The sequence below is a fragment of the Mauremys mutica genome, unplaced genomic scaffold (genome assembly GCF_020497125.1).
Source record: "Mauremys mutica isolate MM-2020 ecotype Southern unplaced genomic scaffold, ASM2049712v1 Super-Scaffold_100329, whole genome shotgun sequence".
Classification (NCBI taxonomy): Eukaryota; Metazoa; Chordata; order Testudines; family Geoemydidae; genus Mauremys; species Mauremys mutica.
Window position 1 is genome coordinate 44226 of NW_025423315.1, and position 65318 is coordinate 109543.

Here is a 65318-nt window from a genome sequence, read left to right on the forward strand (position 1 = left end):
CACAGCCTCCCCCTGGGTCTGCCCCACCTGGTTACTCCTTACAGGCCGACCTTACCCCCCCTTCCAGCCCCGGATTCACCCCCTAATCATCCTACTGCCACTCAGAGCCACAGCCGTGGAGGTGCTGAAGGAGGGAGGGGTGACTCCAGGGTGGGGTTCTTCTCTAAAGATGGCTGGCAGAAAGGTGGTGCTCAGCTCTGTCAGCGACCTGCCCAGTTGCCTCACTGCCAGGGGATGCAGACGTTTCTGTAAGGCGATTAAATGGGGTATTTGGCTTCTGAATGAATGTGAGAAATGTGCAATCATGAGAGGGAATTTCCATCCCTCTTTCTACTGTTCTTCAGGGCCCCAGTGGTCTAATGGATAAGGCATGAACTTTCTAAGCCAGAGATTGTGGGTTCAAGTCCTATCTGGGGTGAAAAACTCCTTCTTTCATGTATATTGCAAAGAAACCTGGTGTTATTTTTCACCAAGGAAGCTGGGAGATGTTGGAACACAAAGTACTGCAGCTTGGGAACAATCCCCCAGAAATGGCATCTTCCACTCCACAAATCAGTAGCAAACAGTTAATACTAGTGTTTGTCTGAGACTAGAGGGAAGGGGAGTGTTTACTCCCACACCTCAGTGAGTGAAACAGACGGAAAGAGCAAGGCTGTCCTGAAAGACAACGGATCTGTCTGGAGGCACAGCAGACCTTGAGAATGAGCAAGAGTGTGAAAAGAGGTTCAAATGTGGGTTAGGTGTTAGTTAGGTTGGTCTGACAAATTTCAAGAAAATACCAATGCTCGTAGACTGATGCAGACACGGCCTTACAACTCCCCCACTGCCAGCTCCCCATCGGTGTCAGAAGCTCTCCCTTCCCTGCTCCCCAGCCCTCAGCCCCAGGAACCACTGTCCTCTGCTTCCCCCTCTGGCCCCACCAACTCTTCCTCCCATTTCTGGGTCCCTTGCCCCAGGGGCCAGATACGGGGTCCCACTCACCACAATGCTCTCCACGAGGGCCGCTTTGGAGACCTGGGGCTCCAGAGTGTCCAGCCCCTGCTGCTGTGCCAAGAAGCGCAGACATGGGACAGCATGGAGGAAGCTGAGCTGTTGGGCCCTGTCCTCCACCAACTAGGAGGGGGGGGGGGAGAGAGAGACTGAGACGGTTAGGTGGGGACCTCCCCAACCCACCTACACCAGCTCCACGGCTCAGGAACCCCATGGAGTTGGACAGGGAAAACCGCCCTGCTTCCGAAACCAGTGTCGCCCTGAACAGACTGGGGTTGTAACTGGGGCAGTGTCTGCGGGGAGCAGACACCTTGGCCTGCATGAGACAAATGCCCCCACTTTGGGGTGCCAGGTAACAAGGGAGAAGTTCCCCCCATTGGGGGTGATGGATTCTCTGGGACAAGACCCCCCTGCGTGGGTGGGGATGGAACAAGGGGCAGGACAGACTCGGGGGCAGCGCAGCTGGAAGATTTTTGTATCTCTGCTCTGCCCTGGAGGTGCTGCTGGATGACCCTGATGGTGTCTTGTTCAGGGGACACATCCTCCTCCTCCTCCTTCTCTTCTTCCTCTTCCTCCTCCTCAGCCCACTCCTCTTCCTCCTCCTCGGCCCACTGCTGCTGGGCACTGGGGGTCTCTGCACCAGGGAGAGCAGGAGAAAGGACAATCCCTGCTGCCACTGGGGGGATGCAGTGTAGAGAAATGGCTCAATGTCCCCCATCCTCAACAAGGAGCCCCATGGCATAGAGGGCCCCACCCTGCCCCTCCCAGAGACACCCTCAGACCCATCAGCCTCAGGGCCCCGTGGCTGTCAGCCCCCCTCCCCAACATCATCAGGGAAGGCTGGAGCTCCCCCGACTCTGCCCAGCATCCCCTGCCGCAGGGTGTGGCTGTGTCACCCCCACTGGTGTTAGTGGGGCTCCTGTGGCTCAGTCCTGGCACCTTGGTGACCCAATGGGCACAGGGTGTTCCTAGTCCCCCACTGCCCCCGTCCTTCCCCCTGTCCCCAGGGTCTCCGCTCACCTGCACAGAGGGAGCCTTCAGCCCCAGGGCTGTCAGACCCCACAGAGGAGCTGCTGGCCCCTCGGGAGTAGGCGGAGCTGCTGGTTCCTGTGCCGGAGCCACCCAGCTCCTGCTCTGGGCTGGCTGGGGGCTCCTCGGTGGCCAGGCGGGTGGATGGCTTCTGCTGGGCCCTGGGGCTGGGCTGCTGCCTCCTCTGCTTCCTGGAAAGGAAGCCGCAGAGCCACCTTGCCTGGCTCCCGCCCTCTCCTGGGTCCCTCCTACATAGCATCACCCGGGGCCACCTCCATTTGGGACCAGAAGGTGCCTCAGGGCCTGCTAAGGGAGCTGGTGGTTTTCTCTTCCTCCAGAAGGTCAGGGAGCTCCTCCGCTTTGCCTGCCCACCGGTCTCTTCCCCGCCCGCGGGGACAGAGGGGCCACTCTCCTCCTGGGCAAGACGGACGCTGCTCCCTACTGGCTCCAGAGCCACCTGCCCAGCCTTCCTCCTCAGCATCCGCTTCAGCCGCTCCATCCTGGAACTGAGTGGGGAGCAGCCATGAGTCTGGGCTCAAGGCAGCCTCTCATTAACGGGCCTGCCTGCTCCCCTGTCCACGTCCCCTCTGCTGAGGCAATTCCTCCTCACCACACCCCAGGGCAGGGGGGCTGCCGTCCACACGCACTGGCAGCAGCTCACAGCACAGGCTGCTCCCAATGTTCCCCCTCACCAATGGGGCCCTGTGATCCTGGGAGAGTCTCGTCCTTTCAGAGCAATGGGGCTCTCCGTTAGTTTGGACAAGCAGCTCCCTCCACTCCAGTAGGCCCCGCTCCCTCCCAGGCCAGAGTGTAGAGAAATCTCTGTATTAACTCTCTCTATAAATCTTTATGTGAATGCATTGTGTTATTTTGTATTAAGTATCTTTTTGTCAAGTATCAGAGGGGTAGCCGTGTTAGTCTGGTTCTTTTTGTGTTAAGTATCTTTATGACATTGCATCTTGCATTATGTTATTTTGTATTTCATATGACTTGGCATTGTGCCTCTCTATTTTCATACAACTTTGTATCAAATGTTATAGCCCCTAAGGATAGTATAGTTAAAGTAAAAGAAACATGTGCTTTTTTGCTAGAAGTAGAATAAGATCTTCCCCCCCCACTCTGTAATCAATTGCCCTATTGACTGAATGAGGTGTGAATGAGTGAGGCTTGGAAGACACCCACCTCCAGACAGCGACAACAGTTGCAGAGGGAATGGAAGCCAGGGCAAAGGACAATACAACTTGTCAAGTGGGCCCCACAAAGAGGAGCAGACATATTGACGGCCTCAGGGATTAGAAGCCAGCACCTTCTTTAGAAAACACCCTCTTTGAGCAGCATTGGGACAACACCCAGAGAAAAGCAGCACAAAGACCAACGGACACAGACCAATGGACACAGACCCAGATTTTGAATCTGGTCTAGATTTGCATAAGAGGGAAGCTGCTATAAATGAGAGGTGTCTTGCAGGAGGACCCCGGGTCTCGTCTTGTCACCATCGGAGCATCGATCCGGATCGGCAGAAGCCCGGCTCCACCCCTCCCCCATCTAACTCACCTGGCCAGTGCAGTTAAGGGGAGCAACTAGTTGGTAACAACAGCAAGACGGAGTGTGTTTGTGTCTGTGTGTGTGTGTGTGAATGCATGACTGTGATATATCTCATATGCATATCATATAGTATTAATTGATATCATATAGTATTACTAATAAATGTGGCGTTTTGCCTTAATCCCCCTGAAAAGATCCTGTATAGTACTTTGAGTACAACATTTTGGTGGAGAATTGCGAAAGGGGGAAAGGTACCACGAGCATTTATTGAGTAAAGAAACAAACTTTGATATTGAGTGTTGAAAAGTGATCGATCATTAAGGTGTGCACACCCCCGGTGGTAGGAGGCCGGGTATAGAGCGGAGGAGAAGTAGCTTTCTCGCTCCCCCGGTCGTAGAGTGCCGGCAGTAGAAAAGAAGGGAGAAGAATTAAATTTCTTGCTCCAGGCGAAGAGGAGAAGCATTGCTGTTTTATTCAAGGTGTACATTAGGAAGGTAACTTTTTGCCACATTTTGAAAGATCACATGTGCAAAGTTGGAAGTCTGCAGAGCATTACTTGAAGATGGAGCTTCTTGAAAGGATGACATGACTGATCATAGTTTAACGCGTTAGGAACAGCTCCTCGGAAAACATGGGCCGGCTCCGCCCCCTCCCGCTGCAGCTGGGCTCCGAGCAGTTCCGGTGCCAGGCGGTCAGCACCCGATACCGTGTCTAGACCTGACCTATTGACTCACGCTCTGATTGAAAAAGGGAATAAACATGACTGCCCCGAGGTTACATTAGAGCAAAGAATAGCCCTGATACAGGCACCCCCCTTGGAGGAGCTAGATACCATTGGGATAGAGGGACACGTGTGGTTCACAGATGGGAGCTCAATGGTGCTTAAAGGCATAAGGAAAATTAAATATGCAGCAATTAACTTAGACGAGGAAATACTACAGGGCTATTTGGATCATGGGTCAGCCCAGCATGCTGAACTCCATGCCATATATCGGGTACTACAGCAATATGAGAACAACCCCAGACCTGTGTTTATCTATGCAGATAGTGATTTCTGTGTCAAGGGAATACAATACTGGATGTATGACTGGGAAAGAAATGGGTGGAAGGCAGCAGATGGGAAAAGCATTTCGTATGTAGAGGAGTGGAAATGGATTTACCAATGGGTAACACAACATCCTGGCTGTTTAAAGGTCAGGCATGTAAAGGCACATAGCAGACAGAACACTCCAGAGGCTCTTTGGAATAATAAAGTAGATGGTATAGCAGGGCAGTATGATATAGCTGCAGTAGCAACTAGAAGTCAGGTGGGAAAGGTAATGGGGGATCCACAGTCAATTGATGAATCTATTAATGACAATAACTGTTTAAATTCCCCAAACAGATCCCCAGGAAAGGTAGAAAAACAGGAACTGGTTAATGTTGCACATCAGTTCATGCATGAGGGAGTGGAAGGGACGCTAAGCAGGCTAAGAGAGGTAGCCCAGTGGAAAGGTATGGAAGATGATGTTAAAACTTGGGTTCAAAATTGCATCAGGTGTGCTCAGGATAAAGCCCGGCCACCACATTACCAGCCCCTTATGCACCAGAGACGAGTAGGTCCCTGGCATAGAATACAAATTGATTACATAGACAAATTGCCACGGAGCAAAGAGGGATTCCAGTACCTACTGGTAATCATAGATGCTTTCTCTGGTTGGGTAGAGGGATTCCCCACTAGAAGAAACACCACCACAGAAGCTGCAAAAAAGTTATTTACTGAGGTGGTTTGTCGCTATGGAACTCCTGAGATAATAGATTCAGACAATGGAGGAGCATTTGTAGGGGAAATGTTTACTAGCTTATTACAAGCCTTGGGTATTAAACAAAAATTTCACATCCCCTATCGCCCTCAATCATCAGGGCAAGTAGAGCGCATGAATCGCACTATTAAAGAAGCCCTAAGGAAGGTGGTAAGTAATACTGGGAAGAATTGGCCAGAAAAGCTGCCTCTAATTCTGGCTGCCATCCACAGTAGCAACGGGCTAAAAACAGAAATCCAGCCATTTCAAATTTTATTTGGACAGCCGATGAAACTGATGATTGATCCCACACAGATGGGTTTAGGATCAGGGGAAATAGATGTGGTAACACCACAACATGATTATTTTCAGTGGCTCAAACAATTACAGGAGGACAAATTAACCTTGCAATACCGGATTAATGAGGCCATTGATAAAATGAATGACAGACTCCATAAGCAAAAAGCTGGTAACTCCCAGCTCTGGGAGCCCGGAGATCTGGTTATGTATTTAAAATTGGGTAGAAGGGAGCACAATTTGGAATCTAAATGGACAGGTCCATATTCTATTGTGGACCGGCTCAGCCCTTTGGTGTACCGGATAGATAAAGAGGGCAAGCTAAAATGGGCTCATATCTCGCAACTAAAATTGTTTTCTTAAGCTACAGATTCCAACATCACTAACAAACCCAAACCAGCAGATGGCGCTCAAGGCATGGAGCATTTGGATTCCAGTATCTTTGATGATAATTCACGCACTGGAAACAGAACAACAACCAGACCCACAATGGGGAATTCAGTGGTATAACTGGACCAGTTGGGACACGCCACAGGAAATACCAGTGACCAACAACATGCTGCAGGGGATCTTCACACTCATATCGGTCCAAGTCTGGGTAAACATGACTCCTGGTGATTATGGATGCACCTATGCTGTGTCAGCCCCAGGGGACTCTAGGTGGGGCTCCAACCCCTCCTGTAAACCTGGCCTCCCTGGAACTCAAACCATCCCCCCCCTTTTAAACCAGAGCCAACAGAAACAAGAACAATAATGATCTGGATAAATAAGACTATTCCTGTTGGAAATGTAACCTTTCTCATTATGAATGGTCCAGATCCAGAAACTGTGAACTTCCCCCACTTACTCCGAAGAGAACCCTGTATTTGGGTGCATAAACAGAGATTTTAAATGGTGACCACTCAAGAATTGTTCTTGAGAGGTCAAAAGGGGGACAATGTAGAGAAATCTCTGTATTAACTATCTCTATAAATCTTTATGACGTTGCATTGTGTTATTTTGTATTAAGTATCTTTCTATATTAAGTATCTTTATAACATTGCATCTTGCATGATGTTATTTTGTATTTCATATGACTTGGCATTGTGCCTCTCTATTTTATTTGGCATTGTGCCTCTCTATTTTCATACAACTTTGTATTAGATCCCTATATAGAAAATTGGTACAAAACTTTGTATCAAATGTTATAGCCCCTAAGGATAGTATAGTTAAAGTAAAAGAAACATGTGCCCTTTTTGCTAGAAGTAGAATAAGATCTCCCCCCCCCCACTCTGTAATCAATTGCCCTATTGACTGAATGAGGTGTGAATGAGTGAGGCTTGGAAGACACCCACCTCCAGACAGCTACAACAGTTGCAGAGGGAATGGAAGCCAGGGCAAAGGACAATACAACTTGTCAAGTGGGCCCAACAAAGAAGAGCAGACATATTGACGGCCTCAGGGATTAGAAGCAAGCACCTTCTTTAGAAAACACCCTCTTTTGAGCAGCATTGGGACAACACCCAGAGAAAAGCAGCACAAAGACCAACGGACACAGACCCAGATTTTGAATCTGGTCTAGATTTGCATGAGAGGGAAGCTGCTATAAATGTGAGGTGTCTTGCAGAAGGACCCCAGGTCTCGTCTTGTCACCATCGGAGCATCGATCCGGATCGGCAGAAACCCGGCTCCACCCCCCCCCCCCCCATCTAACTCACCTGGCCAGTGCAGTTAAGGGGAGCAACCAGTTGGTAACAACAGCAAGACGGAGTGTGTTTGTGTCTGTGTGTGTGAATGCATGACACTGATATATATATCATATGCATCTCATAGAGTATTAATTGATACCTGTATTACTAATAAATGTGACGTTTTGCCTTAATCCCCCTGAAAAGATCCTGTATGGTACTTTGAGTACAACAGCGATGGTGTAGGTGTACGCTGACCATAGCTGATCTGTGGGAGCTAGGGGTGCTCAATGTGCCCCTTTCCTTGTTAGTATAGTGGTGAGTATCCCCGCCTGTCACGCGGGAGACCGGGGTTCGATTCCCCGACAAGGAGGGTGACTCCTTTTGAAGGGGGCACAAAGAAATCCCTGGCCTGCCCACCACATGCCTTGCATTCTCCTTCTATGGCCACTTCCCTTCGCACCCCGCACTGATGACTTTCACCTCCAGAGAGACAATTACCTCGCAAGGACACGCTCGCCCTAGCCAAAGCCTCTCCCTGGCCTTCCGTCCCCAGGCCCAGCTTCGGGGCCTGCACATGGGGGCACGTTTCAGAGTGGCAAAGGGAAATAGGCTGGCCAGGGGCATGAGCAGTGATTTCCCAACACCCCCCCCCCCCTAGTTTTGTGAACTAGTTACATGCCAAACCTGGTGGCTGAACTTCGCGACTTTGTCCTCACCCACAACCATTTCACATTCCGGGACAATATATATCTTCAAGTCAGCGGCACTGCTATGGGTACCCACATGGCCCCACAGTATGCCAACATTTTTATGGCTGACTTAAAACAACGCTTCCTTAGCTCTCGTCTCCTAATGCCCCTACTGTACTTGCACTACACTGAAGACATCTTCATCATCTGGACTCATGGAAAAGAAGCCCTTGAGGAATTCCACCATGATTTTAACAATTTTCATCCCACCATCAACCTCAGCCTAGATCAGGTCACTCAATGGTCCATTTCCTTGACAGTACTGTGCTAATAAGCGATGGTCACATAAACACAACCCTATACCAGAAACCCACTGACCACTAGACTTACCTACATGCCTCCAGCTTCCATCCAGGACACACCACATGATCCATTGTCTATAGCCAAGCTCTAAGATACAACCGTATTTGCTCCAATCCCTCAGACAGAGATAAACACCTACAACATCTCTATCAAGCATTCTTAAAACTATAATACCCACCTGCTGAAGTGAAAAAACAGGTTGACAGAGCCAGAAGAGTACCCAGAAGTCACCTTCTACAAGACAGGCCCAACATAGAAAATAACAGAACACCACTGGCCTTTACGTTCATCCCCCAATTAAAACCTCTCTAGCGAATCATCAAAGATCTACAACCTATCCTGAAAGATGATCCCTCACTCTCCCAGATCTTGGGAGACAGGCCAGTCCTTGCTTACAGACAACCCCCAAACCTGAAGCAAATCCTCACCAGCAACCACAGAACAACACTAACCCAGGAATCTATCCTTGCAACAAAGCCCGATGCCAACTCTGTCCACATATCTATTCAAGTGACACCATAATACGACCTAATCGCATCAGCCATGCCATCAGGGGCTCGTTCACCTCCACATCTACCAATGTGATATATGCCATTATGTGCCAGCAATGCCCCTCTTCCATGTACATTGGCCAAACCAGACAGTCTCTGTGCAAAAGAATAAATGGGATGCAAAGCAGACGTCAAGAATTATAACATTCAAACACCAGTAGGAGAACACTTCAATCTCTGGCCGTTCAGTAACAGATTTAAAGGTGGCAATTTTGCAACAGAAAGCTTCAAAAACAGACTCCAATGAGAAACTGCTGAACTTGAATTAATATGCAAACTAGATACAATCAATTTAGGCTTAAATAGAGACTGGAAATGGCTGAGCCATTACACACATTGAATCTATTTCCCCATGTTAAGTATCCTCACACCTTCTTGTCAAACTATCTTAAATGGGTCATCTTGATTATCACTACAAAAGTTTTTTTTCTCCTGCTGAGAATAGCTCATCTTAATTAATTAGCCTCTTAGAGTTGGTTGGGCAACTCCCACCTTTTCATGTTCTCTGTGTGTATGTGTGTGTGCATATACATATATCCTCACTATATGTTCCATTCTATGCATCCGATGAAGCCATTTATCAACATTGAATTTCAGCTGCCATTTTGTTGCCCAATCACCCAGTTTTGTGAGATCCCTTTGTAACTCTTCGCAGTCTGCCTGGGACTTAACTAACTATCTTGAACAGTTTTGTATCATCTGCAAATTTTGTCACCTCACTGTTAACCCATTTTTCCAGATCATTTATGAGTATGTTGAACAGTAATGGTCCCAGTACTGACCCCTCTGGGATACCATCTCTCTCCATTCTGAAAACTGATAATTTATTCCTACCCTTTGTTTCCAAGATTTTAACCAGTTACTGATCCATGAGAGGACATCCCTCTTATCCCATGATGGCTTACTTTTCAAAAGTCAATTTAAATTAAATACATTGTTTTAAATTATATATATTTTTAGAAATCTAGACCTGTTATGTGTAACTTGCATTATCCTTATGTTAAATTTGCATTATCCTAACAAAACATTTACTTTATTCACATCTCTTTTATATATCTCATTGGCCCTGACACCACCCCCTGTAAATTCAAACACCCCCCTAATTTCAATTCCTGGGGAAACTACTGGGCGCCGCCTCCTGCCTGATAGCTGTGGGGCTCCCACCAGCCGACAGCTCCAGTCTTGCTGCCCCAGGGCTGAGGTGGAAAATGTCACTGAGATCTCTGAAAGTCACAAATTCTGTGACCCCCTTTATATAATCTTAGCCTTAATAGTTGTTGACTGTCTGTCTTAATCTAGTGGTCTGCTCTAGCGCGGATGGGACAGGGAAGACAGAAGCTCACCCCCCCAGCACAGGTCGGGCAGAAATGGCTCTTGGGCTATTTGCTGTACATGCACAGGACTTGTCCAAGCCAGTGGAGCAGGCCAGCCAGATGAGGAGCTGGAAGAAGAAGACCTGAGCAGCCTGGACATCCCACTTTTTTTCCACAGCCACTGCCTATCAGCAGGATTCCTCCTTCTCCTCCTCAGTGAGACTAAATCTCCCCACCTAGACAGCCGGCCTGTCCGCTGCACCCCATTCCCCCATGCCTGAGCCTCCCTGCCAAAGTCCTGCACCTGGCTCAAGAGAATTAAGTCTCACGTCTCGCTGCGAACTCGACTTCTTGTGCCCAGAGAGCAGGGGCGGCTCTACCTATTTGGCCGCCCCAAGCAGTCATGCATGGGAGGTGCCCCGGAGCCCTGGGAGCAGCGGACCTCCTGCGGGCATGACTGCGGAGGGTCCGCTGGTCGCGCGGCTCGGCTGGACCTCCCGCGGCTGTGGACGGTTCGCAGGTCCGGCGGCTCTGCTTGAGCTGCCGCAGGTATGCCTGCGGGAGGTCCAGCTGAGCCGCGCGACCAGCGAACCGTCCGCAGTCATGTCCACTGGAGCCACGGGACGAGTGCCCCCTCCGCAGTCATGCCTGCGGCAGGTCCGGTCATCCCGGGGCTCCGGTGGACCTCCCGCAGGCATGACTGCGGCAGGTCTGCCGGTGCAGCCTGCCGCCCCCCCGGGAAAGGGCCGCCCCACGCGCGTGCTTGCCGCGCTGGGGTCTGGAGCCGGCCCTGCCAGAGAGTCTCGGCTCCCCTCAGTAGATGACCCAAGAAACACAGTGTCTGCCTTTTCCAAAGAAGGGCTTGGAGAGGCTTATTCCATTATAACTGTGTGGCCTAACGGATAAGGTGTCTGACCTCTGCTTAGGCAATTGAGGGCTCGAGTCCCTTTGCGGTTGTGTTTGTCCAGTTTTAACTTTGTGCTGAACGTCCTGCTCCCTTCAGGGCTGGAACCTCTTCTTGGCCGCTCAGGCCAATGCTCTGGCTTCAGCTAGAGCACCGGGAAGGAGTTGGGGGTTGGGCGTCACAAAGGCTGGGGCATGAGCCCCAGGTGCTTCCAGTCTCGCCTTTGCCCTTCTTGACTTGCCAAAGAAAATGGGCGGCTGTCCAGGCTAGTGTGTAGAGCAGTTTCCCTCTTCCAAATGTGCGCCTGTCCCTGTGCTTGAGGGGTTTGCTACGTAGCACCTTGCGAGCCTGGGTGTGTCTCTGCTTCTCGCCAGCTGAGGAAAAGAGCATCCAGGCAGGGGAGCTAGTCAAAGCCTCTTGGGGGAAAAAATCTCCTGCCCCACTGCCAAAGTGAGCACCTGGAGTACAAATGGTCAGAGGCCCCACCAGGCGGGCTGGCCCTGCTTTCTTATCGTCTTCTGATGTTGGCCACAAAGCGTCAGCAGCTGGCCTGTGGGTGACTTTCAGTGAGTGTTTGGCGTTGCAGGGAGCAGGCTCGCCGGGTGTCTCTGTGGCTGTCTGCTGGCCTCACATAGCCAAGGTTCTCCCCTCCTCTTGCCCTGCCCTCGGTTGCTCTGTGGCTTTTAAACCTTCCCTTGGAGCTGTCAGCACCAGCTGCCTCTGCTCTAGGTGCCCAGAGGAGGAGAGGTGCTGGGCTCCAGCCTAGGACTTTTCCTCCCTCCTGCCTAGCCCTGACTATGAAGCCTGGCCCTGGCCCTCCTTCCTTTAAATGCCACGTGGGCAAGAGGAAGAGTGTGGCAGCTGCAGGGACCAAAGTTGTGGACATCAGGTGAAGCAGCGAGAAACAACCATCCGGTCAACCTGCAGGAATCTCTAGCCAGACTGTTACGTTCTGGGACCCCCAACCTACAGTGGCCAGTCCACTGAACAAGCTGGACCAAAGACCTATCTCCAGTGGGCATCAGTCAGGGCCAGCTTTTTTGCTGCCCCAAGTGGAGGAAAAAAAAAAAGCTGCAGTCAGCGGCACTTTGGCGGCAGCTCTACCACCACCACTTCATTCTTCAACCGTGATTCAGCAGCAGGTCCTTCCCTCTGAGAGGGACTGAGGGACTTGCTGCCGAATTGCCGCTGAAGAACCGGATGTGCCGCCCCTCTCCGTTGGTCTGCCCCAAGCACCAGCTTGCTGTGCTGGTGCCTGGAGCTGGCCCCGGCCTCAGTCACCCACAGGGCCGACTTTAGGGTTTGAACAGTTTCAACGGGGCCCCGGGAGGGATGACTTAAAAAAAAAACACATGTAAAAAAACCACGTGGGGCTTGTACTCACCGGGCGGTGCTCCGAGTCTTCGGCGGCACTTCGGTAGTGGGTCCTTCACTTGCTCCAGGTCTTCAGCAGCACTGAAGGGCCCACCGCCGAAGTGCCGTTGAAGACCCAGAGGAAGCAAAGAACCTGCCGCCGAAGACCCGAAGTGCTGCCAGGTGAGTAAAAATTAAAAAGGCACCTCTAGCCAGGGAAGGGATTCTCACTGGGTGCGGGGCCCTCTTAGATGTGGGGCCTGATTTAGGGGAATAGGCCTAAAGCCCTGGTCACCCAGCAGGAGGGGAAAGAAACCTCACTGTAGTTCACCCAGACAAATGGTAGTCAAGGACATTGAGCTCCAGGGCTTTGCAACAAAGCAATGTATTTCCAGGAGGTCCCACTGAGATTTGAACTCCGATTACAGGATTCAGAGTCCTGAGTGCTGCTAATTACACCATGGTACCTGCTGCTAGTCACTTTTCTGGACCCCTGTGACTCTCAGCTGGCTGGTTTGCACTCTGCACTTATTGCTTCCCACCAGCGGCTTCCTCTCGCAGGACTCTCTCTCCTCCATCGACTGTGGTCCTGCACTATCAGATCCATGGGTCCTGCCCTGAGTCACCTCATCCCCCTGCTTTGTCTCCATTCCCTGCAGGCTGCAAAAATGTTAGGGGAGGCCGCCCCTCCCTTCACTTGGTGCTCCCGCTCAAATCAGCCAACTGCAGCCTCATCTCCTAGAACTCGTTTGATCCAGTCATACAGTCACACAGTCACAGGCTGACTAGCTCCCCAGCCTGGATGCTCTTGTGGAAATCCCACAGGCAACATTGCAGGACGTGGCACCGTTGGTTTCTTTAATGTTGCGGTGTTTGCCCAACTGCCAGAACAGAGCCGCCAACTCCTCCCTCACTGACTCCCACCAATCCCCCTGGTTGCCATAGGACCCTCTGATGCTTTCCTGTTCTGCCAACACCGCCAGGCTTTGCCTCCCTGCTCCTTTATCTTGCAAGCTCTGGATGTTCAGCTTCCAATATCCTCTGCCCTGGGTCAGGGATTTGCCCACATTGAGCACATGGTGAGAACTGCGGGATCCAAACTGTCCATTGGCACACCCTGCACTGGGCTGTCGACGTGCTCTCCTTCACAGAAATCCAGTCAATGTGACTCCTGGCCTATCCCCGCAGAAAGGTGTATCCCCTCTGTGGCTGGTGTGAGCTTGGATCAGAGGAATAGGAGGTTACTGCCCGCCCTCCACTGGTTCCACTACAGAGAAACAAGTCCTCTAAGCCGACCTTGCTACAGACCTGCGCCAGCTAGTGCTCATCATAAAAAAGTTTCCTCTGATGGTTGGGGAAACAGGACCAGTGGTCCTCAGGCCAGTTGGAACAATTTAAATCCCCCAAACACCGTGCAGTCCAGAGGAAGGGAGCCAGTTCCTTCCATTGATCTTTTCTTTCACACCTTAACTGGGGACGATAAACAATAATATAGAGTAACCAGTGCCATGGAGCACAAAGTCCACCAGTAATTAGGTACCTAGTCAGAGCTCCACCACCTTCTGTACTCGCACCACGGATGTGAAGAACAAGACTCCAACCCCATCATTCTTCCCTGGCCTGGAGGACCAGAAAGACAGGCCCTTTCTCCAATCACCGTCTGCCCATCAATGTACCCTGAAGTCATTAATGTGCATTTCCTGAATGCCCACCATGTCTATGTCCAGCTGCTCCAAGGAACTGAACATCAAGTGCCTCCTCCTGGGCCCCCAGATCCCTTCTGCCTTCCACATGGCCACTTTCACAGATGTCCCTTCCCTGGTACTGTCCTCACTCAGCTGTACAGAGGAGCTTTCATCCCCAGTCCCTGCCCATCACCCCCTCTGGCACTATTCCCACTGCCTCACTTTATTCCTGCCATATTTGGTCAACCAATAAGTCATATGGGAAAGACAGATCCCAGCCCTCATTGTTAAAGGTCAGGTGGGCCAATTAGGGGCAGAAGCCCACAGTCTGTTGTCTGGCTTGGGAGCAGGGGCTCATATCAGCTAAAGGCTCTGCTACTGCTCCCAGGAAAAAAGCCAGCCTGGCACAAAGAGGGATGAAAGGGCCTGCCAAAGCCCAGGTTTGAACCAGGAACCTTTAGATCGTCAGGCTCACACAGCTGCATGGCATTTCTTTGGCTGGTTGCTTCTCTGCCTGGGATGTTTTTGCAGCAGTTGCACACAAAAAGGACGTCATTGTGAGCGGCCCATGAAGACAAGACTCGCTTTGGCCTGCCTTGCTCAACTTGACTTGCTGCCTCACCCTGTTCCTGCCCTAGTGCCTGGGTCAACCTGGTGGCGGAAGGGAAGGGCCAGTGGTGCAGGGAGGAGGTTGAGCTGGACCCTGAGCTAGACAAGGTCCTGGTGGTTGGATTTTTTTTCTTGAACTTCTTTAGATGGCTGAAGCTTAAATTGCTTAGAAAACAAAAAAAGCCCCATAGGCCAACAGAGCTTTGAGAGAAATAGCATTTATATTATCTTTAGAGCTTGATGTGTTAGCATGAGGTTTTTCCAGGAGGGGGCTATTTTGTGATCTTTATTCACCTAGCTGTTTGGTTTCATGTGTTGTCGGTATGAGTGAGTTGCTGAGGCAAGGCTTGCATAATGTTGAAAATAACTTACCGATATCGTTTTGAGTTTCATTTTTTTTCTTCATGCATCATTTCATTTCCAAAGGAAGGAATTAGAATAACTAGTCCCCATATTTTCTGTGTTAATATTGAATGGTACAAAAAGGTTATTCATACTGGCCTGTCCGGTTATTCTAGATGACCTTATGCAGCAGAGCTCATTAGCAATTCATTCTTTCACCCCCATGATTTCCTGTAAGGCCAGAGTGGGTCAGACCAATGGTCCATCTAGCCCAGTGTCCCGTCTCTGACATTGGGCATTACAAGAGCTTCTGGTGGAGTGCACAGAACAGGACAAGCTGAAGTGATCCACCCTCATCTTCCACTCCTGGTCTCTGTGTAGTCAGAGATTTAGGGCTTCCCTCAAGCGTGGGATTGCATCACTGACCAACTTCACTAATAACTCTCAAGGGACCTAGTCTCTATTAACGTCTCTCATTCTCGGTGGAAGCCAGTTCTACCTTTCGCCCTCACAACATACCATGGCAAGGAGTTCCGCATGTGAATTTCATCAGGCGGCTCCCCCTCCCCCCACCTTTACTGCATGGTGGGAAAGGGTGAATAACACTTCGCTCCTCACTTTAGCCCGTTCATTCCTGGCTTCACAGACCTCTCTTGTAGTGGTTCTCAGCCTATCTTTACCAGGGGCGCCTAAAATTAAACACACAGCCCTGCGGATCCCCAACCAGGGGTGAAGCTGGGGGGGCACATGGGGTCACCTGCCTCCCCACCCCCACGTTCTGCCTTCCATTGTGCCATGCTCCCTGAAGTGCTAATGTAACAGGGCAGAGCAGTGGCATGTTTCCTTGGCTAGCTCCTGCCTGCTCCTGGAGTCAGCGGCTGTGAGGCAACCCTTACTGAGGGCAGGGGGCGATCGCTCTTCTGCAGTGATACTGCCATTTTTTGCTGTGCCCCCTGTGCCCCACAAACAAGGCAGGCAGGCTGGGTGGCCTACTGAGCAGCCACTGAATTTGGGGTAGTGCAGCCACAGCATTGTGCAATTCGACGGTATTGGCCTCCGGGAGTTATCTGAGAGTGCTCCAATGTGACCACTCTGGGCAGCACTTTCAACTCCAATGCACTAGCCAGGTGCACAGGGAAAACCCTGGGAATGTTTTAATTTCATTTCCTGTTTTTTGGAATAGGGAGGCCTAGAGATATTCAGGCTGCCTGCAAAGGCCTAGACTTTAAGAACTCAGGTGTATTTTTATCACTTAGCTAGTGACAGGGGTATAAAACAAAGACCCAAAATCCCAGTCTGCCTGTGTCTGGGCCTTCTCTCCCTCGGAGAGTCTGAGCCTTGTTCGTAGGCGAAGGCCTTTGGCTAAGCAGCAGGGGCAGCCATAAGCTGGGAAGCGAACGGTCCCATCCTCACCTCCCAAACCCATCACACTGAACTAAGGTGGGGTTGGGCTGTTAGGAAGATGATCCTGACCCATCGCCACCAGATAAAGAAACAGATCTTAAGAGAGCATCCGGTCTGGCAAGAAATCCCTTCTCTGTGGTTGGGAAACCCTCATTTCTGTAGGGTTTATCTTTCTGACTTTTTTATTGTCAATCTGTCTGGTTCTCTAATTGTTTCTGTCTGCCACCAAATTAATTTTGCTGGGTGTAAGTTAATTAGGGGAGTGGGATATAATTGGTTAGAGAATTCTGTTATGATTGGTTAGTCACATTTCAGTAAAATGATTGGTTAAGGTCTAGCTGAGAATATTACTGTATAAACTGGGGTCAAACAGGAAGTGGAAGGAGAAATTGGAATCTTGCTAACGGGGGGGGGGACAGGAATGGGGAACGGGGAACAGGGACACAGGCAAGGCTCTGCGGTGTCAGAGCTGGGAAGGGGGACACTGGGGAACAGACTCTGTCGGTGTATAGAGATAAGCCCGACTGGTGTGAAGGGCTTTGGAATCTGCTTGCTTGGAAACTAACCCCAGTAAACATCACTTTGTCTGCTATGCGTGCGCTTGTTTCTTTTCCCTTAGGGCCTTCCAGCGAGGCAGTGACCAGCAGAGCACCAAGAGCCTAGGCCATGAGGCAAGAGGTGGCTGAGGCGAAGCGGCGGCCTGCCAGGGAGCTCCCCGGCACCTCTGGCTGCCTGGGCTGAAGGCAAGAGGCAGGCCTGGGCGTGGCGAGGGCCTCCTGTCCCGGAATGAGGCTGCAGTGCTTCCTGGTCCCCTTTTCCCACCCACACCAGCAGGCGGCTGCTGCGGGAGAACACGAGGGAGGCTCTGGGGGCGCTAGGCAGCGCTGTGTGTGTGGCTGTCAGGGGAAAGAGCCGAGGCTCCCGACTCGACCTGCCATTGACTCGCGTGGCTCTACGCGCCGTCAGCCGGGGCGGGGCGGGCCAGGCCGCGGACGTGACTCAGGCTTGGGCCGCATGGCCGCGCTTTCCTGACGAGGCATGAGGCAGGCCAAGAGCTTTGCACAGCGTACAGGGAAGTGGGAGGGAGGCGTCTTTGAGCCGGCGTGTCTCCTCCGCTTCTCCCTTGCCGCTTGGGCAGAGGTGGGAAGGGAGCGAAATGTTCCCAGCTGAAGGTTTTGCGCTCGGCCTTGAGGATTAAGCCTGAGCCTCCAGCGTGGCTGCTGGCAGATGGGCTTTTGCAGCGCGGCCCCCACACTCTTGTAGGCAGCAGGTGACCCCACTGTGTCCAGGAGGGAGCCTTCGAGGCGGCAAAAGGGGGACATCACGGCTTCCATCAGACCTCGAGGAGCCCACGAGGAGCCTTCAGTGGCATCCCTGGGGGAGCATAAACCCCCCTCCTTTCCATTAACAGCTGTACTCACTGACCCATGATACCACAGAGACACCTACCAGCAGCTGGTTTGCCAGGGCCGCTGCCCAGCACCCTGCAGCGCTTCCTGCCAGTGCCAGAGCTCGCAAGGAACTAGCCTGGAGCCAGGGCCGCTAGGTGCTGCTGAAGAAAAGCCAGCAGAGGGACACAGTGGAAGCGTCCTGTGCCCATAACACAGAGGTCGATCAATCAAACCCCCTTTCTGCTACCTCTGGGCCTCCTTCTTCTTCCACTGGGCCTTCAAGCGAGGGGGCGGCTGGCACAGCACCAAGAGTCTAACCTGTGAGGCAGGAGGCAGCTGGTGCCCACAGCCTCCTGGGGAGCTCCCAGAAGCTTTAAGTGACAAAGACTCCTAAATGCCCTTAGTAACAAGGGTTTGGGGTTCACAGAGGCCAGTAAGGGGGTCTCTATGTCTGCCCTATAACCCTGGGTGTCAGGTCACTGTGCAGCTTTGACCAGCAGCCCACAGCCTCCCGCTGGGTCTGCCCCACCTGGTTACTCCTTACAGGCTGACCATACTCCCGTTCCAGCCCCAGATTCGCCCCCTAATCATCCTACTGCCGCTCAGAGCCACAGCCGTGGAGGTGCTGAAGGAGGGAGGGGTGACTCCAGGGTGGGGTTCTTCTCTAACGATGGCTGGCAGAAAGGTGGTGCTCAGCTCAGTCAGGGACCTGCCCAGTTGCCTCGTTGTCAGGGGATGCAGACGTTCCTGTAAGGCAATTAAATGGAGCAAATGCGAGGAATGTGCATTTATGAGAGGGAATTTCCATCTTTTCAGCAGTTGTATATCAGAGCCCCAGTGGCCTAATGGATAAGGCATTGGCTTTTGAAGCCAGAGATTGTGGGTTCAAGTCCCATCTGCGGTGAAAATCTACTTTTTTCCTCTATATTGCAAGGAAATGGCCTTATTTTCAACCTGGGAGATGTTTGTTTGTTTGTTTGAGCACAAAGTCCTGGATCTTGAGAACAATCACCAAGGATATTAGAAGGCTCAGTCTGGTGACCTAATGGATGCAACCACACACCCCCATCCCAGGGCAGCCCCATCTGAGAACCAGGATCCATGGAGCAACATTCCCCTCCTGCCCTGACAGGTGGGCTGTGCAGATGATGGTGGAGGGGAGGTTGCACTAGCGCTGCCGGGGCTGTATCTGCACCAAGGATAAATGGAGGGGGTCATGCAGCCTGTGCCTGACACTCCACAGTGCTACATTCACTCCAGGAACAAGTCAAATCCTGCACCAAGGGTGGTGAACTCCCCAAGGCCTTTCTGCCTGCTGCTCATGCCTCTCCACCCCCTACCACAAGGTCCACCCACACCTCCCTGACCCATCCCTGCAACCCACCCTGCCCACAACCCACACCTCCCTGCCCCCTCCCCCGAGACCTTCCCTGGCCACTGCTTGAACCTCTCCCCCTCTCCTGAAACCCACTCTGTCCACGTTCAGTCGTCTGTTATTCCATGAAACATCAGGGATGGAATAAAAAGCTGAATTTACTCCAGGGTGAGGAAAGAAAGGAGCCACCAACCCCCTGACATTGCTGCTTTAGTTAAAGTGTTTTAATTAAACAGCTATTGAATGTCCACCCTATGCCTCTTGTGTCACCAGAACACATCCATGCTAGCAGTTCTCGGATGGCCACAGAGAGCAGTGCACTGTGGGTAGCTATCCCACTGTGCAACTGGCCGCAGGGTGCTTTGGGAAGGGTTTGCAATGCCTCACGGGCTGGTACAGCATCACATGATGCAGGTTTCTCTATCCCATCATTCCATGGGCATCCTACTAGATTGCCAGCTGCTTTTCAACTGCCGTGTGCGTGGCAGGATAGAGACTGTTTGTGTGTGGGGAGAGACAGTGAGTGTGTTGAGGTAGGTAGGAGCGGATCATTATTATTCCTACGTGAAAGAGGGAGAAGCTAAGGCTGAGAAAGGAGAATTGACTTGTCTTAGGTCACACGGCCAGTCAGTGGCAGAGTTGGGAATAGGACCCAAGAGCCCTGATTTTCAAACTAACCATCGGATTTTGAATTTCAGACATTGAATGACCTGAATAAAGTGCTCTCGGATGAGCTCCAGACCAACAATAGTGCACAGTAATTATTCAGCAAGTATTTGAGGAGAACTGCAATGTTAGAGAGAATCATGACCTGCTCAGAGACCATTAATGCAGAGAAGCAGCAAAATTCAAACATATGACTGGTTATGACTTATTTCCTTGGTCTTAAAAGAGAACAACAAGGACCTGAGTCTCCTCCCTGTCAATAACCCCCTGCTCAGCCAATCAGGGTAGAGACTGAGGACGGGAAGCTGAGGGTTCTCAGCAGGGAGCCCAAAGGATGGTTCAGGTCACTGGTGGGGATCACTGCCCGAGCACTATTTCAGCCCCACATTTTTGGTGGACCTCCCACAGTGGGAGCTGCCAAACACTCCCCCGCAACACATACACACACCCCGCTCTTGGTGTTGGGAGGGAAACAGGTGAAAGAACAAAAGAAGCAAGAGAAGAGAAAGGAGGAAGGGATGGAGGAAAAGGTGAAACACAAAGGATAAACCCTAATGTCTCCAGTAATTCTAGGGGACAAAATCCCTGGTGCGGAATAAAATTCTGCCTCCTTAAGCTCGTGTTTTCCATGCTTAGATTTCATCACCAGATGGATCAGACTGAACAGGTTTCAAACCTCAAGGAGGCTCTTACCTTCTAAACAGGGACGGCTGGTCTCTAGTAAACTCCCTAAAAGGGAAGGAGAAAACTTGAAAGAGGTTCCTCCTGGCGCTCACGTACGTGAACCCGAATACTCCCTCAGTCCTCAAAGAGAGACCTGGAGAAGGAGACTTGCTGAAGCAAAGCCACAGGGGTCTCTGAGGTTTCCCTGGCCCCTCGCCCCTGTCCTGCCTGGCTGATGTCAGCATCTCTCTGTGAGGTCACCACCTCCCCACCACCTTTGACCAATAGTCTGAGGGCCTGCAAAAAGCCTTTGTGATGTCAGTGCCACACCCCTCCCTTCCTGTGCTAATATCCTGCCCCTGGCCAGGCACTTTGGGGGTTTGAGCTACTCCCTGTGGGTCACCCCACTCAAGGAGCGTTCGTTCTAGGCAGCAAGCCGGCTAGACAGTAAAACATCAGACGCTGCTCCCAATGCTACACTCAGTTTTTCAGAAATTAGTCGAACTTTATGGCCAGAAGAGACCATTAGAGCATCTAATCTGACCCCCTGCATATCACAGGCCTCCTGTATGACACAATAGCTACTTTTGGGGCAAACACATTCCAGAAAGGCATCTAGTCTTCATCAAATGACATCAGGAGATGGAGAATCCACCACTTTCCTTGGTAGCTTGTTCCTGTGGTGAATCATCTTCGCTGTTGAATATTTGTGCCTTAGATGTAATATGAATTTGTCTCTTTTCACCGTCCAGCCATTGGGGCTTGTTATGCCTTTCTCTGCTTTAATACCCAATCTTTTCTCTTCATTAAGGCCCTTCTACACCCCCCAGTGCCCAGACCCCACAGCCGGGGCCCCAGACACCCCCAGAGCCCCAGCCAGGGTCCTGCCAGATCTTCCCTGGCCCCCAGTCCCCAGAGTCCCTGGCCAGGGGCCCAGACACCCCCAGAGCCCCCCCAGCCACAGGGAGAGCTGGACACGGGCGAAGGGGAGAGAAAATGGGGCACAATCGGGGGGGGGCAGGGAACTTCTCAGGGGTTGGGGGAGGGGGGGTCACCCTGGGGGCTGCTCGTGGCTCTCTAGGCAGAAAGGGGGCAGGGCGGGGGGGGCGGGAGGTCCCCACGGGGGGGGCAGCGGTAAATCCGAGGGGATCTCAGCCCCCCCCTTTCTCTCCCCGCTCCTCGGGGGTCACCGGCTCCTCCCCCCCGCCCCTTTCCCACGGAGGGGCCGGACACGGGGGGGAGGGGGTTAATGAAGGTCTCTCCCGCCGCGATCTGCGCATGCCCAGAGCCCCAACGGCACAAACCTTCTCCGGCCCGGGAGAGGCTCCAACGGCCCCGCACGAGCCAGGCAGAACCGCAGCGCCCCGCGCGCGTCCGCACTCCCGTTCCGGCTCCCTCGCTGACGTCACTTCCGCTCCAGGGAGAGTCCGGAACTACATCTCCCAGCCTGCCCCGGGGGCGCGTCCGCCCTCCCCAGCCCAGGTGAGGGAGGGGTCAGCAGCTGGAACTGCGCATGCTCCATGCGAGCCCCGCTGGGGGCGGGAGAACAAAGCTGCTGCTGCCGCCTCCGTGTGAGCCGGTGAGTGAGAGACCCCGGGGGGGGGGGGGCGGGCACGTGACTCTGCCCCGGGGAACCTGGGAGAAGCCTCGGAGCCGCCTCGGCCCCGGGAGCCGCAGCAGGATCCGCCCCGGCCCCTGGGGTGTGGGAGGAGAAGCCGGAGTTGCGGGGGAGGAGGTTGAACTGTCTCTGGGCAGCCCGGAAATCCCCCGGGGGGGGGCGGGGGGTTAATTGGCTCCTGTCCCTGTTGGCGCCTCTCGCCCCCGGTACAGAGTCTCTCCGGTTCTGCCCCGTTTCTCTCTCGGGGTCTCGCTCGGGCTGTAACATCCGGGGAGATTCGCCCCCCCCCCCGTGATCCGCTCTCTCGGCCCCCCTGTTCCCCCCCCCCCCGGTCTCTCCATGAGTCTCCAATGTCCATTTAAAATCTCTCCGATGGGGGGTTCCCCCCCGTTTTACCTGCAGCGATTTGTCCTTGTCCGGGGGGGGGAGAAATTGTTGCCCTGGGTCCGTCCCCAGCACGTGGCTGCCCCTGGCGGGGGGGGGGTGAGATGCCGGTTCTCTGCCAGGGCGGGGGCGGGAGGGGCACGTGTCCCCCGTGGAGGCTGCCTGGACCCCGGTTTCCCAGTCCCAGTTACTGCCCCCAACTACCACCACAGCCACCTGCCCATCCCCCCCTGCTGCCCCCTTCCCTCCTCCAGGGACCTGCCAGCTCCCCCCCCCCCTTTGCCCTCTTAAAGCAGCTCCTCACAGGGCTCCCTGCTGCCTGTGAGGGTGGGGGGAGCCATCACTTTCTGTATATGTATTGGACTGTAATATAAAATCCAGTCCAACAGTCCTGCTTTTCCCTCTAGTTATTTAGCAGTAATATAAAATCCCCTCAGATCTCGACGGTGTTCATAGACTATCAGGATTGGAAGGGACCTCAGGAGGTATCTAGTCCAACCCCCTGCTCAAAGCAGGACCAATCCCTAGATTTTTACCCCAGTTCCCTAAATGGCCCCCTCAAGGATTGAACTCACAACCCCGGGTTTAGCAGGGCAGTGCTCCAACCACTGAGCTATCCCTCCCCCCTCTGATGTTATCACTTGTGTAGTTTCTGACACGTATTCTCTGCAAATCTAAAAATTATCCTAAGCCCCACTTTTTCTCTAATTGTCTGTTTCTAAATGACTATGGCCTGAGATTTTTCCCTGTCTCTTTAATTATAAAATACTAAGAAAATCTCAGATTTACACCTTTTCTCAGATTCCTGAACATGGATATAAAATGTTGGCAAATGTTGCCCATTTTCTCTCTATTCAGTTATCAGATATTGATGTGAAACACTCAGATTTTACCTCGTATCAACAACTGATATAAAATCCCTCTGATTTTCCACTTTCCTCTCTAAACGGATTTAATACCCATCAAATCCAGAGGCCTCCCCCTGTTTGGGGGATCAGTGGTTCCCAGCTGGTAACAGGAGAGTTGGCTGGACCCTTGTCTTTTCTCCAGCTGGCACTGGGTGAGGAGGTCACTCTGAGTGCAGCGTGGGTCCAGAAGTGTCCCAAAGCCCATGACAAATGGTCTCTGGGAGGGGCTGCTTCCCGCAGTGCGAAGATGTAGCTAGTGACAGGGCATGGACCTTTCTTGCCCGCCAGGCCTTCCATTCTCCTGTTAAAGCAGCACCCCCCAGGGCTCCCTCTGCCCGGGTGACTGGCCAGCATGGGGCAGTGATAACTTTCTATCCACTTAGCAGACACAGTGAGGTAACTGTTGCAGGGGTAGGGGATGGGGTGTCTGTGTGGGGAGATTGGAGCTGGAGCTGAAGGGGCATTGTGGGAGGAGGAGGCCTCTGGGTGACTGGACAGGGGGTTCTGGAGGTTTGGGGGGGAGGTTTCTGACGTGCCCAGCCCTGAGGCTGTGGGTCCTGGAGGTGGGTATCGCTGGGGACACGTTGGTGCAGAACAGTGAGGGTGGGCGTCTCTTGGGGACGCGGGGCAGGGGGCTGGAGGGAGCCTGGTGCTATGCCAGGGGCTCAGTCATGCCCAATGCACAGAGCTGGGTGGGGGAGGGCCAGGCGCTAGGTCAGGATGCCAGGCAAGCAGAGGGAGGGGTCCCGTTGTAAAGCATCAGGGGTCCCAGGCAAACGGCCTGGCAGGTCCTGCTGGAGGGCAGGTGGGGTCCTAGGCAGGCAGTAGGGGAATCCTGGGCAGGCAGTGAGGGAATGAATTCCCAGTGAGGGGTCCCCTGGGGGGGTGGTCCCTGGCTGTTGGGGGCTCTTGGTGGGGGGAACCTTTAGGATTCCCAGCCTGCCAGTGATGGTCTGGTGGGGGTTCTCTGGCCAGTGGGGTGCTGAGGGGTATCTGGAGTCCCTGTTCAGGGATTTTGGAGGTTGGGTCCCAGGGAATATCTGGTGGGACTCTGACTGCGGGGTCTGGGCTCTGGGTACTGGGGGTGTCTGGGGGGCCCTGGATGGAGGCTCTGCAGGCTGCTACTAACCATGCTCCTTCTCTCTGATCAGCTTGTGCCAGAATCCTGACTACAAGCACGTCCCAGCATTCCCCAGCCAGGCCCAGTCACCATGATAACTTTCTAGCCACTTATCAAACATCCTGAAAACTCCAGGACCTTCCAGTTCCATTGGGAAAATTTGTGCCCCGAGTCCTTGTCCTAGATCTGGGGGGTGAGGCAGGTGGGAAGGGGGCTAGAAATGCCACACAATGGCCTCTTCCACAGCGTTCTGGACTCATTCATTCTGAAACCTGGTTTCATTGAGACCATTGTTAATCCAGAGTCACTGCATGGAAAGACAAGGAGTGACTCCAGATGGACAGTGGGGCAAATGAGATCAGCAGTTCTCCCTGTGAGGAGGGGCTCTCATTAGCTGCTCTCCCCAGAGAGCTAAAGGAGGGAAGCTGCTCAAACGCTCTGTCCCTCTCTGCCCGGGATATTGGGGTTCAGCTTCCTGGGTCAGACGCTGCAGCCTCCATTGTGATCTGGGAGACCAGGCTTAGCAGCTGCTGCTCCCCCAGCAGGGGCTCTGTGCTGGGATGTGACCTTAATTAAAGCTGCTTCTCCGCCTGGCCCAGGTGGTTATTTTCTCCAGCTTGTCCTAGCCCCTTGGGGCAGCCCTGGGCCCTGTTAATACAAATTCTACTACAGACTCCAGGTAACTGAAAGTCCTCTGGGAAAGTGCTGGGGACTGGCAAGAAAGTGACTCTGCACAAACAGCCTCTCCTCCCATTAGCAATTGCCAGGAGCAAATCCAGCCATGGGAGAGCAAAGCCCCCAGGAATGGGACTTTCCCAGCCAGAGGGACAGGGAGAGAGAACAGGGGAAGGAGAGACTGAAAGGAGCAGTGGGAGAAATGAGTGGGGGGGAGAGATTTCCAGCTCTCTAGTCCACCCAGACACATGTATTGCAGCATTCCTGGGCAGAACCACTTTCCAGTGATCAAGAAAAGGATCAGACAGAGGAAAAGCTGGTTCTTGACTCCATATTCCCCCTGCTGGGGTGTGACTGCCGGGGGGTCAGTGTCCGAGGGAATCCCCCACAGTGACTCCTTGGGTTCTGCTCTTTTCTAGCCTTGTGTTCAGAGACTTGGTTATGGGATGGAGGGAGGGAGAAGGAAGGTTAAAAATCTCTCTGTGGGCTGAGCCTGGCAGGAGGGGCCAGGTCTACACTGTAATACAGAGATTGAGCATTTTCCCAGGATGGCAGAATCTAGGATGTCTGTCTGCAGGGAAAGGGCCTGGGGGAATCGTGCTGTGACATTAACTAAAGCCTGTTCTGTAACCCCCACAACTGCCCTTCTCACCCTCCCACGCTGCAGAATGACGTCCATGTTTCGCTCCAGCTCATCCCATCCTGCCATTGGACAGGGGAGAGAAATGGCTGCAGAGGAGCCTGTTCAGGTAGGGATTATCGGGGCGTTGCTGGTGGGTTCCTGCAGGAGGGAGAGGGACAGCAAATACAGCGGAGATGGGAAGGTTTGCACAGTCTGGTTTGGAGCCGGGCAGGAAATGCACAAGGTGGGGAAGGGAGGAGGACAGCTTGTGACATTCCTGCTGTGGGGAGTTTAATGAGTGGCCCAGATTCTAGTAACAGACCCATGAGATTAGGAGGTGGAAATACCCCAATTTGTGAAACAGAAAATAACCCTCCTACATCGGGCTAGGAAAACTGACCAGACTCCCAGTGCTGGAGCCTGACCTGACTGACCAGCCGCTGTGAGATATGAAGGGGGCACCCACCAGTGAGGTTTAGGGGAGATTCCCCTCCCTTCATATCCAGCTTCTCACAATGGGGAGGGTGTTGGGCTTCCTACGAGGGAGCTCTCCCTGGTCCCTGCTAGGGGCTCCATCTCCTGTATTGGTCTGTGGCTAGTAGGCGTGTGATGGATCTGCTGGGAGAGAAAAGGGGCTCTCGCTTCGTCCCCTTAACCTGGTGTTTCCAGGATGCTCTGAGTGGGGTGGAGGTGGGACTCAGACTGTGATCCACCCAGAGCTTGCATTAGATTGGCTTCTCTCCCCCACAAATAGTGGGAGTGGGACATCCGGTACTGAGTGTTGGACTCTTGCTCTTTCAGGGGCCAGTGACCTTCGAGGAGGTGGCTGTGTATTTCACCAGGGAAGAGTGGGCTCTGCTGGACTCTGCTCAGAGAGCCCTCTACAGAGATGTCATGCAGGAGAACTATGAGATTGTGACCTCGCTGGGTAAGGATTCCTGTCCCCTCAGTTCTTGGAAGGGGAAATGAAGAGATATGGTTCACGCCAGCCCCAAAATGCCACCTCTGCTCTGCCCTGTCTCTGCATCACCCCAATATGCCAGTGACCCACACACTGCCACAGACCCTCCCCTGCTGCAGAACACAGGAGCAGTATCGCACAGTGTCAAATATCTCCTGTTTGCATAAGTAAACTTCTCTGAGATGGGACGACCACATCTGCATGCAGTGTTATGCTCCTACAAAGCACACGGGATCTTTATAGAGGAAGGTAAATACACAGCATTTATTGAGAATACAACAGTTAGCATATGCCACTGACACCCACCCACCCCTACCTCTCTCTGCCTGAGCAGTTCATAGTTACCAGTCTGTTGTAGCTCGAGTCAATCTAGTGGCCAGTTAGATTGAGCACGAGTGTGGGGCTGGGCTCTTGTCAGTCGCAATCCAATGCTCCTGGAGTGTGACAAGACAAACCCAAAGTCCCATGGCCAGGCACCCTGGTTCTTATAGGTTTTTTTCCTTTGTTGAAGTCTGGATTTTGCTGTGTCAGTTTGTGATCGGTTACTTCTTAACGGGAGTAAACGTTCCAGTGCACCTCTGAGAGGGTCAGCCTGTCCTTTGTTCTGATTTAATCAATTGTCCTCAGGGGTGACAGCCTTTACCTCAGGGTCATCAATTTGCCCTTCGTTATGGATGCGCATTGATGATTCTTTGATGTTCTTTAAGTCTCTTGACTCCTTCTTCCTTGACCTTGGCTATAACAATGGCCTTTACACCTTCTCTTTTCCTGATGCATACATCCTCATTCACACAAACCCACTGAGAATACAAACAGTAGTATTTTATAAAAGGCATTGCAAATGAAACCTTGCCTTCAATGTTTCTCTAATCTATTTAACATAGACACAATAGAGAATCCTGTCTCTTACTTACTAAACCTTAAAACAAAGAAATGTAGATTTAACTAGAGTGCCTAATTTGTAATAAATAGAGGAAACATAGTAGACAGTGTAACTTATCCTAAAAGAAAAGATGACCATAATCAGTCAGAAGGATTGTTCTGGTCTATCATTCTTTTCTGCTATTCAAACAGGGTGGCTGATAGGATGACATCAAATCATACATTAAATTCTCACAGTACATTATAAAATCCAGCTCCTACAGCCGTATTCGAGATGTGGGCGTACCATAGATTTATATACAGGCAATATGATATTTTCTGTCTTTTCTATCCCTTTGCTTAATGATTCCCAACATTCTGTTTGCTTTCTGACTGCTGCTGCACATTGAGTGGATGTTTTCAGAGAACTATCCATGACTCCAAGATCTCTCTTGTGGGATTGTTTTGCATAAGAGTGTGGGAAACTGACATGCAAGTCTCAAGGATGAGGCTCGTTCTTATCTGCTGGGAGACAATAACAGGATAATAAATTAAAGGGTTGGCCAGGATGTTAAATAGCCAATGAAGTTACAGCTGTGCCTGTCTGCACCTTATTAACCAATTAGCAATTGCTTGATTGCCTGCATTAATTGTATAAATGAAATATGCTGGAGAGAAATAAAGGACTTAGCTGCCAATCATACTGACTGAAGAGCTTTGTTCATGCCCGCTTGAGAGGCACCGAGACGCAACAAATGGTGACCCCGACGTGATTCGTATTGAATCATGATAGTGTCGGGAGCCTGAGCCCAGAGGCGAACGGCCAGGAGCCTGAGCCCAGAGGCGGGGAGTGCCTATCCGACATGATTCGTATCGAATGCTGAAAGTGTCGGTGGCCTAGTCTCGGTGGCCTGTTCCAGGCGGAAGAGCCGCGGCGGGGAGTGCTGGAGAAGGGCCGGCCCCCGGGTGTCCAAAGGAGAGGCGCATCTGAGCTCAGAGGTGAGCGGCTAATATGGGAACCGCTGCATCAGCGGAACAAAAGATAACACAGAAGCCCCCGGGCGTCCAACAGAGACGCGGTGAGCGGCTGGGAGCCGCAGGGGAGAGTGCCGGAGAAGCCCCCGGGCGTCCAACAGAGACGCGGTGAGCGGCTGGGAGCCGCAGGGGAGAGTGCCGGAGACGCCCCCGGGCGTCCAACAGAGACGCGCGCCTGAGCTCAGGGGCGAGCGTCCGAAAAGAGAGGCGCACCCAAGCTCAGATATGAGTACCGCTGTATCAGCTGAAGAAAAGATAACACAGAAGTTTTATTTGCACATTATGAACCGACAAAGGGAAAAGATCTTCCCTGCTGCACTGATTCACTTATTAAGAAGAGAGGGGGAGTTGTGGAGGCTCCTCCTGACCGGCCTTCGGGCACAGGACGAGGAGGTGCTCCGCTGGAAGCGAGCCCTGGACGGGAAGACGTTGGAGTGCATGGCGCAGGCAGAGGCTTGTGCCGGGGCCCCGGAGGTCGTTTGGACCTACAGAAGCCCGGAGAAGGCATCCCACGCTGGCTGGTTTGAGCGTGGGACAGTGCTGGGAAAACCATTATGCTTCTCCGGTATGAGCAGCGATAGCTGACACAGGATTTACAGATTAAAAGAAGCCAAGCAGGGAAGGAAAAGGAACAGCATGAGTTAACAAGGCAAGAAAGCTCATTCCTTTTTTTTTTTGGCCCGGCCAAGGACATTGCTTGCAACTAAGATTTGGCGAACGGCCAAGAGAAAGCGGGTGGCTTGACTGTGCTCAGGCCGCTGGAATAGCTGTAAAACTCGGCCTGGCATTACCGGAATGTGTTAGATTTCTTTTCTTATGGGTAAAGAAATGCTACAAAAAGGACTGACTGCTTGGACCCATGATTTTTATTGCAAAAGACCCCTTTATATCAGGAGAATTTTTTTACTGATGATTGGCCTATGTAATTTTTTAGTCCTATTGTGTTTTTGGACAGCATGAAAAAGGGACAAGGTGTCCCTTGGCAGCCCAACCAAAGTCCAGAAATTCCTGATTAAAAAGACATTGAGAACTGACCCTGGTGAAGAAACACAGAATTACACCCTGGCAGGAAGAAATTTGGGACTCCTGCTGAGAAATGTGATATTAATTGGATTTTGGGATTTATTCTACAGGCTGCGCCCTGTGTTTTGGATAAATCCTTCAGTATGTATAGCCCACCCTAATTGGATTGTAAATGATATGTTCTTATTTTATTGAGGCTGAGAAAGCATTGCCGTGGGAGCTAGTATGTTTGAATTTTTGAATGGCCAGCTGCTGGCCATTCGGAGTGATTTTGAGCACCAGGATAGCCCACTGCCCTTACAAATATATTAGGAGTACCATCTGATTTGGAGTTGTAAAAATATATTTAGATACTGTTTAAGTAAAAGTGTAAATATTTGCAGTGCCCCTCCCCAGCATGTAAACCGGTTGAGTTGGGGGGTGAGGGCTTTTACATATCGAACCCTGCCGGGTTCATGGGGAGGATGAATGTGAAATTATTGCCCCAGCTTTTTAGAGTTTAATTGTTTGTTGTTTTTTAAGTTTGAGAAAACTCAGCCAAAAGGTTTGTTGAGTATTCTCAAGGGGGGAATTGTGGATTGTTTAGGCATAAATTCAGGTAAATTGGGAGAATGGCTTTGAATTTATGTGATCCTAAGAATTTTTATGTAAAGTGCCTTTGTTAGTCTATTTAGATTTTTTGTTAATTTTGTGTTATGTGCTGATTATTGGCCGTTGTAGATTGCTTGATATTAGATGTGGCCTATATTATAATAGACAGCGTATTTGGAGAGGAAATATGGATCGGGCCCAGGCAGGCACGCAATAGATAGAGAATTTGAAGGGAAAACAGGATCGGGCCCAAGCGGACAGGCAACAGATAAGGCTTGGAAAGCTGGCTGAAAAACTCTTGAGGGCGTAGCGAGACTAAAAGTTTAACTCTATGGTTGCCAGAGGGAATAGCAGTTGAATTTTGTAAAGATGCTAAAGAGAAAAGTTTTTGGTGTTTTGAAATGTTTGTACATAAATTTAGGCAAGAAATTAGTTTGCAATTGTTTGGCCATGAATATTTTGTTGCATTAGTTGAAGATTGTATATTGTGCTATGTAATTGTAATTGTATTAGGCTAAGGGCATATAAGTGGTGATGTTTTTTTTTAGTGTTTATAATTAGAAGCTAATAGTAAGAAATTTTAAGCTGTGATTAGCTTTGAATTTTAGGAGTAAGCTAGGAAGCAATTGTATTAATGTAAATGATTTATTTGAAGAAGTAATTTTTTTTTTTGTTTGTTTTGCCTGCTAGCTATATAGGGTTTTGGTATATTTTAAGTAATGATTAATTGCCCAGTAGGGGTAGTTTTGTTTTTGTTTTTTAGATATTAAAGAAAATTGGTGTTAGCTGCATAGCATTTAATGTACCATGTAATTATTTATAGAGTTTAAATTTATGTTTCATGTTTTATGTTTGTTTGTGATATGTGTTTCTGGCCAGAAAGAATTGTGATTTTGTTAAAATGTTTATGTGGTTTATGTTGTGTTTTTCCTGCTAGGACCCCCCCCCCCCTCAGTGTCAGTTTGATCACCTGACACATGGGGGATGGATTGGTAATAGAAATTTGTCACGATTTGGTGTGCAATAGAGATTGGGGGAACCCTGCAGAATTTATACCATTTATGTGTTTGATTTTGTGTATTTATGTTTGTTTTGTTTGATGTTGTTGGTGTTGTATGTTATGAATTGCATGGTTATGGATAAGCCTTATATATTGAGGAAGCATTATTTGGCTTTTAGTTTTGTTTTGCTTAATTGGTTATTGTTAATTTTTTATGTGTTTAGGAATAGGGGGGAGATGTCCGGTTGTATCTTCCCTATGCTGCCTTGGTGGAAAATTACAGCAGCGTGGTCACAAGAACAGAGGGATGAGATAAAGTTGTTATGAGAAAGTAGGGAACTGCCAGAGCGAGGCAAATGCCAGGTGGCCTAGCTGAGATTGTTTTCAAGGTCCCAGATGGATTCCGGCAAAGTGGGTCCGGCCTTGGCTGATTTTGGCGCAGAGTGCCATAAATACTATGGCCTTCTGCTTGCTGCCCCATGTTGCTGCAGTGGAAGCCCTTATTGGAAACCTGCTTTGTGGGTGTTTGCACATTGGCAGAACCCTCCTGGCCCCTTGGGCCACTTGCGTTACCTGGAGGAGGGATGTATAGGTAAAAGTAGGGCACTGCGGAAGATATTGTTACGGTTTAGTTAGACAGCTGGTGTTTTTATTTGCCTTTTGCTTTGGCTTGTGTGTATGTAGTATTGATATTGTGAGTTGGGATTGTTTTGCTGTGCCTTCCCTTTTTTATTATGAGAATAGGGGGGAAGTGTGGGATTGTTTTGCATAAGAGTGTGGGAAACTGACATGCAAGTCTCAAGGATGAGGCTCGTTCTTATCTGCTGGGAGACAATAACAGGATAATAAATTAAAGGGTTGGCCAGGATGTTAAATAGCCAATGAAGTTACAGCTGTGCCTGTCTGCACCTTATTAACCAATTAGCAATTGCTTGATTGCCTGCATTAATTGTATAAATGAAATATGCTGGAGAGAAATAAAGGACTTAGCTGCCAATCATACTGACTGAAGAGCTTTGTTCATGCCCGCTTGAGAGGCACCGAGACGCAACACTCTCTCTTGAGTGGAAACAGCTAATTTATACCTCATCATTTTATAAGTGTAGTTGGGATTATGTTTTCCAATATGCTGCACTATGTGCTATCCTGACATCTAGTACTGCTGAGATCCTGCATTCAGTAATATCCCTTCCCTTCCTGTTCCCTTTCTCCACTGAACCCCACCAGCCCATGCTTCCAGTTCGCAGCTTCCCCAGGACTCTCTCATTGTCTCTGGACCTCTCCGTCAGCAAGAAGCAGTGGCAGGGAGACTTGCCCTCTCTCTGGAGTCTTGGATTTCTGGAACATGGATTTACTTTCTCTGTGTTTTGGGAGCCTCTTTGAAATTGAGTATCTGTGACATTAACCACAGTGCAATCTGGAGTGTTGAACAGCTGTGTCCCCTCAGTTTCCCAAGCTGGGGTGACTTTTACACTGCTTTACTGTGAGAGCAGCCACTCCTGGGCAGGTATCACACAGTCTCCAGCATGTAACTCACTCCCAGCTACACAGTATTTAGTGCTGCTAGTCAGTGACTCATGAGTTACAGTGCAGCACAGGAAAACCCCAGAAAAGTCTCTGTTCCCAGACTTCCCCCAGAAATGTGCATCTTTCCCTGTCCAGCACACTACTGAACAAGGCAAGCTCATATGAAGTCTGTCATTTCATCAGTGGAAAATGACATGCACCAGCCTTGTTATCCCATGTAGATGAGTGCACTCACCCCTGCGGCACCCCCTGCTGGTGACTTCTGGGAATTAGCTCATTCCAGCTCCAGCGCACCCTCTGCAGGCCGGTGATCTGCCTGTCCTCTGGCCCCCCCATGTCCCTCCTTCGACCTGATGCCCCTTTTACCTGGGGTGCTGCCCTCTGGCAGTAACCCCTCAGTCTTGGGGTCTCCCCTCCCCAGGGATCTCCCACCCTCTATTCCCACCTCGGCTCAGTATAAGGCCAGTCATCGTCTGGCCCCACACCCTGTGGCAGACAGCGGTATCAGCCACTCATCACTGGCAAGGAGGGTTTGGACCTGCTGCCTTTGCCTACCTCTGGGCTGCCCTCTGCAACCCCCCAGTACCTATTGCCTTCTGCTAGGCCTCGGCCTGGGGCTTTCCAGGCTGGAGCTCCCCAGCTCCTCTGCCTTTCCCCAGCCCTGCTTCACTCAGGTACCCTGTGTCCAGCTCCCTGCAGCCAGGCCCATCTCCCTCTACAAACAGAGAGAGATTCTATCTGCCCCTGGCTTCTCTGCCTTTATAGGGCAGCTGAGTCTGTTTGGGGCCTGGCCCCAGCTGCAGCCACTTCCCCCAATCAGCCCAGCCTAAAAGCTGCTTTCTCCACCCACAGCCCCCTCCCAGGGCTGCTTTTAACCCTTCAGGGCAGGAGCGGGAGTCCACCCCGCTACATCCCAAATGCAGTTTCCAACACACTTTAATCCAAACACACTAGTTGGATAAAACAATAAAACAAAATTACCAAAAAAAAAAGATTTTAAGTGACTACAGGTAACGAGGCATAAAAGTCAGAATTGTTTACAAAAGAAATGCAAGATAAAACACAAACTAACCTGTAAATCAGGGGTGGGTAAACTACGGCCCACAGGCCACATCCGACCCGCGGGCCCAGCCTGCCCGGCTCCTGAGCTCCCGGCCGGGGAGGCTCCCCCCTCCCCTGCTGTCCCCTCGCCCCCGCTGTCCCCCTAACCCGCCCCTGCTGCCCAAGTTCAGTTCTTCAGAAGTTGTCATGAGCAGAGGGGAAGGGGAGAGAGAGAGTCTCAAGTATTTTCCTCACCTCTTTTTATAATTCAGTCCTTTGTACTAGAAACAAATTCAGTTCTCAACTGAGTCATGGGGCCAGGCTGTCTGTTGTTGATATGAGCTTCAAGTGTCCCTGTGATGGAATGTAAATGTCTTCACACCGTCCCCCTGCCGCAGAATGGCTGTTTGACCAACTGTTTGTCTTGCTGTCTCCGAGGAACTGGTCTGTGGGTGTTCCCCGGATTTGTAACTTTTTCAGTAATATCATACAGTAAAGTCTCAAAACTTTACATACAGTGTTGCTACACATTTTAACAGGATAATAGTCAGTAGTTTATGTGTTTTCAAAATGCCATTCTGTGTACAAAATTGATCATAATTTTCAAGAAGAGTGAACATAAGTGTACAGACTGACACAGTGTCTGTCTGTGTGTGTTCCCAGCAGATATGTGGGTATTTCAATACATCATAAGCACAGTGTTCAGCATCTTCAAGGACCGGGGGAGCTGGTCCTGGGAATTCACTGCTTTACCAAGTGTGACACTGTATGGAATTGTGAGACACTTTATATTATTTTTTTTATTATCAATACCAGTTTGATACAATTGAAATGACTCGTGCTAGATATGCCATGACAGGTGTCAGTGAAAATGTTATACTTTTCCAAGTATGATAATTTTGTTTCTATGTTTGTATCACCTTTGTATTGTGAGTTATAGATTTGTAGAGTAGATCTGTATTTCCAGACTTGGGCAGTGTTTCTGGGTGAGACATATTGGCATCAGCGTTGCCTAGGCTGTTTGATGGCCCATCAGCTGTACAGTGAGACCATGGAAAGGATCAAGGGCAGGGATGGGCAAACTTTTTAGCCCGAGGGCCACATTGGGGTCCCCAAACACCCTGGCCCCACCCCTATCCGCCCCCTCCCACTTACCGCCCCCGTCTGCCCCCCTCAGAATCCCCGAGCAATCCAACCCCCCCTGCTCCTTGTCCCGTAAGCACCCCCTCTAGAGACCCCCCCCCAGCTTCCCAGGACCCCAGCCCCTATCCAACCCTGCTGCTACCTGTCCCCTGACTGCCCTGACCTCTATCCACCCCCCTGCCCACTGACAGACCCCTGGGACTCCCACATCTATCCAACCCCCATCCCCCCAGAACCTCCGCCCCATCTAACTGTCCCCTGACTGCCCCCCGGGACTCCCTGCTCCTTATCCAACACCCCCACCTCCTTACCATGCCGCTCAGAGCAGCGTGTCTGGCAGCTACGTGGACCACGCAGAGCCAAACACACTGCACAGCAGGAGCGCAAAGCCCCGCCCTGCAGGAGCGCTGCCCGTGCCGTGGCGTGGCTGTGGGGGAGGGGCTAGCCTCCCCAGCCGGGAGCTCAGGAACCGGGCAGGACGGTCCTGTCGGCTGGATGTGGCCCGTGGGCCGTAGTTTGCCCATCCCTGATCAAGGGCATAAACCTATTGAGTCAGAAAGACATGCAGGGGTATGTCTGTGTGCTGAGACCTCCGAGGCTTTTCCATGCCCTGTGCTGTGAAGCTTGTGTTTGGGACACAGGAAGTACAAGCCACATGGCAAAAGGAATATAAAGGGCAGCTGCATCATCTCCATTTTGTCTTCAATCCCTCTTCCTACCTCTGGAGCAACTTCTCTACAAACTGAAGCCTTGAACAAAGGACTGAATGACCCATCCAAACTGTGGATCTGTTCCAGACGGACTTTCAAGCCAGCAACTCACCAATACTGCTAAGAACCTGATATATAGATTTCTGAATGCATCTCACTACTTTCCCATTTAACAACTTTTTTTGTGTCGTGTCTTGTCTTTCCATGCTAAAGGATTGGCTGGCAGTGTGGTCTTTTGGGTAAGATCCAAACCTATAGTGATCTTGTAATGTGGCTGACCCTAGGGGTCAGAAAAACATTTTGTATATGAGCAGAGTTTTTAAATAACCTCTCACTGTACTGGACCTAGGTGCTGATTGGGAGTCGGAGAACTGGAATGCAATAAAAGGGGCTGTGTGATTTCTTTTTTCAGCTTCTCGATAACCCATGTGTGGGATCAGAAGCACAGTTTGTGACAGGTCGGTGAGTTTAACTTCAGTGTTAACCACCAGTTTTGGGAGCATCTGCTCTCCCTTTTTCAGCCTGCCCTGACCCTGGCATTTTCAGTGTGGACTGCCCCAGGCATACCAGCTCACACTAAGCACTGAAGTTAAATTAATAGTGTGGGGTTTTTTTATGACAGTCTTATCAAATCAACTGAACTCCTTTGTTTTCTTTCATCTGAGCAGGGTTTCCAGTTTCCCAACCTGATGTGATCTCCCATCTGGAACAAGGGGAAGAGCCATGGGTCCCAGACCTCCAGGGTTCAGAGGAAAGAGAGATCCTGAGAGCTCCCTGCACAGGTGAGGAAATATTAAACCAACTCAGAATCTGTAAGTGCCAGAAGGAATCATCTGGGATGCCCTACAATGCCCTTGGGAGGTCTCTCAGTTCAATATTGTCCCTAGCAGGGGTCGTATCCTTAGGGTAAATATAGCTCATGGCTTCCTGTAGACCCTAGCAGACACCAGGCAGTAGCTTCCTCCCTTCCCCCTGTGAATTTGGATGGGATGTGAAGCCTGAATTGATCCCCTCCTCTCTCCTGTTTGGGGGAAGAACTTGGGGGAGTTCAGTTCCTGATTTTTATTTGACCTCTCTCCAGTACTTGTATTGGTTTGGCCTTCCCCTTTCCATCCCTGTTTGAGGTTTCTGTCTCTATCACAGCAGGTGACGCAATGGTATGTGAGAAAGAGGAGCAGAATTCTCAGCAGGAAAATGTTGAGCAAGTGGATAAACACAGAGAATTATCACAAAGATCGAAAAGGAGTGTGTCCTGGAGTCATAAGCAGGGAAAATCCCATGACATTCAGCACAGACCAGAAGGAGAGCAGGGAAACCAGCCAGGGGAGAAAGTGGGTAAATGTATTTCCTGTCAGGAAACTCAGAAGGACCTCAAGGAAACCAAAACACAACAAGAAATCCTCAACAGAAAGAGAAAAAATACATGCACTGAGTTTGGGGAAAACGTATGTGATTACGCCATCCTTATAAAGCATCACAGAATCCACACAGGGAAGAGGCCCTATGAATGCACTGAGTGTGGGAAAACCTTCAGTTGCAGTTCACACCTTATTAGGCATCAGAGAATCCACACAGGGGAGAGGCCCTATGAATGCAGTGAGTGTGGGAAAACCTTCAATCGCAGCTCAAACCTTCTTACCCATCAGAGAATTCACACAGGGAAGAGGCCCTATGAATGCAGTGAGTGTGAAAAATGCTTCACTAACAGCTCAGCCCTTTCCGAACATCAGAGAATCCACACAGGGGAGAGGCCCTATGAATGCAGTGAGTGCGGGAAAACCTTCAGTCGCAGTTCACACCTTATTAAACATCAGAGAATCCACACAGGGAAGAGACCCTATGAATGCCGTGAGTGTGGGAAAAGCTTCACTAGCAGCTCAGACCTTTCTAAACACCAGAGAATCCACACAGGGGAGAGGCCCTATGAATGTAGTGAGTGCGGAAAATGCTTCACTGAGAGCTCAGCCTTTTCTCAACATCAGAGAATCCACACAGGGGAGAGGCCCTATGAATGCAGTGAGTGTGGGAAAACCTTCAGTCGCAGCTCAAACCTTATTAGACATCACAGAATCCACACCAGGAAGAGGCCCTATGAATGCAGTGAGTGTGGGAAAACCTTCTGTGGGCACTTCGCCCATGTTAGTCATCAGAGAATCTGCAAGGGAGATCAACAACATAAACACCTCTAGGGCTATCAATACTTTTTTTCTTAAATAATTTTCCTGATTCCCACATAGTAACTTTTAAAGCTGATTGAGCTGTTTGCAGCATGGTTCTCCCTCAGTTTGACCAGATGAGTGGCCCATTTTTGCCTTTTGCAGTTTGCCCTGTTTTGAGGTGGACCCATTTGTCCTTTCTATCAACTCCATTATCCCATGAGTAATTCTAGTGTGCCCTTCCTATCAGGAACCAGGGAGCATCACATTTATACTATTCCTCCTATTTCAAAATTATTGTTAGTCACCAGTGATACAGATTGTATCATTGCCACTTGTTCTCACGTTGCTCTGGGTTGTCCTGAAGAGCAGATATAATGGGAATTTTTCAAATTATAGTTAAATGAAGAGGAGCAGGGGCAGGAAAAAAAATGTAATTTCAGCCTCTGTGACACTGGAAGGAGATGGGGAGATGCAGAGATTCCCTTCTTCCCCATCACTGCAGAACTGTTACCTTTTGTCTGAGCCATGCAGAGGTTATCATCATCACATTCTATCCATCCACTTCTCAAAGTGTCCTGTGAGGAAGAGTTCTCAGCTGTCTGTGCTTGGAGATGATGCTTTGACTTCTTTAATCTTATGTCAGAGTCGCTCTGACTGGAGATGAAAGTGTCAAAGACCTGGAAGGGGAATTCAAATGGATCCCAAACGCAGTGTGCTCATTGGGAGTTTAAATCGCAGGTTCCATCTATTGGTAAAGCCACTTCTGGCAAGGTGAGTGGTTTTGTCCCCCATTAAGGCAATGCTCGGATACTAAAAAATTTTGTAAATAACATAACTGGCTATTGAGACAGTGCTGAGTGAAGTATGTTTGAATGGATCAGAGGAGAATGTGATGGGAAAATCTCTTGTCCTGATTCTGAATAATCAGATGTAACCTGCTCTGGAATTTCACTTCACACTTTCATTGCCGTGTATTCTATCTCTCTGCGATGTGGGTTTCTCTCTTTCCTGAAGGCTGTTTGGTCACTCAATTGGATATTAGTTCAGTTTGATAGGACGTAGCTCAGATTTATTGGAGAATTTAAGACAAATGACTATTTGCTAAAGTCATCATTTCTCACTTCAGCTTTGCTTTTTCCCCATCCCTGCATGATGTCATGGAGAAGGTTGAGGTGCAGTTCTGTCAGCATTAGAGAACTCTCCAATTTACTGGACAGGCTAACAAAGAAACAGCAGTGATTTAAAATCTCCACTCAGAAATGGTGAATAACAGCGAAACCCCAACTAACTGAAGGAAGTGCATATGATCACAGTGTAGTTCAATTGTTTAAGTCAATATTGCCCCAGATGATCTGGGGAGAGAATTCCATGGTAAGTGATTTTGAACTAGGCACAATGCCCAGGTATTTGGTTCCAAAGCCTTTGTAACCCAGGCCCTACAGAAGATCTTTCCTAGCTAATCTTATTGTATCGGAGATGCTGCCCTTCATGATGCTGATATTGAGGAAATAGAAGTGGAGTTTTGTTGAATTTATCCTTTGTAGGTGCTAAAAATGTGTAGTGTAGTGGCTTTCATGGCCTTTGAGAAAGCAAGACAGAGCCTTGGAAGGCCCCGCAGGGTTTGTGGCACAGGAATTGTTCTCAGATTCCACTGAGACTTCACCTCAGATTGCAGGATTCAAAGTCCTGAGCGCTGCCCTCACACCATGGGACCAGCAGAGCACCTGTTGATTACTGTAGCCTTCCAGCAGGGAGGACTCTGTGGGCAGGGGCGGCTCTAGGCATTTTGCCACCCCAAGCACGGCAGGCAGGTTGCCTTCGGCGGCTTGCCTGCGGGAGGTCCGCCGAAGTCGCAGGATCAGCGGACCCTTCGCAGGCACGCCGCTGAAGGCAGCCTGCCTGCCGCCCTCGTGGCGACCGGCAGAGCACCCCCCGCGGCTTGCTGTCCCAAGCACGCACTTGGCGTGCTGGGGCCTGGAGCCGCCCCTGTCTGTGGGGACAATTTTTTCTGGCAGGAAGGATTCAGTGGGAACATGCCTCTGTGACCAGCCCTGCATTTGTTCAAAAAGTCAGCACACAGCACTTTGTTGCAGGCCAGAGGCCTTTCTTCCTCCAGACTGTGAGGCCAGTGGACAGGTGAGGCAGTAGCACCTTCAGTCCCAGGCAGTAAAGGGCCCTTCCTAGGAAAGGCCATGTCCTGAAAAGGAAAAACTAAAGTCAAGGAGAGTCCTTCTAAAACCCTTTGGGGAAGTTACAGGAAGAAAGCATTTCTTTGCCTGACCAGGGACTTGAACCCTGGACCCTCAGATTAAAAGTCTGATGCTCTGTCAACTGAGCTAGCCAGGCTCACATTTGAAAAGTGGCAAATTTCATGCAGAAGAGAAACTAGTCAAGAAAAATGAGGGCAGGAAACAATATGGAAAACCTGCTACTCTCACTCTCTTAGCAGTCCTAGCCCCAGCCTGCTCCTCCATCCGGTGCCCTGAGGCCTTATTGTTTTTTTCATTAAATATCAAATCCAGGAGAAAACACAGTTATACAAAGCAAAACGAAATCACAAACAGAAATGTCATTGGAAATACAGAAATAAAAAAGGAAAATGCAATCCCCATCACTTTATCATATCTGGGCCATTCCTGTATCGAGAGCACCCGCCAAGGTCCCTGTGTGCTTACGAGAAACCTGGACGAACTCATACCACAGCCTGAACATGAAACTCAACTGCTCTCAGGTGCTGCAGTAAAACCCTTTCCCTGCTGTGACGTTGCACTCCTTAGGATTTTATGAAAATATGCTAATGAGTGTGAATATAAAGTGACTGGACTATGCTTCAAGCAAAAGGTCTCTTGTAAGGTATCATTACAAAGCTTATAATCTACTGTGTGTGTTCATCCTATTTGTATGAACCGATCATTCCTGGATCTGAAACTAGAAATATGAACTATAACTCTGAGGTCCTGTTGTAATGATGCAAAGTGTGGGGCATTAATAGTGGTTTGGACTCTTGATGGCTCCCATTGACCAGGACAATTGACTGTAGATGGCTCTGTCCTGCACTATCCATGAGTCAGGCCAGGAAGAATGAAGGCTTGGGGGGTCTCACAGGACATGTGACCATGTCCCCTGGTACAGGAATCCATCTTAAATTTGAGGCTTTTCCCCAGGAGAAAGACAAAAGATTCCTGCCTTGTACCAAAGCTGTATAAGGGGGTGGAACTGAACAAACATGGCTGCAGTCATGAGACATCCCCTAACTATCACCTGAGTTGGAACAAGGGCTATAGCAGGTGAAAAGATTGGGCCCAGACAAGAAATAAGTCTAGTCTTTGCCTCTCAGTCTGTGCAGATGGGACCTTTCCCTCCAGTGCTGGAGGATTCACCCTTCTCATCTACCCTTGTCCCAAGCAGCAGGGAATCTTACATGTACAGAGGAGTCTTAGGAGCAGCAAACCCCTCCAGACCTTCCATGCAATTGGCACTTGCCCCTTGCTAAGCAGGATTGAAATTCTGGGCATGAACAAAGCAGCAGGGTGAAAAGAAATTGGAGATGCTGGGGATTGATCCCAGGGTCTCATACATGCAAAGCATGTGCTTTACCACTGAGCTACATCCCCAGATGGGCCATGCATGCTATAGGTTACACTCAGAGCCCTCCTGTTTCCAGAGCACCTAGTGGCTTAACAGCAGCATGAGGGACACATTCCCTGCTCTGGGCCAAACCTGCTGTCCTGGAGGCTGCTGGTTCTTAGGGGTCACTTTGCAGCAGGGCCAGATTCTATGTGTGGGGCAGAGAGAGTGGGTGCCCTGGACTCAGGGTGCAGAGATACACTCAGCCCTCTCCCCTGCATTGGGTGGGGGGGGGGGTGCTGCCACCCCCTGCTGGAAGGTAATGTGTCGGGGGAGGGCACTGTGAGTCACTCAACACCTGACCCTGGTGGCAGCAGTGCTGTGGGGAGCTCCAGGTGTTTCTAGGATCTGCTCTTTCCACCTGCCTGTGAAGTCCAGCTTTCCCCAGCACATTCACGGTGGTGCAATTGGGTCACTGTTTCCATGGCTGAACAGCAAAGAATCACTCCCACTTTCCTTTCTATTGGCAGCAGGATTAGCCTGTGTCAGTGGTTAAAGAGGTGGCTCTTGTTGTAGATTGTTATTCATTCCCCACCTTGACAATTCACACAGTCCCTTTCCCATGCAAATTCCAAGCACCTCGGTGATCCTGGTAGCAGGAGTTGGGTCCTGAAACTTTCACGGTTCTTTCCCCCTCCACCTGGAGTGAACTCAGCTTTTCCCCCATCCCAGACAGGGCCGGCTCCAGAGCCCAGCGCTCCAAGCAGGCGCGTGGGGCGGCGTTGTCGGGGCAGGACGGCATTTGGCTCCGGCGGACCTTCCGCAGTCATGCCTGCGGGAGGTCCACCGGAGCCCGGGACGAGCGGACCTGCCGCAGGCAATACTGCGGCGGGTCCCCTCTTCCCACGGCTCCGCTTGAGCTCCCGCAGGCATGACTGCGGCGGGTGCGCTGGTCCCACGGCTCGGAGGGAGCTCCCGCTGGCATGCCTGCGGATGCTCCACCGGAGCCGGGACCAGCGCACCCGCCGCAGACACTTCTGCCCCGGCCGCGGGACCGGGGAAGGGCGGCGCAGCGTGGCGCCCTGCTTGGGGCGCCATAATTTATAGAGCCGCCCCTGATCCCAGACAATCGATGAAATAACAACAGCAGCATAAAGAAAAGGGGAGGGAACATCTCACGGCCAGGGCTGGATGTGCCCAGGGCCCCCACCTCGTCCATTCTTTCCATGGAATTTGGCCCCTGCTTTGCACAAGGGACAGACAAAGATCTCGCTGTTCCTGTGTCTGTGCAAAGAAGGAAAGAGAGGTGGGAAATGGCCCCATGGTGGGACAATATCCTCAGGATTAAGAGCAAAGGACTCAGGCTGAGAACTGATTTAACCCCACTCATCTGGGATTTAACAAATTCTCTTCCATGGAGACACGGGGAACTTGTGACATTGATCCAGACTCTGGGGGTTCGGGCTGCTTTAACTCTTGGTAAAAACATGAACTTAATTCCAAGAATGGAGAGAGGAGAAGCCTGAAGCTGACTTTAGTCCCAGGCTGGGGTCTCCTGAATGGTGGGAAACATCCTTGGCTGCTACCCAGGGACAGCAGCTACTGGCGACATACCAGGGCTGGGATGAGAGGGGAATGTTACATGGACTTTATCATACAGGCCCCATCCTGCTTCTCAGAGCCCACAGGTGAGAATCTAGAGAAGGGTGAGTCATTTCTCAGCTGCATTCTCAGGAGTAGCCGGTAGCCGCACTTGACCAGAGACCCAGGAGAGCAACCACGGCAGTTCTGCGGAGAGCTCTGGCTGCCAGGGGATCCAGCTAGGAGAGGGAGTGCTGGGGGCTCTGCAGTTTTTGCAGTGGGGCTGTCTCAGGAGTCACAGGTGGCTTTGTTGCGGGGGGTGGGGAAGTAGGGACTACAGGATGTGAGGCTGGCTGAAATGAAACTGCACAAAAAACCTCCCCCTTTGCTCCAGCTAAGGCCCTACTTTGGCCTCTCCCCCTTTCATAAATATCGTCATTACTACCCCAGCTCTCAGAAACCCCCTTTCTCCCATGGGTATTTTCACAGTTTCTTCCTTTTTTCATGGAGAGAGAGAAGAAAAACAAACCTATTAATTTGAGCCACTGACACAGTTCACAGCATGAAATACACAATTTTGTGTTCAATGAGTTGTGATCATTTACATAACATGAAAAAATATGTTTTGGGCAATGCATGAAAACCTCACTGCATTGAACAACCCACTTGATCTAGTCAATGTACTACAGAATATTTAAAGAAGTTAAGAAAGATGTGCTTATAAACTAACGTGTTGTGCCATTTACACACGTACAAGACACAGAAGAAACTGAATTATTTGAGCTACTAAAATTTCCACTTTCTCACAGTATTTTAGTTCTCAAAGTTGTTTTAATTTGCTTATTTTTTTTGGAACTAGAAATGGGGAAAGAGCACAATGAAGTCAGTGGAATTACTGCAGTGAGGGCTTAGTCTCATTATTTGTCACTAACAAAACCTTTGTTAACAGAGAGTTAACTTTAACTGTGAATATCTCTTACCTTCCAGAACATCGAGTTCAGTAAAACTCAAACTCTGGAAAAACAGGGATTACAGAGTGAGGGTACATGCCCAGATAACCTTAACTCTGCCCTCTAGAAGAGAATCCCTGATAGCATATGAGAACAAGGAAAGGTTTGGGGACAAATTACAGCTACTTCCCAAGAGTTTGTTTCTTCTGTAATTAATTGATCCTGGCCCCATCCATTGATCCTGGCCTGGTGTCTGGCTGTGAAATTTACTGTTTTTATCCCAGCACATTTGTAAAGCAGTCTCTTCTTTAAAAGCTCCTTTATTCTAGGTTATACAAGCAGGTCACTTCCCCAGCTATTTCAAGGAGATGGAATTTTCCTGACCCACAGGGAACTTAAACTAACATGCTCAAGATCACACATTCCTTAGGAGAAAACGAAGGGGAAAAAGAACAAAACCCACCAAACCGTTGCTGGTTCTACCCAAATGATCAATGAGACCAGAAAGTGAGACTGTGCAATTAACTGTCTGGGACTACACTGACTCTGCAGTTACTTGGATGCAGACACACCCAGCTCTACGGTTGGTAAACATACAGAGACTCTGCTGCTGCTCATGAACTAGCAGCACATGACCTGTAAACAGCTGCCATTCGAATGCATCTGAAAGTCACAAGGAACAACGATCTGTGTTAAAGGAAGGCTGCCATTTATTAGAGCCTCAATTGATGCCGTGTGCACAAAGAGAGGATTGAATGTGTAACAGGGAGTTTGGTAAATCCTGGTTATTTTAGTTTTGTAACAGGCTCCTGTCCACCCGCAGTAGAGTTTTCAGTCCCAATGGCAACTTACTTACCAAATGTAATACAGACTAGTCCATGCCTCCCAAGTGGACGTGGTTCTTGTTCTTCTCCACATTGTAGCCCATGGAGGCCAAGGACCTGCAAATGTGTCTTCATGTGCCTTTGTTTAGTTGATGAAAACAAACCTAGACACTTAGAGGATTGGAACTGATTTCAGCTGGGGGACATGTTTGCTAGGTTTTTATGCATTTGCACAGGAAAACATTGAGTGTGTCCATTCATTTCAGGGATCCCCATTTAGGGGAGCTCCTGAACATGGAATTATTTTTACTGAAGGAACAGGTTTGTAAGGGAGCATTTGGATTTGAACCAAGGACCACTTAATCTGCAGTCAAACACTCTACCACTGAGCTATACCCCCATGACATTTGCATAAGCAAGTCAGTGATCTTAAGGATTTTGAAGGACGGGCTCTGCCTCAGAGAGCTCCTTTTCTATTCCCAGACCACAGGGTTTTGAAAATGGGGTTTGATTAAACTTTACATACACATGTAGACACCACAGCTTGCACACCCACCAACATAACTTCCCCCCACTGATATAGCTACCACCTCTCAGGGAGATGGGTTAACTGCACGGATGAGACAGCTCTCTCCCCTCTGCTTAAAACAACTTCATTATTTATTTATAATTGGGGTCTCCCTGCACAGGTTCAAATCCTGCCAACTACAGAGGAAGTTGTGGTCCTTTAGTTTCAATGGAGCTGGGTCTTGTCTCACTCTTAAGCTATGTCTACATAAAAGAGTAACACGGCTTTAGTTAAAGTGTTTTAATTGAACAGCTGTTGCATGTCCACCCTATGCCCCTGTGTCACCAGAGCACATCCATGCTAGCATCTCTTGCATTGCCACAGAGAGCAGTGCATTGTGGGTAGCCATCCCACTGTGCAACTGGCTGCAGGGTGCTTTGGGAAGAGTTTGCAATGCCTCACGGACTGGTACAGCATCACATGATGCAGGTTTCTATCCCATTGTTCCATGGGCATCCTACTAGATTGCCAGCTGCTTTCCAACTGCAACGTGTGTGGGAGGGAGAGACAGTGTGTGTGTTGCGGAAGAGTGAGTGTGTCGCACACTGTCTCTAAGTTCAGACAGCTGCTGGAAGCAACCAGTCCTGAGGCAGGGGACAGCCCCGACATCAGCCCCCCTTCTCTCACTGGCTCAGCTCAGCACAGCACTCTCTGTCACACACACACACACTGCTGCCTGCTTAGCTCTGTGTCAGGGGGGCTGGAACAGGGGGTTTAGAGGGCCATGGACCCACCACTCTTTACTGGCTGTTAGGACAAATAATGGGGGGGGAAGGGTGCAGTCTTGGAGAAGAGGCGTCTGTGGCTGTGGCCTCGTGGGGAGAGCTGCTGTGAGTGGGGGTCCTTAGGGAAGGTGTCATGGGGGTGCCACAATTTGGACAATGGTGCCCCCCCCACACTGTAAGGAAGCTCCCGCCGCCCCTGCTCTGTGTTGGCAGAGCGGGAGAGAGCAGCATCCACGGCAGTGATTTGCTCCCTGGGGCTCTGGCAGTGGGGCTCGGGAGGTGATTTAAAGGGCCCGGGGCTCCAGCCGCTGCAGGGAGCCCTGGCCCCTTTAAATCACCAGCCTGGGGAAGCCGGGCGGGGCTGGCACAGCGTATCGGCTCTTGCCGGTACCCCATACCGGAACATACCGGCTTACTTTCACCTCCAGAAAGTCCTCACGTGGATCAATAACTCGTTAAAAGATAGGAAAGAAAGGGTAAGAATAAATGGTCAGTTTTCAGGATGGACACAGGTAACTAGTGATGTCTGTACTGGGGCCAGTACTAGTCAACATATTCATAAATGACCTGCTAAATAGTGAGCTGATAGAATTTGTAGATGATCCAAAACTACCGGCTTGCTGCCTAGAACGAACGCTCCTTGAGTGGGGTGATCCACAGGGAGTAGCTCAAACCTCCAAAGTGCCTGGGCAGGGGCAGGACATTAGCACAGCAAGGGAGGGGTGTGGCAGTGACATCACAAAGGCCTTTTGCAGGACCTCAGACTATTGGTCAAAGGTGGTGGGGAGGTGGTGACCTCACAGAGAGATGCTGACATCAGCCAGGCAGGACAGGGGCGAGGGGCCAGGGAAACCTCAGAGACCCCTGTGGCTTTGCTTCAGCAAGTCTCCTTCTCCAGGTCTCTCTTTGAGGACTGAGAGAGTATTTGGGTTCACGGACGTGAGCGCCAGGAGGAACCTGTGGAGATTTAGTCTCACTGAGGCACAGGAGGGAGGAGGAGGAATCCTGCTGACAGGCAGTGGCTGTGCAGAAAAAGAGGAGGAGTTTTGGGGACATTTTTTTGCCTCCATTTTGCCTGCCTGCTCGCTCTTGTGGTGAACGGTGAAAATGGTCTCAACAAGCCCAGGTAGCTCAGTTGGTAGAGCAAAAGGCTCTTAATCTGAGGGTCCAGAGTTCAAGCCCCTGTCTGGATGCTCAGCTTTTAAATTGCCTTGTGCGCCAGGGGCCAAATGATTCCTGGTGCTGTCCACCAGCCACATGTGGATTCCCAGAAGCTGTGGCCATTTTCTGGAAAGGTTCCTTTCCTCAGGAATCAGGAGAGAGGCCACATCCACAGGAGCAGGCCTAGAACACGCAGTCTCTGGCTGGCAGGAAGCGCTGTGGGGCCAGGTGCTGAGAAAGCCCAGAGGGGGAGCAGCAGAGATGAGGGGAAGAGAAGCAATGAGGACAGTGTACAGGAGGTTCAGGTCTGGCTATTGTGGGGAACTTCCCTGGTTTATACACAACCCTGGTGCAATTGGCGGGCGGAAGGATCTGAGTCCCCACCCCCTTACCCAGAGGCTGCCTGACCCCAAGGACGCTCTTTCTACTCTCCTGTGTGGCAGAGTCCTTGTAACCCCGACAAGGCTGGGCCCAGGAATCCTGGGGGGGTTTAATGACCCCCAATCTTGTCATGATCACTTGAACAGGGCTACAGTGTCTCCACTCTGGGCACTTCCCTGACCCACTCCTCATTGCATGTGCTTCAAGCAAACACCATTTATTACCCAGCAATCAATGTAAAACACAAGGAAAGATGGGAAAGGAAAACACGTCACCCTGTTCTGTGGCGCAGGGAGATCACAACCAGCGTCTCTGGAGGGTCAGGGCAGGTCACAGTCTCTCCCTCACATGTCCCAGGCCTCCTCCCCAGGCCCTGGCTGTGCTGCAGGGACACCACGGGCTGGACACTTGCTCTGGCAGTGGCCACATGCTCTAGGTGACAGGCCCCTTGTTCCCAGTGTCTGCCCCCCATGTAGGGATATGACCCCCCCACCCCTGAAGTTCTGTCCTCCAAGATCTCTTGACTGGTGGCATCTCCTTGCACTGGGCCTTCTGCCCAGGGTCCCCCTCGCTCTCCCACGCTGCTCACTGCACCCACCTCCAGCCCCAGTGCTGCTGCGGCTCTGCCTCCAGCTCCCTGGGCTGCTCCTCTGGCTCCGCTTGCTGCAGCTCTTCTCCCAGCACAGATCTGCTCCCTGGGCAGCTTCTACGGCTCGTGCTGCTGCGGCTCGGCTCCCAGCACAGATCTGCTCTGGTTCTCCCTGGCTGGTGCAGCTCTGCTCCCCGGCTCTTCTCGGGCTCCTGCTCTCTCCTTAGCTCCGCCCCACTCTGGACCAGGCAGTTCCAGCTCCCACGGAGGATGGGACCCCCTGGCCTGGTGACTCCCTCATTACACTGCCTGGCCTGTCAGTGCGGCTACCTTGGAGTTTTGGCCTCTCCCCATTGCCCATGGGGACTGTCAGTCGCTGAGTCCTGATTTCCCATTGGCCCTTCCCCCTTCTATTGGTGCTGGGAACTAGCCAACCAAACCCCCCACTAAGTTTTAGTAAGGGGCCAACAGTCCCTTACATGAGCCAGCCCTGTGAGGGTCACTGATGTGCAGAGAAGGCAGCACAAGCTGGTCCCATGGTGTAATGGGCAGCACTCAGGACTCTGAATCCTGCAATCTGAGTTCAAATCTCAGTGGGACCTTGTGTTGGCTTGTGGTAAAGCCCTGGAGCTCACAGTGCTCAACTTCCCTGTCTCCAGCTGTGCAAGAGCCAATCTTTCCCCTCCTGCTGGGCGACTTGCCCACCGGAGCCAGGTCTTGGGTTGTTTGGCCATTTTGCTTGCAGCCACATGTTACCTCTTGTCCACCTGGCACTTGAAGGAAGGAGGGCCAGGGCCAGGCTTCAGAGTCAGGGCTAGGCAGGAGGGAGGCAGAGTCCCAGGCTGGAGCCCAACACACCTCTCCTCCTCTGGGCACCTAGAGCAAAGGCGGCTGGTGCTGACAGCTCCAAGGGAAGGTTTAAAAGCCACAGAGCAACTGACGGTGGGGCAAAAGAAGGAGAGGACCATGTCTATGTGTGGCCAGCAGACGGCCACAAAGACACCCGGCCAGCCTGCTCCCTGCCATGCCAACCCCTCACTGAAGACGTGCTTAATCCACTTGCTGATCAGGAGGAAAACCTGTCAAAATCTGTGTGCGAGGAGAGGCTGCACCTACAGAGACCGGGGCAGAATCAAACCCTGCTTGTGCCGGGGGCTGCACAGACACAGAGACAGTCCCTGCTCCAGCTGAGATCAGGCCCCGTTGGGCCAGGCGCTGCCCAGACACAGCGAGAGACAGGCCATGCCCCAGAGAGTTTACAGGCTCCACACCCAAAAAGTGGGAGGAGAAACAGACCCAGTGTCACACAGCAGCACTGAGAATAAAACCCAGGAGTCCTGGCTCCTCCTGCTCTAACCACTAGACCCCACTCTGCTCCCAGAGTTGGGGACAGAACCCAGGAGTCCTGGCTCCCCAAAAGGGCGGGAGTGGGGTCTAGTGGTTAGAGGAAAGGATGATGGATGTCAGGACTCCTAGGTTCCAGTCCCAGCGCTGGGGTTAGAGTGCAGTCTCATAGCTTAGCACAGGTGGGGCTGGGAGCCAGGACTCCTGGGTTCTTCCCATCCCCCCCAAACCATCTTGCACAGCAGGAGGGAGGCTGGGCAGGAAGCGGTGATGGGGTGAAAACTATCAAGAAATGCAAATCCTGGAAGGAGCCTGTGCCAGAAACCGGGTGGTACAGAAACCTCGGCCCCATCCACACCTCTGATCCCCCCTTGTCTGGCACTGGATTGTGCCCCCTGTGCCCCCAATCGGCCCCCTGCAGGGAATAGCCATGGGGGGCAGGGCATAGCCATAGTGCTGGGCCCCCCATCCAATTGAAATATTCAGTGTCACAGTGACCCAAGGTGTGTGCACAGAATGGGGATGGGGTGTGTGGATGTTGTTGCGGGCACAGAGGGCCGAGGACAGCAACAGTGGGGGTTCGTTGCCCGGTGTGTGCTGCACTAATTAACACACCAGGGTGGAGAAGCAAAACCAGGTTTATTTGAGCCCAAATAAGGTGCAAGGGAGACATAGCAATCTCAAATCCTGCACACAGATACAAACAGCTCTCTCTCTTTATACATGATTTCAGCTAAGCATTTCCATTCCCCCCACACTCCTCATCCCCCTTTACCCCCCTTCTTGCCCCTCCCGTCTGTTCCCATGTACCAAATACACTTTGCAATAGAAATTACACTAAACAGGTTAAATCATACTTGGCAAAAACCACTTTAGCTCGTTAGTAACTCTTCTGCGAACAGTTATCTTGTTTTACTCCCTCTTTGAGCAAGCAGGCTCATTATAGCAGGCCTTGTTATTACCTTCTGGTGCAGGTGTTGTAACTGTAACCCATTCTTTGTTGCCGGCCTGTTAGGTCAATTAAAGTTCAAACATAAACATGGAAGCACTTTGGTCAGACACTTTAGTTCATTCAGGCCTACTACAGAAGGCTTTATTGACACTTATTTTCCACCCTCCTGAGTTACCTAGAGTCATGCCTAGTGACACCAACAATGTCAAGAGTGGGGCTGGGATCAACACTTTGTCACTGGCAGATCATGTTGGTCCCAGGGTAATTTCGGGGGGTTCTGATTCCCCACTCAGCCGGGGGGCTCCCCTCTGGGCTGAGGAGGCCTGGGGTGGGCGGGTGCAGGGGCTGGATGTGTGTGTCAGGCTGGGGGAGCTGCCTGGGCAGAGGGGCTGGAACCAGGGGCGGCTCCAGGCACCAGCACACCAAGCGCCTGGTTTGGGCTGCAAGCTGCAGGGGGGGCTCTGCTGGTCGCTGCGAGGGCAGCAGGCACCCCACCCCCTCCCCCACTCTACCCCCCTCCCCTCCCAGAGCTGGGGGAGAACCCAGGAGTCCTGGCTCCCAGCCCTGCCCCTCCCCCATATTTCCATATGGCTCCATCCGACAGCCCCCCCCCCAGTGGGGAGAGATGAGGCCAAGGGAGAAGCAGGCAGGGGGGGGTGCTGGGGGCGCGGCGCTGCGGGGGGGGGGGCGGGCCAAGACCCCGGGACACGCGAGTTCGCATCAGGAGCCAGAGGGGGGCGGGGCGGGGATGAGGATTTGCGTGTGGGGGGAGGTGTCAGGTTGACCCAGGGACCCGCCCTTACCTGGGCTGCAGAGGACGGAGGCGCCCCGGGGCAGGCTGGGAGTTGTAGTTCCTGGCTCGTCTCAGAGCGGAATTGATGGGCCGGTTGCTCAGACAACGCCCCCCCTCCCGGTGCACTCTGGGAAGCGTAGTTCTCTCTCTCTCTCTCTCTCTCACGCGGCCTCTATTAGAGGAGGGGCCGTAACTCGTCACTTCGCCGCGCCCCTCCCCTGATTGGCGGAGAGAGCGCGGGACAGAGACTCGGCGCGTGTGGGGAGGCCCCGGTTCCCTCGCCCCAGAGGCTTCGCTGTCCCCCCCGGCGCGCGCTGCGGCCGTTGGGATTCGAATCCCGCTGGGGGCCTGGGGGGGCTGAGCTGCCTGGGAGCAGCCCCACAAGCGGCAGCCTGGGGCCGTGGGGCCTTCAACCCCCCCCAACCTGCCCCTGCAGTGTCCCCCCCCCGCTGTGACCCTCCCTTCGCCCCCCCTGCCCTCCTCCTCCCCCCGTCCTCAGCGCCCCACCCCCCTGCTCCTCCTCCCCCCATCCCTGTCCTCAGCACCCCATCGTCCTCTTTCCCCTCCCCAGCGCCCCGCCCCCCTTCCTCCTCCTCCCCCCCATCCCCATCCTCAGCACTCCTACACTCCTCCCCCTCTGTAGGGCCCCAACAGCCCCTTCAAGCCCCCCCAACCTGCCCCCCCTGTGTCTCCCCTTCTGTTGTGACCCTCTCGCCAGCCCCACCCCCATCTGTGGGGATCCCTCAGCCCCCAGCATCCCCTCCCCCATCCTGTACACTCTGCCTGGCCTTTCCCTTCACCCTCCTACTCCTCCCCTCCCCCCCATCCTCAGTGCCCCGACGCCCACGACCTCCTCCTCTCGCCCCACCCCCGATGACCTCCTCCTCCTCCTCCCCCCTGTCCTCAGTGCCCCATCCCCCCTTCCTCCTGCCCCTCCCCGTCCTCAGCGCCCCGCCCCTAATTGATTCCAACCCATTTCTCCATGGCTGGGCCCCACTTTCCCATCCCCCCACTGCCCCAGTCCATCCCCAGGGTGTGAGGTTCCTCATCTCCAATCTCTGCTACCCCCAACCTGCCAGGTTCCCCTTTTCAGCCACTGTGGGGTCCTCCAACCCGCCCCCACCCATCCACTCTGGGCTCTCTAAATCCCACATTCCCACAATGCACCTTGGTATCCCCACCTTCCTCTATCCCTAATCCCCCTAGTCCCTTCCCTTGGGTCCCCCTGGACACCGCAACCCACAGTCCGGCCCCACATACATCCCAGTCACTCATTCACACGCTGAGCTAGTCCTTCAGGGGCCCTCACAGCCCACCAAACTCCTCCATCCATGAGCCCCGTGGGCCTGTGGCCGGGAAGTGGGGGAAGCTCCCACTTTGGCTGGGCTGGGTGTGGGTGTTAATCTTTTCCTGGCTTGTGTGTGCTGAGCTCACAAAGGCTTTTTGCTCCCTCGGGGTGGGGGGGTGGTTTTGGCCGAAGGTGACGTGGTTTGGTAGCCCTGTGGATGCTGCATGGTGTCTGGAATGGGGCGTGTGTGTTCCCATCATGCGCCTTCCCCTGTGCCTGCAGAGCTGAGCACAGACAGGTCTGAGGAGCAGAGCAGGAGCTCTGGGAAGGAGAAGAGCAATATGAAGATGGAGTCTAAGACGAGGCCAGGTGACTTCTGTGGAGGGAGACATGCTGGACAGCGCCAAGGATTGGGGAGACAACCAGGTGTGAGCCCAGGCTGCAGATTTCTAATTGTAGCTGTGATGGCAGAATGGGAGGAGGGTTGAAGCCGGAGCCCTGGGGTGCGGGAGTAGCGAGAAGAGGAGTCTCGCCACCATTGCTTTTTCTTTTGTGTTGTGAGCGAGAGCAGTAACCTCGTGAATCCTGTTGATGCCAGGCAAGACCTACCCAGCTGGGATGAGAGTAGCTGTCTCTGTCGGTGAGAGAAGTGTCTGGTTTGGGGAGGGCTCTGGTCACAGCCCCCCTGGCTCCAGGCAGGGACGTCCCCTTACCTGGGTGTGGGTTTCTGGACTAGCTGTGGCTTCAAGGGAGATGATGTTGCCATTTGTGGGGGCTGATCATCTCTCTGGCCAGGAGTGGTGTGTGCTCCCTAGCAGAAAGTTGGATCCATGAGGGTGACTCCCTGTTCTGAGTTTCTTTCTTTCTCCAAGGTTTCTCTCTCTGTGTTGGCCAACTTACACTCAAACTCTCTCTCTCTCCTTTCATGGACACCTCTCATGTTCAGTTGCCTTCATCCTCTTCCTCTGCTCCCCCTCCCCCAGTCTCCTATGGGCTCAGCTGGGTCCATCTGCCCACAGGCAAGGTCTCTGCCAGACTGGGAAGGATGTGTCCTGCCTGCCAGGATAAGGGGGTTGCTCCTCCCACCCCCTATCTTCAGGGAGACATCATTGCTGTCACTGGGTCACAGCATGAGTGGCCAGTCATGTCTTTGGGGCTGTGGGGTCTGAGACTGAGAGGAGTGGGCTCGCAGTCATGGCTTTGGGCACAGGATTAGAGATGCCCAGAACCCCCCTTATCACCCGCTAGCTCTATTACTGCATCACCCAAAAGCCTCACTCAGGGTCCACTATGCCTCCTTGTGCTGGGCACTGCAGGGACAATCAGAGGGACAGCAGGATGCATGAGGAAATAGATGAGTGTGTGAGGCAGATGGGTGAAGGGGGGTGTGTGGCATACATTGGGGACGGATGGGAGTTGAGAGTTGGACGGACAGCGGGACAGATGGAGAGCTGCAGGGACGGATGGTGACGTCACAGGCTGGACTTTTGATGGGTTCAGCTCATGGCCGCTGGCCCTGTCATCTCCTGCCCGCATCTGCCCGTCTGACTCTGCCCCTGTCTCTCGCAGGCAGCACTCAGCAGAGTCTGGCCCTGTCGTTACACTGGTGCCTACATCCAGTGCACACCTGTGTGTTATGTGCTCCTGGAGAGCTCAGGCAGGGACAAGCGTACGGCTCACGGCTGCTGAACCAGCTACTCCAAAGCCTGCGACAGATCTCCCCCTCCTTGGGCAGCAAGACCCTGGCCGGGGGGTTCCCTGTCCCTCCTCGCTGCCTGCTCAGCACAGAGACCGAGGTCACCTGCCTCTGCCCAGCCTCTAGCTGGAGCTGCTCCAGCCCCGAATTGCTGGTATCCAGCCTGGCTGGAGTTGGTGCGATGTCCTAGCGGAGTCCATTCTTTCTCCGCGGTAGATGACGATTTTCCCCACTGCAGTTAGTTGCTCTTTCTCTGCTTCCCCATAGCCCCTCCCCACTGATAGTGACCCCTGCTGGCCAGGCACAGGAGTGTCCTGTAGGTGCCTTCTTGTAGGAGCAGTGACTCCTGGTGGCGAGGGGCAGCAATGCCTGGCACGTATCCCCCTAGCATTGCTGCAGCGACCCCTGGTGGCCACTGAGGGCAGTTGCCTATGTGACCCCACCGCTGCCATTGCGCCTGTGAGCGCTGGTGGGTAGGTGAGGCAGGGCCCTGTATGTATATCAGCCATTGGGGCAGTGCCCTCTGCGTATCCCACTCTCATCTCGGTGACTCGTGTTGCCCCAGTGGGGCAGTCCCCTGTGTGTATTTACTCCCCCCAACCCCTGCATTGGGCCAGTGACCACTGGTAGCCAGAGGAGTCAGTGCCTGAGGTGTGTTCTTCACCTCCCCCAAGGTGGCAGGGTGCCTGGGTGGCCGTGTCAGGCAGTGCCCTGGGTATCTTCCAACCCCTTTGTGGCAGTGAGCCCTGCTCCTGGTGTGTGTCACTCCCCCACTAGGGATGTGCACTGGTGGCCAAGTGGGGCAGTGCCCTGTGTGTAGCCCCCCATCACCCTCTTTGCCTGTTATGGCAGCACTGACAATACCCTCTGTATATCCCCCAATTGGGGCAGTGACCCCTGCTGGTCAGGTGGGGCAGTGCCCTGTGTGTGTGTGTCCCCTATTTAGGTAGTGACCCCTGGTGGCTAAGTGAGGCAGTGGCCTTTGATTTCCTCTTCTCTCCCCAGCCCCCTCTCTCTCTGGGGTAGGGCTCCCAGTTGGGGCACTACCCGATGTGTATCTCTACTAATTGGAGTAGAGACCTCCTCGTGGTGCCTTGGTGTGGCAGTGCCCTATTGGTATCTCCCTCCCCCTCTCCCCACACCATTGTGGTAGTGGCCATTTCAGGCAGTGGCCTGTTTATCATCCCCCCACACCACCACCATTGCAGCAGTGCCCCCTGGTGGCCACGTGCAGCAGTGCCCTGCATGTATCCCCCCCAACCATTGCTGCAGTGACCCCAGGTGCCCAGTTTGAGTAGTAGCCTGAGTGTACCTCACCTCTTGGGGCAGTAACTTGTGGGGCCACGTAGGGCAGTGGCCTGTATGTACCATCTCCTCTGGAGCAGTGACCACTGGTGTCTTGGTGCTAAGATGCAGCCACCTCTGGGTTACATGGTGGGGCTGTTTACAGGACAATGGGGACAGGCCCCCCTGTTCCAGGAAGTAGGGGAATGTCTGGTGTTCGGGGCAGAGTGTTCCACCTTCTATTGAACTGTGATGCTCTGAGCACCTTTCCCCTGCCGGAAGAAGACCCTGTGTGGCTCCAAAGCTGGTCTAGTAACTGGTATCACCTCACCTGCCTTGTCTCCCTGATATTCTGGGCGGTGTCCAACTTCCCCTTCGCTGTTGGTCCTCAAACCTCCTCCAAGCAATCCCCCCCGCCCAGTCTCTTAAGCTGCCAAACCTCCCCTGGAGCCCAACCCTGGCGGGGGGGGGGCAGCCCACCTGAAAACCCTGCAGCACCATGGGAGTGGTAGTGTCCACTGCCTCCATCTCCCACCAGCAAGGACGGGCCTCACAGCACCATGGGAGTGGTCGTGTCTCCTGCTTCCATTTCCTGACAGCCGCTGTCAGGCAGGGCCAAGACTTCCCATTTCTGGTGTGAGTCCGGAAGCAGATGCTGCCGTGAGGCGATGCTGGGAAGGGTGATGCTGGTGTCAGGAGAAAGCAGGAGGAGTAGGTGTGGTCTGTGCTACTGTCCCCCTAATCCCTGCTCCCCCCCCTCTGGCACCCAACCCTGAACCTCCTCTGGTGCCCCCAAGCTCTGCACCCCTAACCCTGTGCCCCCTCCAGTTCCCCTAACCCCTGCACCCCAACCCCTGCCTCCTCCCGCACCCGTAATCCCTGCACTGTGCCCCCTTTTCCCCTAACCCCTGCACCCCTCCTGTGCCCACTTGGGGAAACTGACCTGGATGCACGGAGTAGCTGGCATTGCTGCTCGCTCCCCCCGCCGCCCCTGAACACTGCTCCTCCGCACATCGCTAGGGGGCTGTGAGAGGGGAGCAAGGAGCGACATCAGGGCTCCCTGCCTCCAGGTCACCTTCCCCACCTGGGCTGCTGCTCTCTGTCCTCCCCTTATGCAGCCCAGGTGGTGGGGAAGGTGACCTGGAGGCAGGGAGCCCTGATGTCGCTCCTTGCTCCCCCCTCACAGGCCCCTAGGGGGGCACAGAGGAACATTGGGGGGAGCAGTATCCGCTCATCACCGCTCTCTCCCCCTTCTCTTCCCCTCCCTCCCCCCATGTTCCTATGCCGGGAGGGAGCAGGGAGAAATCTAAGCACCACCCCAAGCAGCACTCCCCTGCCAGCCGGGAGCAGTTTCTGACTTTACACCTGCAGCACACACCTCTCTGCTACCGTACAGCACCGCCCTTGACCATGGTACCCCTGGGCAATTCCCTGGTGTCACCCACCCCTAAGGCTGGCCCTGGCTATGGGCTTCAGAGGGAGTGACCAGACCAGGCGGCCATGGAGAGCTCCAGCCCCTGTTCTCCCCTCCCAGCTTCTAGCAATCAGAGGCCAGGGACATGCTTCCATGCTGATGACAGGTACTGCTCGATAACGAGCCAAAGTACCTTCATATTCCTCATCTGAGTCAGATGCCACCAACCAAAGATTGATTTTCCTGTCTAGTGGTTCAGGTTCTGTAGCGTCTGCATCAGAGTGTTGCTCTTTGAGGACTTCTGACAACATGTTTCACACCTTGTCCCTCTTGGATTTTGGAAGGCTCTTCAGATTCTTAAACCTTGGGTTGAGCCCTGTAGCTATCTCTAGAAATCTCACATTTTACCTTCTTTGTGTTTTGTCAAATTTGCAGTGAAAGTGTTCTTAAAGTGAACAACATGTGCTGGGTCATCACCCAAGACTGCCATAAAGCAAAATATATGGCAGAATGCGGATAAAACCATGGAGCAGGAGACATACAGTTCTTCATCAAGGTCTTCAGTCACAAATTAACGCATTATTTTTTTAACAAGCGTTATCAGCATGGAGCATGTTCTCTGGAATGGTGGTTGAAGTATGAAGGCATATGGATGTTAGCACATCTGGCACATTATTACCTTGCAACGCTGGCTACAAACGTGCCATGAGAGAGCCTGTTCTCACTTTTAGGTGATGTATACAAGACAGGGGCAGCATTATCTCCAGTAAATGTAAACAAACTTGTTTGTCTTAGCGATTAGCTGAACAAGAAGTAGGACTGACTGGACTCTAAAGTTTTACATTGTTTTCTTTTTGAGTGCACTTATGCAACAACAACAAAATCTAGATATGCAAGTTGCACTTTAATGATACAGAGATTGCACTACAGTACTTTATATTTTACAGTGTAAATATTTAATAAAACTTTAGTGAGCACTGTACACTTGGTATTCTATGTTGTAATTCAAATCAATATATTTGAAAATGTAGAAAAACATCAAAAATATAATAAATTTAAATTGGTTTTCTATTGTTTAACAGTGTGATTAAAACTGAGATAATCATGATTTTTTTTAAAGTTAATTGCGTAAGTTAACTGCAATTAATTGACAGCCCTAGATTTGAATTTTTCTGTCCCATGCAGGACAAGCTAGAATATCTGTGTGCAGGGAAAGAGCCTGGGGGGAATTGTGCTGTGAAATTATTTCCTGTTCTGACATGTCCCCAGTTGCCCTTTTTGCCCTAACAGGCTGCAGCGCAACATCCATGTTTTGCTCCAGCTCATTCCGTCCTTCCAGGGGCCGGGGAAGGGAAATGGCTGCCGTGGAGCCAGTTGCGTTAGGGATTATCAGGGAGTTGCTGGCGGGTTCCCTTTGCTGGGAGAAAGGGCAGTAAATATATAGGGGGTGGGAACTTCCAGGAAGGTTGGTCTGTGTGGGAGAGGGCAGGAAATCCCAAGGGTGGGGGACAAACCTGCTGGGATTTGTTTACTGTGAAGCTCCAGCCTCTCTCAAGTGTGGCCACCAGGAGCTTTTATTGTGGCCACAGCCTCCTGGGCTGTAATTGAGGGGGAGTCGGGGGCAGCAAAGCAGAGGCTCTTCCCCCAGGCTGCCTGCAGGGGCTGGTCCCTACCCCCTTCCGGAGTCACAAACACTGCAGGAGCAGGCAACCAGCGGGAGTTCCCCACCTTCCCACGTGCGGTGGGGCTCAGGCTTCAGGCTTCTGCTCTGGGATGGTGGGCGGCAGGCTCAGTCAAGATACATGGAACGTAGGCTGGGTGGGGAGAAGTCTGTGTAACTCATCCAGTTATTGATATACATGTGACCTCGAACATTACCAATCTGTGTTTCCCCCCCACCACACACACACACACACACACACACACACACAATGCCCCCCCAACCAACCATCTCTCAAACAGACCCTCAGTCCAAAAAGCATTCGTCTCTCATATTGTTGAAAAGACTCACAGCAAACAGAAAAATTCCAGTTTTTAAAACAATCCTCCAGCAAGACAAAGAAACTCACATCTGTAGACTCAGAAAACACCCCCCAAAATTTTTAGCAATATGTTGTCATGAAGAAACCAAAGTGCTAAAGATACCTGATTTTTCAACTACTTTAAAATAATCTTTTCAAATCAACATCTTTAGAGTGAAACACTTTCTATCTTTTTAACAGACAATTCTCCCTAGAGGGAGAAGCACTGGTCCTGGAGACACTGCAATACCAGGTCAATGCATGGGGTGGACAGAGCAAACTCCTATTCCATTCCCTTTTTTCAAAAATCAATTTAATATACAGTTCTCAAATACAGGACCTATCAGATATTAAACTGATAAGAACAGACACTGTGCTTGATCTTAGCCATGAGGCCGAGAAGCGATGCTCTGAATCTCGGATGCTAGGCAGCCACTCTTCCCCCTCTGCTTTCTACTTCAGCATGAGAAGCTCCCAGACATGCACCAAACACCATTCACAAGGCTTTGATAACTAGGTAACTCGAAGTGATGACCACTTCCCCGAAATGACTCCACTGGAAGAATTCAAAGCAAGAGCCCTTAACACACAGTTCTGTTCGAAGACAGAGACGTCTTTCAGCCTCCTTCCTCTCGCTGGCTTCCCTGTGCATGCCTAATTTGCATAAACCCACCCACTGACCTGTGACTAACAATCTCTCACTGTTAACTCTTACAGCAAAACAGGCCAAAGAAAGCCTATGCAAGCGCTATCCTGCAGCCCCACTGCTCTTTTCTGCTCCTTCTCAAACGTACAGTCATCAGGCACACATAAGAGTTTTGCTCCATACCAGTCCAGTTTCTTGTCTAACCACTGCACACACATGGTATAACCCTACCCTGAGCTGATTCCCGACTTTTGTGCTCAATACAGGAAAACGAGAATTGAGAGAGAAGCTGTGCAGGGAAGTCTTCCTCAACTTGCACTCCACTCCCCAAGGGCCTTTCGGGCTCTTCTATGGACTTCAGGTTCCATTTGATTGCCAAGGTTTATGGTCTTATTAATTAGCCATCTCCTAATGCAAGGATGCTACATGTCAGACTAAAGATCGATTTTCCAAAAAAGAGCTGAGAAACAGAACTAAAGCTGAGCACGAGGTGTTACATTTACATGAGCATCCAGAATCTGACTGTGTCCTGGCAAGTTCAATGCTTCCGAAATAAATCAGAAAATAAGGAGCCCGTCAGGTCCCCCTGGCCCTGTTAGCACCCAGAACTTGTCAATCTGCAGGGAAATAAGGAAAAGGCGATGAATAAAGAAGTCAGGAAATAACAAGCAAATGAAGAACGGATTTCTGTCCAATTTACCATCTTCTCAGCTACCAATCAAAGTTAAAGACCTAAAGTCAACCTATCGGCATAAGCAGGGCCGCCCAGAGGATTCCAGGGGCCCAGGGTCTTTGGCAGCGGGGGGCCCTGCTTCGGCGGTAAGTCGGCGGCGGGGGGGGTCCTTCCGTTCCGGGACCCGCCGCCAAAGTGCCCCAAAGACCCACGGCGGGGACCCCCCCTCCGCCGAATTACCGCCAAAGCGGGACCTGCCGCTGAAGTGCAGCCCCCTCCGCGGGTCTTCGGGGCACTTCGGCGGCGGGTCCTGGAACGGAAGGGCCCCCCCGCCACCGAATTACCACCGAAGACCCGGCTGCACTCCGGCTGCCGGTCCCGCTTCGCCAGTAATTCTATCCCGGAGAGGAAGGACCCCCCGCCAGCGAAGACCGGGAGCGAAGAAGCTCTGGGGGCCCGGGCCCAGCGAGAGTTTTCCGGGGCCCCCGGAGTGGGTGAAGGACCCTGCTCCAGGGGCCCCAAAAAACTCTCGTGGGGGCCCCTACTGGGCCCGGGGTAAATTGCCCCACTTGCCCCCCCCCTCTGGGCAGCCCTGGGCATAAGTACAGATGGTTGAATGGAAGTTAAAAGGAGCTGCTGTGGCAAGTGTTAGGAGCCTGCAAGCAACATGCAGATCATTTAAAAACGCTGCAATTAGAGGCTGTGACAAAGTTCCTCCTCTACCTTGGTGGGTCCTGCGCTTATTGGCAGATTTGCTCACCTCAGTGATCTTCCCCTCTGGTAGAACCCACAGTCTGGATCAACAACTCCTGTGTCTGATCAGGAGTTGGGAGGTTTGGGGGGAACCCAGGCCCACCCTCTACTCCGGGTTCCAGCCCAGGGCCCTGTGGATCGCAGCTGTCTATAGTGCCTCCTGTAACAGCTGCATGACAGCTACACCTCCCTGGGCTACTTCCCCATAGCCTCCTCCAAACACCTTCTTTATCCTCACCACAGGACCTTCCTCCTGGTGTCTGATAACGCTTGTACTCCTCAGTCCTCCAGCAGCTACACCCTCTCACTCTCAGCTCCTCACATGCACACCACAAACTGAAGTGACTCCTTTTTAAACCCAGGTGCCCTGATTAGCTCTGCCTTGATTGGGTGCAGGTGTTGTAATCAGCCTGTCAGGGGTGCTGAAAGCCTGTGAACTGTACCCAGGTGTGTTCACAAGCAATGTAAAAATGTCCAATTCCCGCTCACACTGCACAGGGGCAGCACAGCTCCGGGGTTCTCTGGAATCACACAATAATGCTGGCTTTGTTCCCACAGCACCTGGAGCTTTGCACAGTGAGACATGGGGGTGCTGCAGCCCCCGCCACAGCCCTCGGTCCCGCACCTCTGCTTCTCTGCAGGGAACTTGTTATGCCACGAGGGGCTGCAGGGAGACTGTGCAGGAGACCCAGGCCCACACCCCGAGCACTGCAGCTCCAGCGCTGTGTTCGGGATTCATTTCTGCTCTCTGACAAAACTGCCCCAGGCTCCTCTGCCCAACTAATATTCATCCAGGCTCCCTGGCGCTGTTAGTATCTGTCCAGAGCTTTCGCCTGCCCCAGGAGAGCTGGGCGCTCGCCCTGCTCTAGGAGAGCCAGGCAGGCCCTGAGCACTAGACGCTGAGCCTAGGCCAGTGGTGCCAGAACAATCTGTATAGTGGGGGGTGCTGAGCCACTGAACCAACTGTAACCCCTGGGTGTGATGGAAACCACGTCAAGCCAGGGGCTGCTGCAGCCCCCCCAGTTCCAGCCCCTCTGCCCAGGCAGCTCCCCCAGCCTGACACACACACACAGCCCCTGCACCCGCCCCACCCCAGGGCTCCTCAGCCCAGAGGGGAGCCCCCCGGCTGAGTGCGGAATAAGAACCCCCTGAAATTACCCTGGGACCAGCATGATCTGCCTCCGCCCTGCCCTGCTCCGCATGTATTCGGAGTGAGTCAGTTTCCCTGTCCCAAGGTGTGTCCTGCCCTGTGTCTCTTCTCCTCCCCAGTTCCTTCCAAACCAGCCCATTTCCCTGCACCCCGGGCTGGGTCTCTGCCAACCCCCCTTTTCCCGTCCTGCCCCCAATATCTCCCTGCCCCTACAGGTCTATAGGGCTGGATCCCTCCCTCCCCCCTTCTCCCCTCATTTCCTGCCTCTGGGGGGTCTATGGAGATGGGTGTCTTCTCTGCCATCCCCTCTCCTGCCCCCCGCCATATCCCGCTGCCTCTAGGGGTCTATGGGGCTGGGTCTCTCCCCCCTCCATCCCCTCCCCTGCCCCCAATATCCCTGTGGGGCTGGGGCTGGGTCTCTCTCCCTGCCCCTGTGCTCCCCCCTGCACAGCATGTCCTGGGAGTGACTCAGTTTCCCTGGACCAACATTTCACACACCCCACCCGCACCGGACATGTCTCCCTGCACCCCACCCCATTTCTCCTGCACCCCAGGCTGGGTCTCTGCCAATCCCCCTTCTCCCCTCCTGACCCCAAGATCCCCTGCCCCTGCAGGTCTATGGGGCTGGGTCTCTCCCTTCCCCCTTCTCCCCTCATCCCCTCATCCCTTCCCCCAATGTCTCCCTGCCCCAGGCTGTCTATGGGGCTGGGTCTCTCCCTGAAGCCCCGCCCCCAGCGCGGGGCTCACAGACAATCCCCGCCCAGCGGCTATGACGTGCCTGGGGCTGTGACGTGCGGTGACGTGCTCACTCCCCGCAGGCTACTCATTCACTTGCGACCAAAACGACAGAAGGTGTCACGTGTCCATGGGCGGGGTTATGCAGATGAGCAGTGTCTGGCGGCAGGACGGGGAGCAGCGAGAGGAACCGAAGGAGCCCGGCGGAGAGAATTCTCTGCGTGTGGGCAGAATCCGGTGTGGGGAGTTCGTGCTGTGGGTGCCTGCGCCGGAGTCATTTGGGGCAGTGATTGCCACTGAGCTGCATAGTGACCAAGGGCGTGTAAATGGGGTGTGGTGCCTGGCCGGGAGCAGCTCATGGTGAAAAGAAAGCAGCAGATCCTGTCCTAGCAGTGGTTTGTGGGGGTTTCTTTGCAACCATGAGTGGGATTGTTGTGGGTGCAACTAGACCCCCCCTCTTCTCTGGTGGGGCGGGGCTTCTACTGTCTGCCTGGGGGAGGGGGAGGTCCATGATGTCACAGCCCATGGTGGGAGGGGTTTGAATCATATTTGTGAAGTGGGAGAGCAACTTCCCCCCCGCTCCTACTCACTCTCCACTAGGGGGCTGGGCTGGGATCTCTAGGGAGGGGAGCACAAGAAAAAACAGTCTCCCCTATGGAACCCAGGAGTCCTGGCTCCCAGTCCCCCTGCTCTAGACCCCCTCCACTCCCAGAGCCAGGGATAGAACCCAGGGGTCCTGGTGCCCAGCCCCCTCCTGCTCTGACCACTCGACCCCACTCCCCTCCCAGGGTGGTGCAGGGGTCACTGGGTCTGTGTCTCAGCTCTGCTAAGGGCCTTGACTGATTTTCTCAAAGTGCTTCCTTCTGAATCCAGCACATCTGCCCCCCACTCCGCCCAGTCACTGCCCACCCCCATGTGGGGGCACCAGCACTGTGCCCGGTCGTGATGGGAAATTGTCCAAGCTGGCCCAGGAGAGACGTGTGTGTCCCTGCTGGTGGGGCTGAGCCCTGCTCTGTGTGTGTGTCTGTGTGTGTGTGAGAGTGTGTGTGTGTGTGTGTGCGGGGGGTGGCTTTGCAGGCTTTTGTATCCTGCAGCAAGTGACACACACACATACACATTGACACACAAAGGGACTCACACAATCCCAAGAACACTCACACACAACACACCCAGAGGGGCATGCTAGCCCAACGCCCAAAGGGAGAAACAATCACATCTCCAGCAACACTCACAATCACACACACTAGACTATTCAGAATCGTGCTCAGAGACACAACCGCACACAGTTCACTCCCACTGCTCCCAACACAAGGACCTCCTGCTCCACACAGCCTGTGCCGAGGCCTGTGGAACTCACTGCCACTGAACAGCTACCAATGAGAATGGACCTTTCCAGGAGACCAGTAGACATGGCCGTGGTGACAGAGGGGGCTGGGCTCCCAGGGTCTGACCCGGGCTGAGACTGGTTCTGACCTAGAGGGGTCTATCCAGCAGGGGGCAGCGTGACCCACACACAAACCCACCAGAAGTGCCTTTCTTAGCGGGTCTCCCAGGCCATCCCCCACCCTGCCCCGGGTTGGGTAACAAAGGGGCAGTATGGGACAGTGGGCCATGTCGCAACCCGGCCCCAGCCCCTCGCTCCCACACGCTGGTGAGGGATTGCACAAGAGAGAGTTAGAGCCAGAGAGAGAACCCAGGAGTCCTGGCTCCTCCCCAACACACTCTAACCACTGTCCCCCACTCCCCTCCCAGGGCTGGAGATAGAACCCAGGAATTCTGACCACCACCACCACCCCCCGCTCTGACCACTAGACCCCACACTCCCCTTTTAGATTTTAGCCCCGCTGCCTCTTCTATCCACCCACCCGACCTGTCCATCCCTTTGCTGCAGGTTTCTGGGGTGTCACCCCTGCTCTGCACTCCCCCAGTGCAACCCAAGGCTTTTCCTCCCCCCAACCACACATCCTCTCCCCCTCGTGCTGGATCGTCTGCTTGGCCCCCTGCCCCCTCTCGGGGTGCGCTGTGCGGCGTGGCTGGGGATTGTGCAATGGCCCAGCACCAGGCAACGCAGAACGGACACCACACGCCCTGCTCTGCCTCACTGCACTGGAGCTGCCTTCCAGGTGCATCGGAGCCCAGTGCCCTGCACCTTGGCCCTCCTGCACCACAGGGGGTGAGCTGCAGCCCCCGCCACACTCCGCAGAGGGGAGAAGGGTCAGGCCAGC

General features: G+C 52.5%; 7 non-coding genes across 7 annotated transcripts; 3 read left to right on the forward strand and 4 right to left on the reverse strand.

The window, feature by feature from the left end:
- The first annotated feature begins 7610 nt into the window (after window positions 1-7610).
- TRNAD-GUC lies at window positions 7611-7682 on the forward strand. Its single transcript has one exon. It is a non-coding gene; the product is annotated as a tRNA-Asp (tRNA).
- Window positions 7683-18747: 11065 nt separating this feature from the next.
- TRNAQ-UUG lies at window positions 18748-18820 on the forward strand. Its single transcript has one exon. It is a non-coding gene; the product is annotated as a tRNA-Gln (tRNA).
- A 21451-nt stretch (window positions 18821-40271) lies between these two features.
- On the reverse strand, window positions 40272-40344 carry TRNAK-UUU. Its single transcript has one exon. It is a non-coding gene; the product is annotated as a tRNA-Lys (tRNA).
- Window positions 40345-41540: 1196 nt separating this feature from the next.
- Window positions 41541-41612, reverse strand: TRNAA-UGC. Its single transcript has one exon. It is a non-coding gene; the product is annotated as a tRNA-Ala (tRNA).
- Window positions 41613-45248: 3636 nt separating this feature from the next.
- TRNAC-GCA lies at window positions 45249-45320 on the reverse strand. Its single transcript has one exon. It is a non-coding gene; the product is annotated as a tRNA-Cys (tRNA).
- Window positions 45321-48874: 3554 nt separating this feature from the next.
- Window positions 48875-48946, forward strand: TRNAQ-CUG. Its single transcript has one exon. It is a non-coding gene; the product is annotated as a tRNA-Gln (tRNA).
- A 10406-nt stretch (window positions 48947-59352) lies between these two features.
- Window positions 59353-59543, reverse strand: LOC123360897. Its single transcript, XR_006576085.1, has one exon. It is a non-coding gene; the product is annotated as a U2 spliceosomal RNA (small nuclear RNA).
- Between the last annotated feature and the right edge of the window lie 5775 nt (window positions 59544-65318).